Source organism: Quercus robur, chromosome 6 (genome assembly GCF_932294415.1).
Source record: "Quercus robur chromosome 6, dhQueRobu3.1, whole genome shotgun sequence".
Classification (NCBI taxonomy): domain Eukaryota; kingdom Viridiplantae; phylum Streptophyta; class Magnoliopsida; order Fagales; family Fagaceae; genus Quercus; species Quercus robur.
The window spans coordinates 41,643,569-41,715,252 of record NC_065539.1 but is presented as its reverse complement, the minus strand read 5'-3'; the positions used below and the strand labels follow the sequence as shown (position 1 = coordinate 41,715,252).

The window sequence follows — 71,684 nt, the reverse complement described above, 5'->3', positions numbered from 1 at the left end:
TATACATGTCAGACCCATAGTCACTGACCAGAAAATACAACATCGCGTATACACACATTGAGATGAACATACATTTCCTTCAAAGGGACATGTAGGGTGGAATTTCACAGCAGCCTTCTCTTTCTAAGACTACAATAGTCTTGAAAGGTTTACACAGAGAAACCATGGTATTCAAAAGAAAGCAAAATGGACTCATGTGATTTACACATAAAAGAGAGTCACAAACAGGATATGCACATATCAGGCAAGAATATATAAAATCATGGAAATGTGAAGAAAAAGAAAAACAAAAAAAAAACAATTGATGCCCACAAACAGCGATCCTCTGGCCTCCCTTCCCTCAACTAGAACATGAATCATAACCGGATGGAAAACTGCTTCTCTGAAATAATGAATCTAATTGAAGTATTCTGCTTCCCTCAGATATAAAAGCCTCCTTGTTGGAGCTGGAGGCGCCAATCCTATGTCCCTGATGTTTTTGTTATTGGGGTTCACAATCTGAAATTTTACACATTTCATAAAAGGATAAATGAATTGATGAAGTCATAAAGTTGGTGCATGACGCGCATTGGTAAGAAGTATACAGCAATAGATAGATGACTTAAAGAGGATAATACCTTGACAACAATAATGGCTATTACACCACAGACAATAAGTAATAGAAAAAGCATGATGCACTTATCTGTAGCCACCTGAAATAAATAAATTTTGGTTTCTAAAAATATAATTCATATAAGTAGCTTGCAGAAAATAAATGGAAAACGAGCTGCATTTAGATAGGGGAATGAAAAAAGAACTAACCTGCCTACCAATCTCCTTCACAAGCTGGGAGGCCTTCTTAATTGAGAAGTTAATTGTATCCAGCTCATTAACAATACGGCCCATTTGATCAGTCTGAAAAATATCAGATCAGAGTTCAGAAGGCTAAACACATGGGAAGAGAAATAATTGAGATGATTGAATGGTCACACTTACTTGACCCTTTAATTGAACAGCAGTTTCAGTTCCCACTTCAATTGTTTGTTCAACAACCTGAGGTAGCCCAAGAGTTAAGATCGCTAGCAACAGAAATTTGAGCCAAGTCATTTTCAAAAGTTCACCTTTTTAGTGCGTTCAATGGTCTGATCGGTCTCATCCATTGTCTTCATTCCAGCATTGACAAGTTCTTGATTTGACATTGCTACAGGGCAAGACATGTCAAAGTTGTAAAATAGACCTATTGTTTGTGAACCACTAAAGAAAAAAAATCCATATATGCATGCATAAAAATGTGCATATAAATCAAGGGTAATATAATCTTTCAATTGTTTGATTCACATCCATTTTTTAGTCAGATGAAATTAGGGAAGCTTATTACAATCATTTATAAAACATCATTATTGCAATCAAGTCTTATTTAGTGTATGCCACAAAGAAACTCCTGCATTGAAGCCTATCTCACATAAACAAGTAGTAATCTAAAATTCTCAGGAAGAAATCAGGACTTATGAAAGCCAATAAATAATGCAAGAAAGACTTTTATACATGTCATAATGCAAGGAAGACTTGGGAATTGGGCGAAGTACCTTAGTTAAGTTTGCTAGATAACCAAAAGCAGCACTCATGAACACAATATTATACAAGTAAACATTCACTGGGTATTTTTTTTTCCTTGATAATTAAATATAAACATTCACTGGCTAAGGAAATAATTTCCCCTCTTCTTTCAAATTCCACCCAATTTTCAGCTCAGTCCTGCATTGATCTTCAAAAGTTTCTTTTTTTATGAACTTAGGGTCTCCAACCCATTCTAAGACAAGACTAATCCCTTGGGATGCACACAATCACTCATTCTTTGAAAGCCTTCAGTATAATCAAGTGCAGATAGCATCAGTTACTTCGCAATATACTCAGAATTCTTGTCTATGAATGTCAATCTATTTTAAAAACTTAAGGTTGTGTCAGTTATCATTTCATCAATTGAAGCTTAGGTGAAAACTAAGATTGGCATAATTATAGTTGACATGCACACAGTTGATAAACAACAAATACCACATATCATATTGAAGGTATGTCACACGGCACAAAGTAAATGAAGATAAGTCACATATTCATCAACGTAAAATATTGGCAGCTGTTTTGCCCAAGTAATAATATCAAACAAGTGGGAAGTAATCTGCAAATCTAAGGGGAGATAGTTCTCACCTGATGCTACTTGAAAATTGTCATCAGCTGTAGGTTCACTAACTCCTGCTCCCATATCAAAGAGCTCCACTTTCTTATTACCAAGGGTACTCATATACCTGCAGTTCAGCAAAATAGATTATGAAATACATAATCAAAGGCCAACAAAAAAAATCAAACAGATGAAAAGCGAACAGAGCTTTTAAGAGTTTGGCAGACTGAGTTCTATAATCAAGTAATCCGCTACTCCCTTTCTCTCAAATTGTTGGTTATATTTAGAAAAAAAAAAAAATTGATAGGTAATAACAGTTTTATTAATAAGAAGGACATCATGTTCACAATGGTGAACAAAATGTACTTGAAACAATTACAAACAAATCAAAGAGTAGAAAGAACTAACAGATTGTACAAAATCAGAAATAAAAATACATCTGCGTAAAACCCCAAATCCGAGACCACTCAAACAAAGTCCCAACTAATAAAGACTTCAAAAGATCAACATGTCTCTCAATATCTTCAAAATTACGGGTATTTCATTCCCTCCAGATTAACCACCTCAAAAAACCCGGTATCATATACCAAACACTGGAAGAGTGTTTCCCCAACCAATTACTCCATGCAAAAAGAAGAGAAGCAACTGTCTTTGGCATCACCCATTGAATCCCAAACATCAAAAAAACTTTACTCCATAAAGTATGGGCAAACTTACAATGGAAAAAAAGATGATCCACCTTTCCCCCATGACAACGACACAAGCAACACCAACTAACTAGGGGCAAATTCCTCTTAACAAGGCTAATAATGAGAATTCTACCCCAAGCTGCCGTTTTTAAAAAGAAAGACACCAATTTAGGTACCTTTACACACCAAACACTCTTCCAGGAGAAATGAGTAGTAGGAAGGTCTGACATAGAATTATACAAAGAGGATAGGTCAAAAACACCATTCCGAGTTAGTTGCCAGTCAGACTATAACCCCCTCACCCCTTGGCATTTTGGAATGAATATGCTCGAAAAATGTATACACTCTCTCCAACTCCCAGTTTAGAAAATCCAACATTTTAAGGGAACATCATTTAATCTGTTGTCTTTTAGTTAAAAAGGTATAAGTTTCCAAAACTGCCCTCATTAATTTAAACTCTAGAAAAAAAATGGTATTGATTTTTAAAATAAAGGGGTACGATCGGAATTTTATTTATTGACTTTTTAAAGAGGACTACTTTTTGGGACATCCCAAAATGGAATAGAGGATCAACAATTTGGGACAGAGGGAGTTTAATTTTTTGGATTAAGTTACATTAAATTAGCTACCAAATTACAACTGTAAAGCCCACCTGTGCTCATACATTCTTGTTTCAAGTATCATCATTCTAAAACAATAAATTACACCAGACAAAACAGATCCCCAGACATGACCTCTAAAAGGAAAATGAAAAATTCAACTTACGTTTTTCTCAATGCCACATATGAATTCAGCTCTTTGATCTGCAAACAAAAAGTATTGCACATACAGCAGAGTTTCATAAGCACAAACACAGATAGGACCAAAGAAATTAGCAGTATCATGGCAAAGAAATAAGTAACTCATCATTTCATATCATGTATGACGGACCTTACATATAAGATTGTGTCTCTATTATGCATGTGCATATTCATGAGACATTGTGCAAAACATAAAAGGTTCCAAATACTGACCATAGATTGCTTCTCATCATTGAGTTGCTTATTAACCTCAGGAGGATTTCTGCCTTCCTCATCTTTAAGTTCACGATCAAACTCCTTGATTAATCTGAAATGATTTATTAAAAAATAAGTATCCATAATGTATAAATCCTGGACACACTAAGCAGAACTGTCATGCAAAATATTCTTCATTTTATGTTTTGTACTTTTGTTAACATTTTATGGTAAATTGGCAAATAATCCAGAATTAGTTCCTTTCTATGCCCACCCATTGGCAAAACCAAGATGGGAAATCTTCAGCTTCTGAAACCTCCAATGGTACTTGAAACACAAGTTCGACATACAAATGATGTGATGAATGAAGAACCAGTCTACCAGATCAAGATGTTAAGCTGTTTTTTGTTTTCTAGCTAGGCTTAGGGCAGGGCAGGATCACATGATAAAGAAAAAAAGCTATCATGGTATCCAGGTATCAGTAGTCCTTGACAAGCTTCTGATTTTTTTTTTTTTTTAATAACTTTATTTTGACAAACAAACTAGTTTTGAAATGCCAAAGTCAGCTTCTGGGATAGAAATTTAAACTTTAAAGAGCAAAGCTCATTAACATATTGTAATAAAATTGCATTTTATGGGGGATATTTTCCTCTATGTTTACCTTCTCTTTGAACTTTTTGTTGCCAAAAATATATAATTCAATGCTACATATAAAACATTCATAACATCCATTTCCTGAATATATATGATAAGACATGAAAAGAATGACATATGGCATACCTTTTACACTCCCTCATCTTTACTGTAAGTTCCTCCAGTTGTTTACTTTGTCTATTGGAGTCTTTGATCTTATCCAGTCTCTGGAAGCCATTTCTGAATACAAAGAGGTATAGTCACATAATAATAACAGAATTATCCCAGCAAGGTGTCCAGATGGTCACTGAAGAATGAGAAGTATCTATCCTGCCGCCCCCAAACAAAAAGGGGGGGGGGGGGGGGGACTTAGAATTGACAAGACTAGATGGAATTAACATTTATTCTGATGCTACTAATCTTTGAAGAAATTGATAAACAAATGTTAAAATAATAATAAGAACATGGTCTGCAGTATTCATGTAAATTCGGCAATCACCAGCAGGAACAAGGGTATTGAGAGAGTATACAGCACTAACAAGTAATACATAATGGCTGCATCTACAGAGGCAGGGCATAGAATCGATGAACAATTACAGCTCATCATTTTTTAAAAATAAAATTACAATCATCAATTTATTCATTTAAATAAAACCAAATCACTTAGTAAGTGGGAACTAAGAGTAAACCAAAACTCCTAACTCACTTGAATAGAACAGTAGACTAAGAAAGCAGGTTCAAAATGATAAACTTTTATAGAACTATTCAAATCATTTATTTTTGATAAATCGCTCTACAAAAGGAACATCATGGTCAGTTGCTTCCTGGGTGTTTCACATGAAGATAACAAATAACCACTTTCTTCGAGTGGTCATAAAAACAGTTATATACTCTGGAATATCATTGACCTTTAAGAAAATATAGGTCTAACAATTCAAGAAGAATACTTAGTTGAAATGGCACTCATCTAATAATGGAAAAGGTTACAAGATCTTTAAAAAATGAAATAAACATAGTTCACTTTCGCTTGAGATTGTGCTCCCTGATTGGGGCCCTACTAAAACTATAAAACCTTAGCTGTGTCAAACCAAGGAGATAAAAGACAAAGGAAAATAGAGAACAATGGTTTTCAAAGAATTGGATGATGTCTACTACATAAGGTGGGATTGGGATGTTGAACGGAATTGAGAGGTGGAAAGTGCTGCTACTTTAATTGCACCAACTCACACTAAATACCTTCTCAAAAAAAAAAAAAAAAAAAAAAAAAAACTCACACTAAATAAAAATTATTTTACTGCAGATAACCATCTACTTTCAACAAGGATACCAACCTTGTGAATAGGAACTTACTCTAATCCTTTCAACACTTACATGAGTTAATGCACTTCATTATCTGATATACCCAAGGCATATTAACCTTCAATAATGTACCACCATCCTAACAATTCAAAACTTCATCCCCGGAGCTAATATGCTTTCTCACATTTTTGTATGATTATTACTCATCCACTTCAGCCCAAGCACCTTGTAGCTCAGCCGGCACCTCTCGGTGTTTCCAATGGAAACGTTCATGGTTCAAATCCCCACACCCCCAATTATCAAATTATCACAAAAGAAAGTTACTAATCCACTTCAAGCCATCTAACTCTCCCAGAATAACCAACTACAAGTTTCTAAAGAGAAGCCTATGCATTTCTATATTATAGCAGCAGTCAAAATAAAAAAGCTTCAAGCAATGTATCTGCTCTCCTTCTGGAAAGTACCACAATTAGATTCAACAAAACATAGCCCTTTTCAATGACTAATTATCAGAAGCCATCCACAATTACGTTCCATAAAACAAAGTATCACCCTTTTTTTTTTTGATAGGTAACGTAAAATTTTATCATATAAAAGAAAACAGCCAACCCAAGTACATTGGGAATGTAAAATGGGGGCACAAATCAGGAACCAAAATTAAAACGATCAAGTAAAACAGTAAGGGAAGAACAAGAAAGATGAAAATGTACCACAATTAAAATTCATTTGACATTCCAATATGGGTAATATTGGGAGCTAGGAGAGCTCAATATCACTTAGCACTACACTGTAAATTATTCTCACATTGCATTGCTAAAATACAACACTTTTCAGGAAAAAAGAAAAACTACTAGCTAGACCATCTTCAGCACCAAAGGCACAACACAGACGCAGAGTTTTAAGCCACATCAAAAACACTTATTTCTCATAGAGCTAAATGTACTCTTTATTTATCCATACAACTCTGTAAATAGGTTAACAACAATGTCTATCATTCTCCAAGTACATCAAAACCTTAAGTTAATTGTTTAATATACAAAAAGCATATCCCTCTATTTTGAATTCCATACTTTGTATTCGTAGAACAATTCACAAATTCAACTAAAGCATACAAGCCAGATCACAAAGATTCAAACTCATAAAAACCATAGCAATAGCTCTCACATTACAATAAGACAGAGAGAGAGAGAGACAGAGAGAGAGATGGGAACATACGCTAAGGCACGGAAATTATCGCGGATTTCACCGTGGATCTGCTCCAACTGAGGGCTCATCGGCAAGTCGGCCGCCATTGTCGCTGGAGATTAAGCTCTCCAAAAACTTCCGGCAAATCGATCTCACCGCAAAAACCCTAACTCCACCGATTCCAGAACCTTCTAGAACATCAACAACCTATTGATTTGCTTTTCCCATGGATGTTGTTAATGGAGGAAACAAACAAGAAATGATAAAAAACCAAAACCCTAAATCGTTTCAAAAATTTAGGGAAATCGAAATTTGGGGGAAAATGCAAAAGAGAAAATTTTCAGAAGGTGTGGAACGAAGAGAAAGCAGAGAAAGAGAGAGAAAATCGCTGTCTGGTAATGATTTTTATTTTTTTTTGTTTTTTATTTTTTTATTTTAAGCGAGTAAACCATTCGGCTAGTCATTCCAATCATTTTGATTTAAAAAATAAAATTGCATGGGTTAGCACTTAGCTGCGCGACTTGTTTCTAAGTTGAGCCGAGACGGTTAGTTCAAGTAGGTGGGGAAAATATCGTATCGTGATGAGTTGGTTGTCACTTCTCACTCCTCACTAGTCATTTTTGCCTTTTGCCAAATATTGTATCAAGTGCTTATTCATGGGTAATGAGTTAGATGATATTCCTTTTAAATTAGTTTAACCGGACAATTTATTTGTCTAAATATGATTAAATGTTTCTTCTCATATATAAATGTTGTTAAATATGTGTTTTATTTATTACTATTTTAATTTAGACCAAACTTTTTAAGAATCAATGAGAGCTTATGGACTAAGATTTTCCCAACCAAAAAAAAAAACTGCAGTTAGTTGTATTAAGAAAAAGACTAATATTAATTTTTTTTTCTAATAATTCATACGATCATATCATGCAAGTGGTTAGAGTGAGGCTACTTTACTTCTTTTTATTTTTTTATTTTTTTTTTAAATCAGAAAACATTAACTTTATAACTACGAAACGAATATTACATCCAAAATAAGAACTCGCTCAAAAAAGTAACGAGTCTCTTCAATCTAGGATGAGAAATCAACAATGCCAAAAGTATGTTTACCTAATAAGTGAGCTAGTCTATTTTCTGCTTGCCCTACATGAGAAAAATCAACTCTACGAATATCATGTAAAGATAAAAGGATGTCATATATAATTGGGGCCATCGATGTAGGGGAGATGTTTTCTCAACCAAAAATTAGGACACTGTCAACGAATCACCTTCAATGATAAACTCACGGATGCCCAAATCTTTAGCAAAAGAAATACCTTTTTAACCTTAGCTTCAATCTCAAGAGCACCAAAATGAGCACGAACTTTCTAGCTAAGAGCCAGTACAAGCTGTCCCATATCATCTCTAATAAGAACCCCCAAACCTACTTCTTTATAAGTAGCAAAAACAATGTGTCAACATTAACCTTGAATAATGGCAGTGGAGGAGGGATCCAATTTGTTGTAGCTAATGGAGAGGACTGGAATCAAAATTAGAATTAGCAGCCTAGTACTCATCTATATAATTGAAGCACCACTGATCAATAGTAACTGCACTTTTTGTTAGGAAACTAGCTACTTTGATGTATGTACTGGTATTATCATATGAGCATTGTATGTTAGCATTGTTAATTGAGTAGTTGCTATGCTAAGTTGTATTCAGTTAGTTAGTTGAATTATGTTAGTCGATTAGTTAGTTGTATTAGTTGGTTAATTTAGGCGGGAAATGAGACTGAATTGTATAAAAAGAGATTCCACATGTTGAATGAAGTTTATCCAGAGAATTAACCAACTTTATTCTTCCTATTCCTCTCTAAGTCTCTCTTCTATTATTCTTTAAGTCTATCTCTTGCTAAGGAGATGGTTACCCTCGAAGTAACTGACATTTCTCTCCCATATCCATTTTTCTTTCTTCCATTCTAGAATTGCCAAGCTCTTAACACTTTTCTTCCCCCCACCATTTCAGATTTCATTTTTGTTGTTCCATAGAGGCTACTTTACTTTTGAACAATAATTAATAGAAAAATGTCACATTTTATAACAAATTCTAAGTGACAGGTTGTTATGAGTTTTTAATTTGAATCTATCATTGAAATTAATTTTTTTACCCACTAATAATAAAAAGTAACAATCTACCACGTAAAATTTATTATTAAAGTATTGGAAAAATATTATGCTCGTAGCACTTTTCATAATTAATAAATGGATATCCTTTTGTACCCATGGGCATGCATGTGTTTTAATAACTCTTGAAAGTCTTTGTCATCAATTTTCATAATAAATCAAAGGTAAACGATTTTGCCTATAAACATTCACGGATTTTCCCTCTTTTTTTTTTTTTTTTTAAGCTGCAATTTCATTCAACAAAAATGAACAAAGAGACAATCAACCTTACATTCTGCCGAGTCTGGGACTCTTGGAAGTTCGTCTTTATTAAAACATAAAAAAGACACTCTATAATTGGGAGAGAATTTTGAAGCGACATGAGCTACAACGATTGGTAAACTATTTTTGTTGTAATTTTAGAATTGATAGAAAAACTTTAACGTTGGAAAAAGACAATTTTGAAAAAAAAAAAGGATGAGAAATTAAGGAGATGATATCGTGAGATATGATATTGAGGCTTAAGTTAGCCAACGGAAACAAGGAAAACAAAGGAAAAATAGTAATAATAATTTGGAGATGGGCTTCAAATATAAATAGAGGAAGTATTATAGGTGGAATGCGCTGTCTGATTCTGTCTGGGGTGGGGTTGGAGTGGGAGTTGGTGCGCAACTTTTCTTTTATTATTACGACTGTAACTTCAAAACTAACGCGCTCCTTTGCGTCCCTTTCTGTTCTACAAATAGAACAAAATGGCTATTATAACCTCTATAGCCGGATATACCTATGAGAGTTGGTAGAAGCACCAAAAGTTTTATTCAAATCTACACACATTTGTTTATCACGACAAATTGTAAGTGGTAGAGACATGAACTCATTATTTTCATTTTATTACCCATTACTTGTCATGTGAACAAGTTGTAAAAATATTATAGATTTTTTTGTGGTATAATCATTATTATATTATTCGCCTAACTTGATCTCACCACCAAAATAAGGGTAAAAATATATCTATAAAAATTTCAATGTTGTTTGAAATGTTAGCACCTTTGTGCTATTGTTTGTTTGAGTCTTTCCTAGCTTCACGACTAGTGATGCTCTCGACCTGAGCCTTCCTCTACTCTTTTATAGAGTTTTTTTTAGCCTTCCTCATGAGTCTATTGTCAACTTTAATCATGGTTTTATCCATTTTCCGTAGGTCTCGCAATTGCATGGATGTGTTGTGTCTAGGATGTGCATGGGTCAGGTTGGTTGGGTTGGAGGGTTTTTCAACACAATCCAGTCGTTTAAATGTAGAAACCTCATTTTATCGTATTCATTTAACCTTATTGGGGGCAAAACTATCATTTCACAATTCGAGAGTAAAATCATAATTTGATTGTTGGATTTCTAAACTCTTCATATAAAACAAACATAAAAGTCAACGATCAAAACTATTAGAATAAAATTTATGGCCTAATCAATAAGTTTTAAATACTAGTATGCATATGCATGATTAGACTTGACCACATATGATAATCAATTTATAATTATAGTTGGTTATTGAGGGAATTAATTTTAATAATTAAATGTCAAATTTATATGGGATTAAGCTCAAAATAATCATAAGGATGCATTCACTACATAAATTAGGGCGGTAACTTTCTAAGATTATTAGTTTAATTTAAATGATCAATTAACTTCCTTAATTGTTTTTAAAAAAAGTAATTCTCCTTAATTTGGGAAGAATAATTAATTATTCAAAAAACCATCAATCATTTTCGCATTATTCGACTCTAAAATAGCAAATTTTTAGGTCCAAAACTGGATTATAATTCAAAAACTTAACAAAAAAGTTATAACTAATAAAAATTAGTAACAATTTTTAGGTTCACATTGCAGGACAATTTTGGCATGGTAAACGTTTAAATTTGCAATAGGCTATTTTTGTAAAAGTTGTTACTTTTTGAGTTATCTTTCAAATCAAACCTTTTTCAATTCCATTTGATTTTGAGCAAAACGTTATGGACAAAACACTGTCAAGTTTTCAGGCCTAAAAATTTAGCTATGTAATTTGATTTTACTTATTCTTATCCAATTTGTTTGAATAATGTGATTAAATGATTAAATTTATCATATCCTAATATCTTTAACTTTTCAGACAATTAGTAAATTTTACATGATATCAGAGTACGAGGACTTAAGTTTGATCATTGTCTCCTCCATTCTACCTCCCATTTAAAATCCCACATTTTAGGTCTCAGCTATTAAAAATGTAGTTTCAGCCCACACGTGAAGAGGAATGTTAGAAGTATGTTGTTAAATTATTAAATGTAATTTAATAATTTAACCGCATACTAACTTAGCATTCAAATTAAGATCAAGAGTTCATAAACAGGGATTTATCAAATGTAATTTTGTATTTTATAGTGTAATTAGGACCAAAACCATGTAATTCTTATATTGTATCTAGGATCAAAGTTTTGTAAAGTTATTTTCAATCAATACAATGATGTATCTCTTTATATGACTTTCTTATTTTTCATTAATTGAATAGGTAATGGCTCTCAATGTAAAAACCTCGATCTAGGGAGCAAATATAATAAGTTGAGCCATCATTTTGAGAGGTATTACGCATAGTCTCACCCATTTACATGAGTTTGTTCCAATAAAACAAATGGGTTGAGATTGCGGTCTCTCACAATGGCGACTTTATAGGAGATATTGAGGGCTAGACTTCAAATAGACTATGGTGGCCAATCATGTCATCGTATGTTTATTTCATTAATTAACATGTCATTATTATGTATGTTGTTCATTATGCATGATTGAAATATTTATTTTATTTTGTGTGCTGCCTAGAAGGCAAGGTAGTAGCAGTAGACTAGTAGTCATGATCGCAGTTTTCCTATATTTGTGTACCCAGTGACAAATCACCCAACCACCTATTATCACCTTGATACTTCTTGTTGATATGTAATAGACAAACTATATCGTTTGAAACAACGTGACATTCCTACCTTTTACCATTGTATAGAGGCTCATTAGAACTTACCACATCGTCAATCAAATTAATAAAGTGCATAACATGTGCATGGGTTTGGTCATTGTTTGAACCATGATAAGCTCAAGTTCAACACTTGGGTTGGGTCCAACGTAATTTATTATGGATTAGCCCAAGCCTAAAAAGTCTTTGATTGAACTTTTCTAAAGGATGAGTAAAAGCCCAATGCTAGGGCCCATCGTGATTATAAAAGTTGTTGATAAAACAATGTTTGTCTTGAACCAACTCAAACCCACATAATGGCCATTGCTTAAACCAAGTTTGAAGCTTGAATGGGCCCAAGACAAATACATGGGTCAATCATGATTAAAAAGAAATTGTCCATAAGATATTTCATTGCTTTAAAATGGTTTAATTTTTTATTAAATTGGTTTTATTTAGCAAACGTTTACACTTTTTAGACTCTAATTAAGCATGGTGATAAATTTAACGAAAAGAAACAATGATTTGAATGAAATCGACGTATAATATATATATATATATATTTTTCCCTGAACTGAGAAAATATATGCTTTTGTTATAACTTGCAGAAAATTGATTGTGTTTATGAAATCTAACCATTATGGGTTTACTATGTTTTGAACTCTGTCAATGACTCAATAGGGATATACGTTCGCATAGAAATTAGTTTATTATCGAGCTTACCACTGATCTACGTGTGGTTTTGGTTCTAGTTATATACAATGACAATAGCCACAACTTTTTTTTTTTTTTTTTTTTTTTGAGAAGAAAATCACAACTATTTAGTATATGTAATAGTTTACAACGTGTTTCTTGTTTCAAGTTTGTTAGAGATATATTAGCCTAATAGCATAGACTCAAGCTCAATTCTTTTATATGTACAAGCAAGAGACTTGACTTGCACACAGTAAAAGGATTGTGGGCTTTGGCCTGAGCCTATGACTTAACTTTCACATAATAGAAGGATTGAGCTTGGGCCTATGCTATTGGGCTAATATATATCTAACAAAGTCAAATGAATATTTGGTATCATTATGATTTGTTTCAATTGTGTATCATTAATTCAAAATGAACAAAATAAAACAATGTTGTTTAAAGCCTATGAAATTATTGGAGTTTTTGAAAAAAAAATATAAATAACTTTGATTTACTTTGGTTACTTACTAAGTTATCTCTCTATCTCCTAATAAACAATAACATGTTATGCGACTGAGCTACAAAGGCTCCCAACTCCTTTCTCTACTGCAGAATTTCAGATCTTGAGTAATAACAGAAACAAACGAATCCTGTTGGAATAGTGTATGAGAAGATATTATTAAATGTTAAACATCTTGTTTTTACATAATGCTCGGAAGTCTTGAAACATATGAGTTTTATTTTAGTTACAATGGATACTGTTAGAAGATGTCAAATTTTGAAATACATTTTAGAGAATAGTCATTGAGTTATATTATTCATATATGTGGTTCGAAATTTTAAATCCCCCTCCCTCACTACTTACCTATAAAATAAATAATGTGAAATTTAAAAATTATATACTCTCATATTTTATAAATTTGCAAGGACAGTTTAGAATTTACATCTACAAATATCTTGTCAATCATTCTGATGACGTCGTAAATTTGTCACCAATGGGTCACACCGTACTCGCGACTCGAACCGAATCTGCACGACAAGAACAACCGACGGACGTCCTTCAGAGAACACCGGTGTGGTGCCGGCCAAAGGTTCTCCGACGGTCAAGTTAGAATTGTTCTGTTTTACTTAGAGCGTTAGAGAGGGTCAATTAAAGCGTACCTCGATTTCTGTGGGTATTAGACCTTTTATAGTGATAGAGGGTTGACTTTTCCTTTTTGGTTTCCACATCTTTTCAATGTGGGACTCTACTCCCAATTCTTCTAAGCGTGGTGAGCAAGGATTCCCACTTTCGGATCTTAGGGTCTTTCTGGGCTATGGACGTTTCGGATCATAGGCCTTTACTGTGTCAGTCAGTGATGGGCCTTCAAAGCTGGGACCATCTTCACACAGGCCCAAGAGACCCAATCCGTCAGGCCCATTAAGGTAAGCCCATGAGGCCCATTAAGGTAAGCCCATGAGGCCCAATATTTTATCATCTTCAGTTGCCCCCTTCACCCCAATGGTCCGTCGCCTTCTAGGTAAAAGGATCAATGGGGTGACGGTTCTTACGTATGGGTATGACGGTCATTTTATAACGGATTCATGCAAGAAGGATGACGGTTCCAGATGGATAAACCTGTCATAGGAAGATTCACCAAATGGACGGTTATATGACGGGTACAAATCTGGCTGTACGTACTGACAGGTTGTCAGCATTTATTAAGCATGCCACGTGTCACTCTCTGAATGGTCGTTGTATAGGATCGAAGCGTCGCTTCGTCTTCCGTGCACCTCCTATATATATAAGGCGCCTCACTCTTTCATTTTTCACTTTTCACTCAGAAAACATTTGTCAGAGCGAAGCCGTCAACCTTGTCAGAGTAATCCGTCGTGGACGACCATCTGTTGATTATACCAACCGTCACCTATCCTCTGATAAGTTTGGTAAGTGCTTCTAATTTATTATAGTCAAGTTACATTTCCGTCCATGCATTGTTGTTAGGCTTTCCGTACCCGTCAACACATTCAAACCCGTCGGTCTTAGGTTTCATTCTCAATTGTAGGAAATGTCTAGTGCGTCAAGTAACCAGTCGGTGGTTCGTGATGGGACGGAATACGAGGATGTATACCCGTCCGGTCATAAAGACCAAGAGAGCCCCGGCGAAGATAGGAGTCCGTCTGCCTCTTCTTCATCCTCAACAAATGAGGATGTGGAGATAGTCGAAATAGAGGGTTCCGATGACGACGGGGATCAAGCACTGGAGTCCGTTGTAGGCGCTGATGGACTAAGGCAGTTCATCATGTTGCCAGAGTGGACGGTGCATAGGTTCACGTCCGTCATAAGGGAGAAACACTTCAGCACCTTCAGGACCAACTTCCAAATCCCCGACTATGTCTCCATCCGTCTGCCATATGCGTCGGAGAAATGTTACTATGAAGGGGTAGACGGTGTCGGAGTGTACGAGCAGGCGTTAAAGGCTAGACTTCGATTCCCGCTTTCTACCCTTCATAGGGAACTCTTACAGTACCTGGGGTTGTCCGTCACCCAGATATCCCCTAACGCCTGGAGGGTCTTCATAGCCATGGAGATTCTTTACGGTGCAATGTCAAACGGGGAGAGGAAATTGACGGTCCGTGAATTTCTTCACTGTTACCGTCCAGACGAGATTTCTGGATCAAGGGGGATGTATAGTTTTGCTAGTCGGAGCCCCTTGTTGAAGGTGATCTTTGAGACCCCAGACTCAAACAGAGACTGGAAGAGTCGGTACTTCTTCCTGGAGGGTGACAGATGGATGAACCATCCAGGGGAGACGGAGTACATGCCTGTCGACACAACTTGGGCAGTAATAAATCAGACACATATGCATCCGTCTAAATTTTGTACTGCTTTTCATATCCGTCCAGTTATATGTGTATATCTTGATCATCTTTCTCTGCAGGTAGACGGCGCCCACAAGTTAGCCTCGAGGAGTTTAGCTTCCTTGAAAAGGTTTGCAAGAAAACTACGCCGGAGGAAAGGACTTGGGCTAAGTTGGTGAACCCGAGGACAATACATTGGTACTGCGACGGTCCTGAGCCAACCCAAGAAGCAATCAGATACGACGAGCGAGTGCATAGACGTAAGCCCGTCAACTTTACTTTGCCATTTTCCTGGCTTTATTTTCTTTTAATTTCATTCGTCATTACTTGCAGAGATAGATGACGCGAAGAGGAGAGCTTTGATCAAGTCCCAGGCCGTCAAGAAGAGGGAATCCGGCGAGGAGGTACCTAAGGTGTCGGCTTCAGTCCCTAAGAGGAAACTGACAACAAAATCCGACCGTCCATTCAAGCAACCAAAGGTCTCTCTTGAACCTGTGGTTGGCTTAATGGCTGAGGGTAACAAGGCCGTCACCCCAGCGAAGCAGGGGAAGGGTAAGGGATTGATGACGGTCCCCGACGGTAAGCAAGAGAGACCTCCTTCCCTTCTCCGTGATGACTCCAAGTATGCATTGGAGAAGCTGTCGTCCATCATCACGGCAGAAGATTATGAAGACCTGGGAAACCATTCGACGGAGGCCATGGGGGAGACGGGCCTCTTTGCCGTCGCTCAGGTTGGTTATGTCCGTCAAGTAAGTTTTTATTTTTATTTCTTGTTGTTACTTACATTATGTGACGGTCTCTTTTCCATTCGCAGTCTTTAGTCATGATGAAGGGGCTACTGGATCGGTGTCTCAACCGTGAGAGTGCCTTGGACCGGGTGCGCGCGAAAGCGGAGCAGACGGAGGAAGAGCTCGGACAACTCCACAAATGGAGGTCCAAGATGGAGAAGAAGCTGGAGCTTTCTGAGAAAGTGAGGAAGGAGCTGGAGGAGAAGACGGCCACTGCGCTGACGGCCATAGAGAATAAAGAGGCGGAGATCAAACAACTCAAAGAAGAGATCCGTCAGGCGAAAGAGGCAGCCGTCGAGGAGTATCGATGCTCGGAGACCTGTTTGGGCGAGCTGTCGGACTCCTTCCTTCAAGGCTTCGATGACTCTCTCCGTCAAGTCAAGAGGGCTTATCCAGAGCTGGATTTGACGATGGTCAAACTTGAAGACCAAGCCCAGACTTCTGCCCTCCCCGTCGCCTCAGAAAATACGGAGGACCTTTTTGGCGACGGTGCTGCTCAAGGAGACGGAGAGTCCGCCCCGTCGAAGGATGTCCCAGTTACTGAAGAAAAGAAAGATTGATGCCTATGTACTTTATTTTGTGAACAATCCGTCCTTCTTTTTTATTCATTTTTTAAGACAATCCGTCCTTTCTCAATTGTATTAAACATTTGCCTTTGGGGCTTTTGGCTTAAAGTTCACATATGCTTTTTATAATTGTTTGGTACTCTGTTTAAAACTCCGTCTACCTTCTTGAGGGAGTATTTTTATGAGAATATTTGTTAATCTGTGATTATCCGTCCACATTGCAGACTTGTTATCTTGTGTTGATTGAGCGTTTACATCGGTGAGGATTTTCCCTTTCCGTCTGTTTTGAGAGGTTTATTATGCGGACCGTCCACTTTGTGGCGTTGTTCATCACTTTTAAATATATCGCGTATTTAATGGACTTGTAGAAAATTTTAACGTAGCTAGTATCCGTCCACTTTGCGAAGACGTCCATCTATTGTATCCGTCCACCTTGGGACTTTATTTCATGTAGGACAGTCCGTCCATCTCAAGGACGTTATTTCATGTATTTCAACATCTTAGTGATCTGTCCACTTTGTGGACTAATTACATCACCTTAGTGATCCGTCCACTTTGTGGACTAATTACATCACCTTAGTGATCCGTCCACTTTGTGGACCTATGTCTCATCACCTTAGTGATCCGTCCACTTGGTGGACTTATATTTCATCATCTTAGTGATCCGTCCACTTTGTGGACTTACGTTTCATCACCTTAGTGATCCGTCCACTTGGTGGACTTATGTTTCATCACCTTAGTGATCCGTCCACTTTGTGGACTTATGTTTCACCACCTTAGTGATCCGTCCACTTTGTGGACTAATTACATCACCTTAGTGATTCGTCCACTTTGTGGACCTATGTCTCATCACCTTAGTGATCCGTCCACTTGGTGGACTTATATTTCATCACCTTAGTGATCCGTCCACTTTGTGGACTTACGTTTCATCACCTTAGTGATCCGTCCACTTGGTGGACTTATGTTTCATCACCTTAGTGATCCGTCCACTTTGCGGACTTATGTTTCACCACCTTAGTGATCCGTACACTTTGTGGACTTATGTTTCACCACCTTAGTGATCCGTCCACTTTTTGGACTCATGTTTCATCACCTTAGTGATCCGTCCACTTTGTGGACTCATAACTCATCACCTTAGTGATCCGTCCACTTTGTGGACTCATGTTTCATCACCTTAGTGATCCGTCCACTTTTGTGAACTTAGGGTGATCGTCCCTGTAGGACGATCCGTCCATCTTGTGGACTTCATATTGTGTCCGTCCATCTTGTGGACTTATGGTTATCATCCCTGTAGGATGATCCGTCCACCTTGTGGACTTAGTGGGATCGTCCCTGTAGGATAATCCGTCCATCTTGTGGACTTCTATCGTTTCCGTTAACTTTGTGGACAATTGCAATGACATACATTCAAGTAGAAGATCAAAATTGCATCTGATTGTAGAAATGCGTAAAGGAAAAGTGCCTGCCCCCTTGGGCTTAAAAAAGGCACGACAATATTGTAGCAAAAATAGTTAAACAGTGCCAATAAAAGTTAATAATGCCAAAAAGTCTTAAAAGAGAAACTGGTTGTCGTGTCGCTATCACTGGTAGTATTTCCTCAAGTGCTCGGCATTCCACGGATGTGGTAGCTTTTCTCCGTCTATTGTCTCCAGGTGGTATGTCCCTTTCCTTTTCCACGACGTAACTCTGTAGGGTCCTTCCCAGTTGGGGCCGAGTTTTCCCTGTGTAGGGTCTCTAGTTGTACCCATGACCCTCCTGAGTACGAGGTCTCCAACTTGGAAGCTTCTTTGTCGGACCCGGGAGTTGAAATGTCTGGACATGCGATCCTGGTATCTAGCGATCCTCTGTTCTGCTGCCGACCTGACCTCATCTATAAGGTCCAGCTGTAGCCTCATGGATTCGTCATTCCTTCCCTCGTCGTGGTTGTGAACCCTGTAGCTTGTGAGCCCAACTTCCGCTGGGATGACTGCCTCGCTCCCGTAGGTCAGTCGAAACGGTGTCTCTTCTGTCGGAGTCCTCGCCGTTGTCCTATATGCCCACAGTATGCTTGGCAGTTCTTCTGGCCATATGCCCTTTGCCCCCTCGAGCCGAGTTTTGATAATCTTTAGCAGGGATCGGTTTGTGACCTCAACCTGACCGTTAGCCTGAGGATGGGCGGGGGATGAGTAGTGGTTTTTTATTCCTAGCTGTGAGCAGAAATCACGGAAGGGGCCGTTATCGAACTGCCTCCCGTTATCTGAGACAAGGACTCTAGGAATACCAAACCTACATACTATGTTCCGCCAGACAAAACTTCTAATGTTCTTTTCTGTAATGGTGGCCAAGGCTTCCGCTTCTACCCATTTCGTGAAGTAGTCAATGCCCACTACCAAGAACTTTAGCTGCCTTATCGCCGTTGGGAAAGGTCCCATGATGTCCAGTCCCCACTGAGCGAACGGCCATGGAGCCGTTATGGGGGTCAGCTCTTCAGCTGGCTGTCCGATAAAATTGCTGAACCTCTGGCATTTGTCGCATCTTTTAACATAGGACTCAGCATCCTTTTGCATGGTCGGCCAGTAATATCCAGCTCGTAACAGTTTGTGCACCAACGACCGCGATCCAGAATGGTTCCCGCATATTCCTTCGTGTACTTCCCTCATCACGTAGTCTGCCTCTTCAGCCCCGAGACATCTTTGGTAAGGACGGGAGAAACCTCTCTTGTAAAGAATGTCTTTTATCAAGACGAACCTTGCCGCTCGGACTTTTAGCTTTCTCGCTGCCTCCTTCTCTTCAGGCAATATCCCGTCCTTTAAGTATGAAGCTATCGGCGTAGTCCAGTTTCTTTCGGAGCGTATCTCCTGCATGTTGTCGGGGTCTATTAGCGGAAAGATTTGAACAAAGGGAAGTACATTACCCGGTGTTATCATATGTTCTGCTGAAGCGGCTTTGGCTAGCCGATCAGCGAGCTCATTGTCTCCCCTGGGGATCTGGACGAATGTTGCTTTTAGCCCGTCGACTCTCGCCTTTACTTGATCAAGATATCTCTTCAACCTTTCCCCTTTGCATTCATAATCTCCGTTTACTTGATTGGTGACGACTTGAGAGTCGCAATGCACGGCCACACTTTCAGCTCCGGCGGCTTTAGCTAGGTCGAGTCCTGCTGTTACCGCTTCGTATTCTGCTTCATTGTTGGTAATGGGGAAGTCGAGACGGACCATACATTCAATCTTGTCTCCTTCAGGTGACAGCAATACTATGCCGGCTCCTCCAACTCGCTTATTGGATGATCCGTCGGTGTAGATGTTCCACTGGGGGCGTTCTTCTGCCCCCTTGTCCGCGTCATGCGTAAACTCAGCTATGAAGTCGGCTACAGCTTGTCCTTTAATGGCCACACGTGGACGATACTTGATGTCAAACTCACTCAATTCTATTGCCCACAGCGTCAGTCGACCTGCGGCCTCAGGATTACTTAGTGCCCTTCGCAAGGGCTTGTCGGTCACTACGTTCACGGTATGGGCTTGAAAGTAGGGCTTGAGCTTGCGAGCCGCCGTGACCAACGCAAAAGCGAGTTTCTCCATAGGTTGGTATCTTTCCTCGGCACCGCGGAGCGCCCGGCTGGCGTAGTACACAGGCTTCTGTGCCCTGTCCTCCTCTCTGATTAAGGCCGCGCTGACGGCCGCAGTGGAGACAGCCAAATAGAGGAAGAGCTCTTCACCTGGTTGCGAGGGGCTCAGCAGAGGCGGTGAAGATAGATAGGTTTTTAACTCCTCGAAGGCTCGCTGACACTCGTCCGTCCACTCAAATGACTTTTTCAATGTTCGAAAGAAGGGTAAACATTTGTCCGTCGCTCTCGACACGAATCTATTCAATGCCGCTACCTTGCCGTTGAGGCTCTGTACTTCCTTCACGTTTCTCGGGGGGGCCATCTCCATTATGGCTCGGATTTTGTCCGGGTTAGCTTCAATCCCCCTTTGAGATACCATGAACCCTAGGAATTTGCCTGCCGTTACACCGAATGCGCACTTTCCTGGATTGAGTTTCATGTTGTAGGATCGAAGTGTGCCGAATGTTTCCCTGAGATCTTCCAAGTGGTCTTCCTCCTTCCGGCTCTTCACCAGCATGTCGTCCACATAAACTTGGACATTCCTCCCGATTTGCTGTGCGAACATCTTGTTCATTAGTCTCTGGTATGTTGCCCCTGCATTCTTCAGACCGAATGGCATTACTTTGTAACAGAAGAGTCCTTGACTGGTTACAAACGAAGTCTTCTCCTGGTCGTCCTCGTGCATGCGGATCTGGTTATAACCCGAGAAAGCATCCATGAAGCTTAGCAATTGGTGTTGAGCCGTCGAGTCCACTAGGATGTCGACCCTTGGAAGGGGATAGCTATCTTTGGGGCATGCTTTGTTAAGATCGGTGAAGTCTACGCACATCCGCCATTTGCCACTCGTTTTCTTTACCATTACCACATTCGCCAGCCAATCGGGGTAGTAGACTTCCCTGATGAAGCTTGCCTCTTGGAGTTTGCGGACCTCTTCCGCTATTGCTTGGTCTCGTTCCGGGGCGAATACTCTCTTCTTTTGTCGGACGGGTTGAAACGAGGGCAATACATTCAACTTATGTACCATGACCGAGGGATCGATTCCTGGCATATCGTCATGGCTCCAGGCGAACACATCCTTATTGCTTCTCAAGAAAGCTACGAGCTCTTGACGGATTGCGGGTTTGGCAAGCGTTCCGATCCTGGTGGTTCGGTCTGGATTGGAACTGTCGAGAGTTATCTCCTCTAGCTTCTCTGTAGGTTCTGCCGTTGTTCGGCGTTCCTCTATGTTCAAGGCCTGGATCTGGTCTTCCACCTCCATCATAGCTACGTAGCATTCTCGTGCGGCGATTTGACTTCCGCGTAGCTCTCCTACCCCATACTCTGTTGGGAACTTGATCATCAGGTGGTAAGTTGATGTTGCCGCCTTCCACGAGTTGAGCGTGGGTCGCCCAATAATAGCGTTGTAGGCTGACGAGCAATCGACCACCAAGAATGTTACGTCCTTGGTGATTTGTTGTGGGTAATCTCCTACTGTCACCGATAACGTGACTGCGCCCAAAGGGAATATTCTACTCCCTCCGAAACCAACGAGCGGGGCGTTTGTTGGTATCAGCAGCTCCCTATCAATCCTCATTTGTTGAAACGCCGGGTAATATAAGATGTCGGCCGAACTACCGTTGTCGACCAACACTCGGTGGATGTTGTAGTCGCCTGCCCGCAAGGTGACGACGAGGGCATCATCGTGTGGATGGTGTAGGCGCCTTGCATCCTCTTCCGAGAACCCGATAATGGGGCCTTCCCTTCTTGCCATCTTTGGCACTGTACCCGCCAACTGGACATTCTGTACCATCCGAAGATATGTTTTGCGAGCCTTTTTTGATGATCCGGCCGCACCTGTTCCTCCAATTATCATCCTTATGTCCCCCAATGGGGGCCTTGGTCGCTCGTTCTCTCGACGGGGGTGTTGTTCTTGTGGGGGTTGATCCGTTCTCTCCTTACTGACGAACTTCTTCAATTTCCCTTGTCGGATAAGGGTTTCGATTTGTTGCTTCAAATCATAGCAGTCGGCCGTGTCGTGACCATGGTCACGGTGGAAGCGGCAATATTTGTCTCTGGACCTTTTGTTGGGATCACTCTTCAGCTTTCCCGGAAACGTCAGGGATCCTTCGTCCTTAATCTGCATTAGGACTTGGTCTATCGGGGCGGTCAACGGAGTGAAACTTGTGAACCGTCCGCCCATTGGTTTTGGACGTCTCTCCTCCCTTCGATCTCCCATCCGTCCTCTCTTCCGCCCCTGGTCCTGTCGGGGGTCCTCTTGTCTGTCCCTTTTCTTGGGTCTGTCTTCTCGGGCTAACAGTGCGTCTTCAGCGTTCATGTACTTGGTGGCCCTGTAAAGCACCTCCGACATGGTCTTTGGGTCGTTTTTGTATAGGGAGAACAAAAACTTACCCCCCTTGAGCCCGTTCGTGAACGCTGCCACCAATATCTTGTCATCGGCTTCGTCGATCGAGAGCGCTTCTTTATTGAAGCGTGATATGTAGGCCCGTAACGTCTCCTCCTCTCTCTGCTTGATATTCATTAAACAAGCTGTGGACTTCTTATACCGATGTCCACCGATGAAGTGCGTAGTGAACTGAGCGCTCAGCTCCTTGAAGGTGCCGATGGAGTTTGGTGTTAGTCGGCTGAACCAAATCCTTGCCGCGCCCTTCAGGGTTGTAGAGAATGCCCTACACATAATTGCGTCTGCCACTCCCTGAAGGTGCATCAGGGTCTTGAAGGTCTCTAGGTGATCTAGAGGGTCCTTGATTCCGTCATAACTGTCCATACTCGGCATGCGGAACTTACTCGGCAGGGGGAAGGAATTGACGGACGCCGTAAATGGCGAGTCAGTCCGGTTGACAAGGTCGTCAAGATCGCTGGACACTCGCCCCTTGAGAGCGTTCATCAGGACTTCCATCTGTTCCTTCATCGCCTGCATCTCCGCGATGATGGGTTGTGGAGCTGTATCCGTCACTGAAGGAATGCTGGCGTCCCGTCGCACTTGTTTGCTCGGGGCGTTACTCTCCTAAGGTCCGTCATTATTTCTCCTTTCCTCACTGTTCCCTTCTTGATCTTCTCCTTGGCTATTCACCGCCGCACTCTTTTGATTCAGCTGCTCTACCAGGTCGTGGTTTTGTTTGGTTAGGCGCTCCACGGCTGCGGCGAGCGTCTTGACCTGTCTCTCAAGGGCAGTCGTAGGGGCTTCTTCTTGGACGTCATTTGTGGTTGCCATCGAGCGTGTGAGTACCATGTAACTCTTTTGTCTCGGAAACGTCGTTTTTCCCACAGACGGCGCCAACTGATGACGTCGTAAATTTGTCACCAATGGGTCACACCGTACTCGCGACTCGAACCGAACCTGCACGACAAGAACAACCGACGGACGTCCTTCAGAGAACACCGGTGTGGTGCCGGCCAAAGGTTCTCCGACGGTCAAGTTAGAATTGTTCTGTTTTACTTAGAGCGTTAGAGAGGGTCAATTAAAGCGTACCTCGATTTCTGTGGGTATTAGACCTTTTATAGTGATAGAGGGTTGACTTTTCCTTTTTGGTTTCCACATCTTTTCAATGTGGGACTCTACTCCCAATTCTTCTAAGCGTGGTGAGCAAGGATTCCCACTTTCGGATCTTAGGGTCTTTCTGGGCTATGGACGTTTCGGATCATGGGCCTTTACTGTGTCAGTCAGTGATGGGCCTTCAAAGCTGGGACCATCTTCACACAGGCCCAAGAGACCCAATCCGTCAGGCCCATTAAGGTAAGCCCATGAGGCCCAATATTTTATCATCTTCACATTCCATACCATTAATTCACACATTCTCTGTTTGTTTATAATGCACGTTGAATTCTATATTAATTGGACATTGTTTCTATCACAATTACAAAAAATATGCATTTAATGTTTTTTATAACTAAAAGTCTAAAACTATGAAAAAAATGAGAGAGCGAGTCACTTGAGATGGTTTGGTCATATTCAAAGGAACGTGATTATTGCACTAGGGAAAAAAAATGAGTTGATCCAAGTTAAGATAATTTAAAAAGGTAGGGGAAGACTAACATAAGTAAAAGTAATAATAAATAAATAAAAAAAAGACTTCTCAAAAAAAGTAACTGAGATTATGACTTTAGATAAAATATAATGAAGAAAAAGAAATTAAAAATACATGTGACAGAATCCTAACTAATATGTTAATCCATAGTCAACCCCAAAATTTGGGATTAAAACTTGTTATTATTGTTGTTAAACTAATGTTGTGATATAAAAAATGTATTTTTGAATAGGGTATTATCTTTATATTTGATAATATGACAGTAATTAAAAAATTAAAACATATATTTTATAGAAAATTTGACAAGATAAATACAATAGAAAAGGTCAATGACTTGTCTCTTTCATATTCTTAACATGAAAGAAAAGGGCACTATTTAATATGGTATTTTTCACTTTATATTTTCTCAAACAAAAAAAAAAACTTGTATTGGATAGATTAAGAAGGAATGTCCAAGAAAGGCACGGCTAGACAGAGATGAATTCGTTCACCATCTTAGCTACTTTCAATAAAATTGAAGAGGGAAAGGGACAAAATGATCCACTCTGGAATGAGAGTGATTCTTCATTCTTCATAAATTTGGATTTTACCCTTGATATTTTCCCCAATCATATAATAACGGGCACCACTAATTAAATTTATGGAAATCTATCATTCATGTAAAAGAAAGGAATATTATGTGATTGTACTTGGAGAGCATCTTTAATAATTTTTCCTTGAATAATGTAATTTTGATAACCAATGTAAATCAAAACCATTGCCCCAAATGGCTATATCAAAGATTCAAAATGACAAAGAAGGGTGTGCATCTAACTACGTTCGAATCTGATAAACCCTAGTTAAAATTGATTTAATAAATGAGATCTACTATTATATAAGATAGGTAGAGTTGGTTGAAAATTAGCTAATTTTTAGCAAATTCTACTTTGCTCATTTCCATCCAAACTGAACATAAAAAAGAAGTAAACAAAACTCCAAGGCGGCCATGATGATCATCATCACAAATTTGTTCACCTTCTCCCATGGTTACACCTAACATGGTGGGCATTCTTTGTAGTTAAAGACTTATTAGGTGTGGGTGAGTGTCAATCTTGACCTTATTGCTAGTATCAGCCTAGCTATTTATTGAGTTGCGGCTCACTCCAAAGAATTTTAGTCATTTTACCAATCTCATATTTATTTTCTGGCATTTCATTTTAGGGAATGTTTGCAGCATGCTTCGTTTTTCTCAAAAAGAAAAGAAAAAAGATGAGCTTATTTTCCATTTAAAAAAAAATAGTTATTATAATCAATTTTTTATTTCCATAATATGCATTTACTTCCTTTCAGACTTAGATATTGGTGATGCTGATGCAAATGGGTAACTGAGTAATTAGCAAGTATATTAATTGGGGACAGCAACAATAACGTGTTAAAATGTTTTTTTTTTTTTTTATGAGATAAGTAGATAACGTGTACAAATGTAAGGTAAGGTAAAGTAAGGGTCAGTGCTAAATTCCCGCAGGAAGAGCGTAGAATTGAACAAATGATTGGTCAGTAGAGGTTAGAAACTCCCTTGTGTTTTAAACATCTTATACTTCTCGTATTTTAGGGCGCGATTGCCGTCCCTTGTGTTTTAACTCTTGACTCAAGGAGACATCATCCCATGCACACAAGTCATTTGGTTCACACGTTTCACAACCCAAAATATTAACATGGCAGTTTGTTTCATGCTAATTTTTGAACGAGAGTATGTTTGCCACAAACTATTAGCTTTTAATTTTGTTTTAATTTTTTATTATAATTTAAATTTAACAGAACGATTTAAAAATAATAATTTAGTTTTAAATTTTTTGTCACATATTTAAATAAAATCTACAAAAAAATTATATCTTTTGTATTATTATGTGTAAATAAGTTATATATATATAAATATATATATATATTTATATATATATATATATATATATATATATATATATAAACTACAAGATACCTAAACGATACTAAAGGGGCTGTGTTCTTCATTGCTTTTTTATATTTTGATTTTTACTGTTGTTGCTTTTGTTGTAAGTTACAACAAATAAAGTGGGTAATGGGCGGGTTCATAGATATGGATAAAAATTGCCACCCCTAGTTGTAACTTGTAACTTAAGGCACGTTTGGTAGACTGTAATAAACACTGTAATGTAATAAATATTTTTTATGGCATAATTATTCGATTGTTTGGTTATATTTTTATTAAAATGAATAGTTATTCCTAATGAATAGCTATTCTTCAAAATGAGGAATAACTATTCCTTATCAAAAGTACTGAATATCTATTCCTTCACCTTATGTAATAACTTTTTTAAAAAATTTCTTAAAAACCTATTACTTGCCACATCTTCAAAGGGAAAGAAAATAAATTTTCCTTGTTGTTAATTATTAGTTCTATTTTGAATACTCTAAAATAAGTGTATTTTAGGAAATTTGACTTTAAAATGATTTAATTACACATTCTTTTTATACTCAACTAAATTGTGGATGCATATTCAGAATTCTATTCCTAAATAGTTACCAAACTAATGAATAGTAATACTTATTACATTCCAGCTTAATGTATTCCTTGTAATATTTATTCTTATTCCCATATAATAATTATTACAGTGTACCAAACGTGCCCTTAATGTTATGGTCTACTCTCATTTATTAGGGGTGGGGCCAGCTCAAGGCGTTGTGGGACCTAAGGCAATTACTTTAAATATGGTTTATTCTTATATTTTGAATATTAATAAAAGATTTATTTAACTTTTGGTATTTTATTTATTTAAAATCTATTTTTTAGATGCAAAATTACAAATTAAAATGAATTAATCATATTACTCAATGACTATACAACTAAAATAAATACTATCTATTGAGTGAAACAACCAAATACTACAAAATTATAATTGAAAATTTTAATAAAATTATATATTTAATATCTCTAAATAAAATTTGAGAATAAAGTTATTTACTAGTGCGAGAATAATGAGTTCTTTCAGCATTTGTGTGTGGGAAATTAATGAGTTCTACACTTTAAAACTAATAAAAACAAATAATCATTGTCACATCCAACAGAAAGATTTTACTCATTATGGGTTTTCTTTTTCTAGCATTTCTTTGATAAAAAAAAATTACTTTTTAATTATTAGTAAAAATTTAGGGGCCTTATTTTCATTGAGGCCTTAGGCGGTTGTCTAGTTGCCTCATGCCTTGAGCCGGCATTGATTAGGGAAACCAAAATTCAAATCTCCATTTCCATTGTTGTAACTATTGAATTATTATTATTATTTTTAAATGATGTAATATAATTAACCTGTTGTTGGTGAGTGATGGTTACAACTTATAATTATATACACTCAATTGACTTGACATTGGTTTAAGCTTTGACTCATACCTCCTCCTCTCCTTCCCCCTCTCTTGCTATATGTATATTTATAAATAAAGACTCATTATTACCTACTCTAATTTATAAATGAAAGCTCGAATATGTGAAAACACAAGAGCTTGTTTAGACGTCCAAATTAAAATTGCGGCTAGATTACTTTTACTCTAACTTAGACTAAGTGCGGAATAAGAATAAATGAGTGCAAACAACCAATAACACTACCCTAAACCATATTCATCTATTATCAACGATATAAAGTAAAGCTTAAGAATAGGGAAGAGAGATGCAAATACAAGATAACACCGAGACGTGTTATCGAAAAGGAAACCGAAGAACTTGGCGAAAAACCTCTTCGCCGCCCTACAAGCGGTAATCGATCCAGTAGAGAATAAAGTTGGAGTATACAAATATCAAAAGACGCCCTAGTCTACCCAATGTATTTGAACCCTCCAAGCTCCTGCTACCAACTGGCTTCTCAAAACCTTGTCTTCTCTAACTTTTCCGGATCCCGCAATACGCCTAATTGCATCCGCCAATGATTGGCTCCTTTCAATACTTCACAGCAACACTAAAACCTCACTTGACACTCAAATTGGATGTGGTAAGTGTTTGGACTATCAACCTCTCAAGGATTTAGAGATGGAAAGATAGAAGTAGAGGAAAACCACAAGGAAATGTGTAGATAATTGTGGGTATAACAATCTCTAACTCTCAAGTGTGTATTTTAGGGTTTTCTCTCTGAAAATCCTCATTACAATATGTGGGTAATAAGGGTATATATAGTGTGGGTAAAGACTTGGTAAAACAAAATGACAAATTAGCTAAACAGAATGTTTCACAAGTATTTCGTGAAAAGGCCTTACCTGCGAGACACTTGCGAAAACTCTAGGTTGTCATGACTCTTCACATTCCAGTTATGTGCTCCACACATGGCTACTTTGCGGGTTAGCTTTTCGCAAAATTCACTTGTTCTTTGTTTTAAACTTGAGTCTTCACACTCTCATACACTCATCCCTTACAATTAAAATTCACATAAATACAGGGAAAAATGATTGAATAAAATTATAATCAAATTTGGCATGGAATTAAAGCCAACACAAAATAGTTGTAAATCATAACTGTACCCAAAAAAAAAAAAAAAAATCATGTGTTTGATTCCCCCTCTCACTAGTTGTTGTAATTGTCGAATTATTTTTTTCGTTTTAAAAAGAAACGTCATTACACACATTCATCCCATTGATGCTTACACCAAAAGCCAACTTTTGGGCCTAATTAGTAGTGGCAAAGACGATCCTATTAATGGTGTGAATCCTAAATCAGCAAATGATAAAAAAAAAATTCAAGTTTCATTAACCAGTTTGGTTAGATACGAAATAATGGAAGCCAACATTTTAATTATCTAAATAGTTGTACCCCTTGACAACCTTTGTGAGCTTAAAGGGAATTTTTTTTTTTTTTTAATTAAAAAATATCCCTTATTAGGTAAGTTAAACTTGTTTGTTCATTGGGCAGCTTCGATGATAAATTGACACAAATCTTATTGAATTAGGGCCATCAAGACAATCACCAAGTCAATTTTGGAATGTTTGACAAAAAACTTCAAAGAGTGAATGATAAAAGTCAAACTCAATCAAAATCGAGACAGATCCTAACACCTAGATCACCATAAATGAAAGCAAATATGAGAAAAAAAAAATACTACTAAAAAATAAAGTCAAATTTTAGGGGCTAAAAAAAAGAATAGGGAGAAGAACTCAAGCCCCTTCGCTTAATGGAAAGAGCAAATCACTGATCAATACAATGACTTGATGTCAAGATTGTGATAAAATAGTATACTCTTGCAATCGCATTCAGAAATCATCTTGGGTGGTCATGCAGATGCTTTTAAACGTGGTCCATGAATCAAATCCTATCCAAGTCTTCACTTATTTACCCCACTGTTCCACTGAGTCTGCTAATTCATTGTTATGGAAGATATCGATCAAGCTATATTCTGTGTCCATTGTGTCCTGGATAAACCCATCACCATTCATTAATCTTGGTGGGTCATCTTCATTTTTGGTTCTTTAAGTTTTAGATTTATCATTTTGATCAACTGAGTTCGATTTTGTTTTTATAATGATCATTTCGCTCATCTTTGTGACTAATATAGCCGTTAAGTGTCAACAAAATAACGTCATTTTTCATTTTAATGACAAGATTGACCATGCACATGGACAAATGAATCAAATGAAAAATCTTAAAATTAAAGGAACCAAAATAAAAATTACTCCAAAATTTAAAAGATTTACACAAGGTATAATTAGTGCAGACTCTATGTTATAAACAATTGATGCGGTCGTTTAAGGCCCCAAATACGAAAAAAGCTCCCAAACTTTAATCAATAGGATTATTTCTTTCATTGTAATGGTATTAATTAAGTCAAAATATTAGCTAATAAATAAAATAATTTTTTTATATTTTTTTTATCAAATGAAAAACAAATAAGAAAGAGAGAGAAATGCTACTTCCACAATATTTTTTCAACAAATCATAAGTAGGAAGTTGTTACAGGCTATTATTGATGGCAAAAAATAATTTTAGTGGTGGGTTCAAAGAATTAGTAACAAGTTAACACCTACCTTTTATTATGAAAAATATTGTGAATGTAGCATTTCTTAAAAAAAAAAAAAGAGCAATATACAAAAAAATTCACAACATTTTCCACAATAATTGAGCTGGCAAATTTTTATTAACATCGCTCTTTTACTTACTACGATCAATTTGTCACATTAATCGGTGTGAAAAGTTTTGTCAAATTTTTTGTATCTATAGACTTTCTATTAAAAAAAAAAAAATCTACGTGATTTATATTAATTAGTAGTAATTTTGCATTTAAAACAAGATAATCAATTTTCGCTTTAAACCTCAAAATGCACTAAGCCGCCCCCAAATGCACCAAATCGCCCTTGAGTATAATTTAGTTTATTAAGGAAATACATGTTTAGTCAAACTTTTTGTGATATTAATCACTGATACTACGTAGTCATCCATGTCTTTTGGGATAAGATATTAATGCCACACCATACCTAGTAGCTGAGGTGAAAGCTTCTGATTAGGGCTTGCAAATGTTTGATATTCACACATTCTTAGCAGAAAGGGGACCATAGTGGTGGACCCCTAGCCATTAGCCACTACCCTCTAGCATAAAAAAACGACACAGCTTGTGGTTGAAATCACAGAGAGGTACGTGTGCTTTATGTAATGGTGAAATACAAAAAAGTCTTGGCTCTTGTTTTCTACACTAATATCTGATGTCAACTAGGCTTGCGATTGAGACTCGCTTATTTTGCTAAAATTAAATTTCTTTTGTTAAAAGTATTGTAGATAAAGGAAAAAATTATTTGAAATAGTACAATAGGACCCTTGAATAATAGCAAAAATAACCTAAATAGTAAAATAAATTGACAAAAATAATTTTTGCCAAATAGACATTAGTGCTAAACGTAAGAAAAAAGCATAAGACAAAGAAATTTTTAGATTTTGTATTACCGTTACAAAGTTGGAAGAGGGTATGACCCATGGGTAGCAAGATGAGGCATTTTACATGAGATGGTTGATTAGAATGTTTTGAAAATCGTAATTCAACCATGTGGCTCATTAGTGGGTTCCAGTTAACTCAATTAGTAAAGTTTTTGATGGTTGTATAAGAGATCTGAGGTTCAATCCCCGCCTACACCAAAAACTGATTGATGTCTTGGTCTGATAATAAAGAGCTATTATCAAGAGCGCATGCTATAAATTAAAACTCTCTCTCAAAAAAAAAAAAATGTGGCTCACTAAACAATTAAGGGGATGCAAAGGCATTAATTTATACAAATTGAAATGATATTTCTGTCTGTTTACATGTCTCATACACGTCGTGTATACTTACATTCCGTAATTTGAAATAAATATGTTAGTACTATTCAGTCTAGAATTTTATAGGTTATGCCTACGATTTGTGATTTAATGATATTGTCCGACTTAGATTCCAACCTATCATTTTTGTTGTGAGAAAGAAAAAACTTTTATTAATATCTATTTACAAAAGAGGTTTTATTATTTATTTTAAATTATTTTAATAAAAAATTAACCTATGTACTCTTCTTCTCACCTATTGATTTTGAACCAAAATCAATGTGATACGAAAGGGAAAAAAAATTCTAATAGGAGGAGGATTTGTTGAATCTCAAACTCGAATGACACTTGGTTCTTTTGTAAGATCAAGATGAATAATAATAATAATAATTGTAAATTATACATTACTATTTCTCTATATGATACTAAGGGTACGTTTGGTACACTGAATATAGATTACATTAAGAAAAGTAATTTTTATTATTGAGAATAAAAGAAATTGTAATGGAATAACTATTACTATTTATAAGTTTGATTGTTACATAAGGAAATCTTGTAGAAGATGATGTATAAGGAAATTTTATATTTTTGGAAATATATTAATTTTAAAACCTATTATATGCACTAAGAAATAGCTATTACATCCATTTTAAAGAGGAATAGCCATTCTTCAATTTAAAAAATAGTTATTCCAATGTAATAACTAATCCATGTAATAAAGATACAACCAAATGACTGAATTGATATTACACATGAATAACTATTCCATTATAGGAGATATTACAGTGTACCAAACGTATCATAATTTGTAAAAGTAAAAAACAAACTCCTCTAGAGTCCCAAGGGGGAGTCAACCCACGAAACAAATGGTCCTATTAACATTGACCAAATGCAACCACAAAAATTCCACGGTAGGCTTGCGAATCAAAACAAATGGCACATGTCAACGCTCCCTTCGCAGCCACACACATTTTTTATTTATTTATTTATTTTTATATAAGATAAAAATTTAATATAAGTGTATATGTATGTGAAACTCTCACTTAAAAACTTAAATTCTAGTCCTTACTCCCCTCATCCAACACGAATTTTGTACTTATGAAGTGACCATCATGCCAATACCAAGAACGCGGGATGGTCAACCATAGGCAGCTTAATACTAAGATTTTTTTTAATAAAATAATTGATACTAAAATTCATTCAATAATATACAATACATAAAAAAAAAAAAAAAAACTTTGTTATTTTTTTTTTGAGAAATAATTACAACATGCTGCTAACTCCGCAGCTCGAACCCTTTCCCCCCTGGACCCCCAAACATTTTGTACATGGGGAAGTGCCAATTTAGCTACAAGGCCTTTGGCAAAATCTTTGTTATTAGATTCCTCCATTTTATACTCCACTAAGTATGGTATGTTTTTCTTAAAAAAAAAAAAAATGATAGTATGTGATTAATTTCATATGCTACTAATTATAGTATGAAATTTATTTTATACTCCACTAATTATAGTATGTGATTATTCACTTTATACTTAACCAAGGATGTGATAAGATTTGCTCAATTACGCGGTTATAATAAGTCTACTTTACGTGTATTTATTATCTTTATTGCTCTTAGTGTTTCCAATGATCGTGTTCATGGTTTAAATTCTCCCACCTCCAACTATCGATGCAATATATATATATATATATGTATTCATTTTATGCAAAAAAAAAATTCCCTGTTTTATGCTTATGAATTTGTCTTTCTTTTTTTTTTTATTTTTTATTATTATTATAACAAAAATGTATTTGACTTTTATTATTAAAAAAAAAAAAAAAAAAAAAAAAAAAAAAAAAAACACGACAAGATTTCAGCCAGTGAATCCCGAACATTCCAATTAGTTTATGAAAAAAACCACTTTCTTTATTTTACAATAAACCACATTAAAATAAATTTTTTTTTTACACTTAACCCAGATCATGCATGTTTGAGAGTGACAAAAAATGAATAAAAAAAATCATTATTTGTGTTTGAGAGAGAGACTGAGTGAGAGAAAAAGAAAGAAAAAGGGGAAAAAAAAAAGAATGAATAGGTTGTACAGTATTAGTAAGGAATTTGAATCCTAAATATCTCAATTAGAAACATTAAAAAATATTGATTTAGTTACAATGCTTTAGACCTTCTAGATTTTTTTTTTTTTTTTTTTGAAATACTTACATACTACATATAGTTAGAAATTAATTAATATATACACGTTTTCTTACCAACTTTTACCTCTTTAAAAGAGTAATACTAGGAGCACAAATCTAATATACATACTTACATACTACATATAATTAGAAATTCTTAGAAATTAATTAATATATACACGCTTCCTTACCAACTTTTACCTCTCTTTAAAAGAGTAATACTAGGGGCACAAACCTAATATATATACTTACATACTACATATAGTTAGAAATTGTTAGAAATTACATAACATATACACATTTCCTTACCAACTTTTACCACTTTAAAAGAGGAATACTAAAAGCACTATTTTTTTCACAACAAAACTTATGCGGTAAGTTGTTATTGGTTCTCCTTTGAATCAATAGCTGATATCATTTATTTATTTATTTATTTGTCTATCATTAATCACAACTTGAGACTTTTTTTTTTATTATGGCCAAAAAAGAAGGGACGGGATGACCATTGTGACTCACCTCCTGGATGTGACTATAAAAACACCCTACAAGAGAATGTTTTATTTTTTGAGTAACCTACAAAGAGAATGTTGACACTTAAAATTTGCTGTAGAAATATTGCGTGCGACACTTATAATTTGCTGTTTAAATATTGCGTGCGTAGCCTTGTTGCCGTGTAACCCTATCCTAACTTGGCTTCATTGTGAGCCTCCAGAGACGGACCAGACCCACTGGTCTTTTTATATCTTATAATAATTTTCTCCCTTAATTTCTCAGAAAAGTTAATATAAAAGAGGTGGTCTCAGTGTTTCCTAAATTTTTGTGTGTGCCGTCTATTAATGACAGTTTTGCATTGTGGGCTTGAGCTTGGCTTGCATGTGTTGACACTTGTCATTGTTGAAGAAATCTGGTTCTTCCTTGTTGTTGTAGTTATTGTTTGGGGTGTGTACTTTGTGGGTTCCAGAGATGGCGGCTAAGAAAGCGTGTGAGGCATTGACATTCTCAAAGAGCTTGATCGAAGAGGTGCAGAGATGGGGTTGTATGAAGCAGACTGGTGTGAGCTTGAGGTACATGATGGAGTTTGGTTCAGATCCCAGTGACAAAAATTTGCTAATCTCTGCTCAGTTCCTTCACAAGGAGCTCCCCATTCGAATTGCCAGGAGAGCCCTTGAGCTTCAAACCCTCCCTTATGGCTTGTCTCATAAACCTGCTGTTTTGAAGGTAAATACCCTTTTGTTTTGCATGCTTTTGGAAATTGGATTTCTGGGTGTTTTTCCAATTTTGTGTTTGTGATAGTACTTTGTGGCTTTGTGTATATGTGATTGTGGTTTATGGAACAGAGTAAAGTTTGTTACTTTATTTTTGGGGGGTTTATTTTTAGGATTAGGAAAAGTTGGCTGGTATTTCTTTATTGGATACCATTCATTTTTATATTATATATATTTTATTTTAATTACCTTGAATTCTGATTCTGCTTGCTGGGTTCAAGACGTTTTGTTTATTAGTATAATAATAGAAATGGAGATCCCTGTTGTCTGTGTTTTGATTTTTATTAAAAAAAAGAAGAAGGAGCAAATTTTCTGCAGGAGCTCCTCAAATTGTTATATCTGGTGAACATCTTTGAATTGGAAATGTTGAACTCCCTGATTGAACATATTGATCTGTTTTGGTTAGAGTTGAATTATGAATTTTTCTGTCTATTAGTCTATACTAAATTGAAAAGGCATAAGCATTGTTTTGGTTAGCATTATAGAAAGTACCTTTCTTGTACTTATCAAAAAAAAAAAAAAAGTACCTTTCTTGCTGTTAACACAGTTTTTGCTTTCTTAATGGACAAGTATTTTAAAATTGTGTACTTAATGATGTTCATTGTTGTTAAAAGCGCGTTTAGGCATGCTTAAAGCTCAAAGCTCCAAGGTGCAAGCGTTTTGTTTGGCCGAAGCGCCCACTTTTTTGAATGCACAAAGCACATTAATGAAGTGTGTTTGGGCGTGCTTTTACTTTGTTTATTTTTTGTTAAAAAATATATGAATCATTAAAATTAATTGCTTGATCTTGAAGGAAATGACATGGACCATTGATCTATTGTACAAACACTACTTTTAAGGCGGTGTATTACACAAACGATTTTTTGTTTTCGTATCAAAAGACGTAAGACACAAACAAGGATATTACTAAGCTTGTGCCTTTGGTCTATCCTTTTGGATATATTTTAATTGACTGATATACTTTGTTTGATCATAGCTATCACAATTATGTATTTTTATAAAGCACAAGTGAATAAAATGTTTAAACATTCTATAACTAGATTATCATGATATTTTCTATTGATAACTATTTTCAATTACTATAAAAAATTGAAATAACTTTTGTAAAATTTGAACTTGCAAAATTTTGAGCAATTGCACTATCCATTTTAGCCAATAGGCAAAATATATTACTATTTTGAGTTAATTAGATTTTTTGTGTTGTATGTTATGAATCTTTCTATTAGAGTTTATTATATATTACATTTGAAAAATGTATGCTTTACTTCAATTCGGCGTGCACTCTAGGAGGGTTTGCTTAAATGCACTTGACGGGTCTGAGGGTTGTTGCATGTAGGCCAATTGCTTGTCGCTAGGTGGTCCTTTTAAAAAAAAAATAGAAAACATTCTTGTTATAGTGATGCTCCAAACAACCCACCCCCCCCCCCCCCCCCCCCCCTTCTTTCTCCCCTTATGATGTTTTAAATATAGAAAGTGAGAAAATATATGGCTGTGTTTGGAAGGGGAAGTTACTTCAAGTTGATAGTTTATTTGTTGGATGGTAAACTCAGGGTTCAATTCCAGGTTTTGAGTGGTTAGTCACTTTGTGTGATGTTTTGATTCTCAGGTTCGAGATTGGTATTTGGATTCTTTCCGTGACCTTAGATCGTTTCCTGAGATCAAGGATACGAATGATGAGAAGGAATTTACTCAAATGATTAAGGCAATTAAGGTGAGACACAACAATGTGGTCCCCATGATGGCTCTAGGGGTTCAACAATTGAAGAAAGGCATGGAACAAAAAATAGTCTACAAGGATCTTGATGAGATTCATCAGTTTCTAGACCGATTTTACATGTCGAGAATTGGAATTCGCATGCTTATTGGTTAGTTCCAATTTGCTCTTGCCTTGTTATGATACTTGACTACTTTCTTAATTGGTCAATTCTACTAAATCTTCATCCTTTTTTTTTTCACCACCATTAATTGTACTACCATTGGAGTAGGTACTAAATAAGTTCTATATGCTTCAATTTTGGGTAAAACTCAGGGCAACACGTGGAGTTGCACAATCCTAATCCCCCTCCTCATTGTGTGGGTTATATACACACGAAAATGTCTCCACTGGAGGTAGCACGAAATGCCAGTGAGGATGCCCGTGCTATTTGCTTACGCGAGTATGGCAGTGCACCTGATGTTAATATCTATGGGGATCCTCATTTTACATTCCCGTAAGCCATCTGACTTATTTCAATTTGTTCCTTTCAGGTTTTATTTAATCTTTATGTTTCTATGTTTTTCTTCCGTTTTCTCCTCAGTTTTTTATTTATTTTTATTTTTATTTTTAAGTATAAATTTCAGTTCTCCATTCCTTGTGATGAGGATATTCCTCATGAAACTTTGCCTTGATTTGACGTATAATTATCCATTAGTTTTGACCTGAGATTTTTAATTATAGCACTTATTTTCTCTGTTGTATATAATGTTCTGTTTGATTTCATAACAGTTATGTTCCAACACACTTGCATCTTATGGTATTTGAGTTGGTTAAGAACTCATTGCGTGCCGTCCAAGAGCGTTTTGTGGACTCGGACAAAGTTACGTCACCTGTTCGAATAATAGTTGCTGATGGGCTAGAAGATGTTACTATCAAGGTAATAGTTGTTGTACTATACAGATTCAAGAAATATTCAATAAATTGTCTTTGTGAAGAAGCTCTTCATTTCTTTTTTGCCTTTCTTTGTGATAATTTGAGTTGCCACTTTTGATCATTTGTGTTGAACTAGTTTACACTGGTTAACCAGTTTCTCTGACTGACATGATAGGTTTCAGATGAGGGGGGTGGTATACCAAGAAGTGGTCTCCCCAAAATTTTCACATATCTTTATAGCACTGCAAGAAACCCACTGGATGAGGAATGCGATCTTGGTATAGCGAATTCAGTAACAATGGCTGGCTATGGATATGGGCTTCCAATAAGTCGCTTGTATGCTCGGTATTTTGGAGGGGATCTGCAAATTATCTCTATGGAAGGATATGGTGAGTTGAAAGTCCTCCAGATTTGTTGCATTCAAGAATGATTTCATACTCTTAAATGTTTAAGCTTGTTGGATTAGCACCTTGGGCTTGACATTCAAAGTCCCACAACTATATGGTATGGTATGATACGTCCATGATATAGCAGAATTTGAGGTATCAAGCATCTTTCTCTGTTAACTAGCTTCTGGCATTTGAACTGTTAAAGTGTCGGTAGCTAGTTAACAGGGAAAAGTGCTTGATACCTCAAATTAGTTGAACAATATTTTGGGTGCATCTTACTTTGTATCAAGCATTCCATTTCAAATCCAATAAGCTTGGCATACTTCATTATTTCTGTGTATTTGTGTTTCATCTGGGCAGTAATTACATGTCATCATGTTTTAAAGTCCCAATTTCTACACCTCTGATAATGCTCCATTAGTCCATTATTTCAGAGAAGATCGAAGAACAGGTTATAGAAATTTCATTATTTATAATTCATCATAACACTGAATGTTGCCAGAGGATTAGCTATTGCATCTTTGCTGTGCAAAAAACATGTAACCAATTTTTGATATTATAAACCGACTTAGAAAGCCCTTCACCCTTTGTGTAATTGAAAGTATACCTTATAGATTCACTGGAAATAGAAGACCTTGTTGTCTAATGTGGCAAAGGTATCCCTATTTTAGGGTTATTTTACTTGGTCCATCTCTTAAGGATATTATGGTGAACAGAACAATAGGTGCCAGAATAACTCATATGTGGGGAGTAAAATTATAACAGATAAACAATTCAAAGAGGCATTCATGGTATATTTGTGTGTTCTCTCATGGTTTCTTATTTAGAATTCTTTTATAATACACAATACGAGGGTGATATCAGCTTAGACTTAAATAAAATTGAATTCTGTAATATCTTCCTCTTTGTAAGCTGTTGATTCTCATGCATGGGCAGCCGAACTTTGTTAAGCGCTCCATTTTGTGGGCTATATCATGATGATGATATGCCTTTTCACCCTCAACTGTGATATTATTCGTCAATATTATGTGTTTATTTGATTGTAGTTTTTATATGTCTATGGCATTAGTTTATATCTGTATATTTATTCTCTCATATATATTTTTTCTTTTCAATCCAACAAAGAGCTTCTAATACATCTTTATATTTGCAATGTGCTTTTGCAGGGACTGATGCATACCTTCATTTGTCTCGTTTGGGAGATTCGCAAGAACCACTGCCGTGAACGTAGGCTACAGTTCCAAAGTTAACAATACCCTCAAGCTGTCATGATTAATTCATGGAAATATAGGACTGAGGTTGAATGCTTGTATGTTTTACTGTCAAAGAGACAGATTGCCAATTTTTTCATTCTAATAAATTGGCATTTCTCTTGTATATGATTTGTAAGTCCCCCTTACTTTTTCCTTGTATATTCTTCGTGGGTTGCTAGGTACAGACGTACAGTCATGATAATCCATATATTTCTTGGCATTTCATAGGGAGCAGTTTTATCTATAGAAGTTAATTGTGTTTTCTGCATCAATTGAATACATTTAGGCCTTGAGGGATGAAGTTCCTAAAATCTTATCAATTTATTTTAAAACAAGTGAATTGGATTTTGTCACATCATCATTTATTGGTAGGCAACTTTACTTTCCAATTTATTGAAGAGGCTGATTCCTATACTTAAATCCTCAACCTGTTGCTTTTAGTAGAAGGCACTTGCCATCACACCAAATCTCGACCTCTTTTGTCACATAATCAATGATTTAAATACATATCAAAATGATGATAAATTTAAATGGATTCAATGGCCTCCTAAAGCGCCAGCAATTGAGAATGGTCCCTCACTTTCCTGATGATAAGTTTTCTTGGGGTAGGCTCTATGCAAAGAACTTATCACTCTAAATTGGAGACACACACGGATCATTCTATGGTACATACAATGAATCATAGCTACCTTATTTTAGCCATTTATTTATAAATATATATATATTAAATAATACTATATCATATTTTAACGATTAAGATTAGGTAGAGATGCCGCATAAAAAAAAGTGTAAAATGTGTGTATTAGAGAATTTCTCCAAGATTTCTATATATTGGCTTTACTTAATGGATTTTACTAAGGGTATACATTAGTAAACTATTTTAAGAAACTTTATTATAAAAAATTGAAAAAACTATCAAAAAGTTTGACAGCCTTTTCAACTTCTCATAAAACATTTTCTAAATGAATGATTAATGTATGCCCTTACGAGTTACGACTTACATTAATGAGACCCTTGCTCAATAATCACCTGCATTGTCATGGTTAAACCCTGCATCCCCAGTGCCCTGGCATATGAATATAAAGTATAGCTATTGCTTTTATTTATATATTTACTTTAATGGAGTGCCATTACTCATTAAAGGGGGCTTTGGGATGGAGTCCTTAGCATTTCCCCAGTGCCCTGGCATATGAATATAAAGTATAGCTATTGCTTTTATTTATATATTTACTTTAATGGAGTGCCATTACTCATTAAAGGGGGCTTTGGGATGGAGTCCTTAGCATTAGGGGCAGAACCATGAATATTTTGTTTGGGGGGCTAAAACTATCAAATTGAAGAATATTTGATGTTCAAATCAAAATCACATTACCACAATTCCAATCAACAAGTCTTCCAAGGAAATCGAATAAGAGAATCTTTCTTTTGTAATCACAAAGAATTTTACCACATTCATCTATACAAATTCACATTTGTGAAATTATTTTACTTGTTTGATTTATTTCAAACTTGAAATTTAGTCGTCCACAAGGATACTGTAAGAGTTCCAAAAAATGGCAATCTAAACTCAATCCAACCCAAGACTAAAAATGAAATTCCAATCTAGCCGTCTTCCCTGTTAAATTACATTATTAACAAGTTTGGAAAAATTCACATTAAACTAAATTATTTCTTTATGTTCTATATGTATACAAAATAACAAGATCAATTAGATGGTATTCCACAGGAATTGCAAGTTTTAGAATTTATATATGAATAGAAGGGCTTTGCACATTCAGAAACTAGTTAAGTATTCCAAGAACTCTTAAACATGTCTTGAGCCAAAATTCCCATCAATAACTGTTATTTTCTGGAGCATGTGTTTATACATCACAAAAATCATGAACAATTTTATAATGGAAACTATGGGAAAGAGCCAACCTAGAAGAGAAACGGTACATGTGAATATAGCTATGAATTATAAATCAGCTCAGCATACTCTATTTATCATGTCATTTGGTAAAAGTATCACAGTTTATCGGATCTGTCGCTGGGTCTATCTTGACACAATAACTTTCCATGCTCTATAAATGCAGAAATATCTGATAAAAAATGGTGATGATATATCAGTGCCTTCTTTGCTTTGCACGCTTCAGTGACTGCCGACCCTTTATCTTCCATTTCTCATTTCCCCCTGGTTGATTCTTTTCTTCTATCTCTCGAACCTTGCGCTTCCTGAAACAGGTTTCCACATGAAAAGGAAAACAAAGCAAGATACATTACAAACTGAAATTAAACCTTCAATTCATAAAGAGATTCTGGCTATTCCAAAAAATAAGATGTAAATCAAATACAAACATGGATTATCATAAAAATAATTGTGCTCTTCACATAACTGAGGGCAAAGGAACAGCTTCCTCAGAAATAATCAAAATAATTCCAATTTGGTTAAATGTAGCAATGGAAATGTGTAAACTGCACAATAGAAGTCTTGATGGAAGTTCTGCTGGGAATAGTTACTAGAAATACAAAGCATAAATTAAAAGGTCATCTTTCAGCCTTCCTTCTCTCCCCATCTAATACTATATGCTCTCTCTTGTGCTTTTATACTGTGTTACATCATTGCTGTTTTCTTCACAAATTATGCTCGTCTGAAGATGTTTTTGCAAGTCCATTTGAAGATGACAACTGAGATAAGCACGCACTTATAGCATTTTAAATTTAAATTACTCCCTTTGCTGATGAATTTTAATTTTCATCTTAATCAACCATTCTATATAGGCAAAAGAACATAATTTTACGAATAACAATAATGCATTCTTTATACCTTTTAAACTCCCCACATTATGTTGTTATATGGTTTTTCAACCCAAACACAAGATAGAGTTGCATATCTCACCTGTAGTCAGCAAGGGTACGGTCAGATAGCAACTCAGCTGCAATTGTTCCCTTCCTCTCCTTATTTTTTAGTCTACCAGTGAAGAAGTCTGAGGCCGACTCTACCACTGTCCCGATCTAATTGTCAAAAGACAAATGGAATATGAATCAGCCAAGCCTAAACAACAAAATGTATGACGCCCAAAGGAGAATACACATTCCCATTTTCAGCTCCAACATATCACATACTATTAGTCTAGAAGTTACAAACAGACTTGCCTGGAAATACTTGGGCAACGTTTTGGATTTTGAATCACCCTTCTTGTAGTGCCTCTTTGGATCAATGGCACTTCTCAACTGTAATCATATACATGGGTTTGAATTCAGAAATCAAGAGGAAAATTTATTTAAAATAATTTTAGAATATAATAATCTGTAAGTTACAGGATCTAATAACTCCTAGCAAGCAAATGAACCATCAAAGTCAATTAGCAAGTGCCCTATTATCTTGATAAACCCATAAACTACTTGCATGCATATGCAAGCTTCACAATCACTTATCCCAAAAATAATTAAAGAGCAAGCTTCACAATAAGTTCTTATATATGATGATTTAGTTGTAATAATTCAGTACTCCGGAAGTACTGCTTCTTCCTCTCACATAATAATGGGTCCTGCTAATTCAATTCATGGTAGGCCCCATCATTTATGTGAGAGGAGAAAACATTGCTCAAGGAACAATGAAAACTTTTCCATAATTTAGATAGATATAAAAAGACTAAGAATCATGAGTTCCAAAATAATTCAATAGTAAATTGGAGATTGTTTAAATCAAACTTATTCAACTCCAAAGAAATCTCAAGATGAATCAGGCATAGTCTTATATCTAAAACATGTTATGATAAGAGAACACTCACTTGGGTCAAAGTAAGATCAAATCATAATTTAGAAGCACATCTTAAATTACAATGTGTTTGATTCTTGATGTGAATTTCATGTAAACAAACAGAACCATGTGCATTCAGGTCAATATAATGAGAACAATTTTTTGAGTGAAGTTGAGTTGCTGAATCAACTTTCTGAAATTGAAACTTTAAACATCCCTAAAGAGTAACACACCAAAGATTCCAAGATACTACCACCATAATTGCTTCAAGTCCAACCCAAATTTTATACTTGTGTATGTCAATGCCATTTTACAAGAAAGCTAACCAGCTGTATATGACTAAAAGATATCATTTATCTCCCAGGAAAATCATCTTTGTATGGAACAGGGTAAATCCCTCTCACCAAGGTTGTTGCTTACAAGTTAGAGAAAGGCATGAAGAAGATCAGCAAAACTGTCAGAGTCATTGGCAGAGAAACAACTACTAGTGCCATACTGTGGTATACCAATGATCGATTCCAGTTCAACTTGTAGAAAATCAACCAGCTTTCAGTTTCAGTTTGTTATTTGACCCTTCTAGAGTCAAATTTTACACACTTTTTTTTTTTTTTTGATAAGTAAAACCTTTACATTCTATACATAAGAAAGAATTTTGGAATGCTAAACAGGGATCCAGTCAATGGCTAATGCCTAAAAATACATTAGAGAACATATAAAATTAACTTCTACTTCATTTCTATTTTTCCAGTGTGTGAATTATCTAAAGCTGAACAATCTCTTAAGTAGAAGAGTAAGATCTAATATCACATCAAGCTATAACCTCAATTTACAAAGACACAGGCATTTAAATAATTTCCCTAATTCCATTGCTGCATGACCATGACCCAAGTTGCATAATGACACATTCCCTAAAGCACAAAAGGTTGAAACACTAAAGCAAATTCACAACAGTGAAACCCCAAAAATGTTACAGAAACAATAATATAAGCATAATTGTAAAGTAGTGCCGCAGAAACAAGTTACATGGACAAAAAAAGAGTTCACCACACCTTCAGTAATCGCAAATCTTTTTCAATCTCCGGGGTGATGGTTTGTGCAGGCATGTCAAACCTATGTACATGTTACAATAACCAAAAAAATAATCAGAATGTAATAATTGTTTGCAAAAAACAAAACAACACTTCCAAATGAAAAAATCTTGCTAGTCGAGATCCAAAAAAACTAAGTTCTTCCACCCATTTACACCTAACACTATTTGAAGAGAGTTGGTGATTAACTTGGAAACCAAAAGCATCAAAATTTATGAAATTCAAAGCTTTCATCTCTTTCCTTTTCTCAGCAACAAATCAGACAGAAGAAAATATAATGAAAAGCTAAAATGAACTATCATTGAAACACAGACATACCAGCCTTTTCCAGCAGTATCTTTGAGCTGCTTTTTCTTGAATTTGTTTAACTTTCTGGGGTCATTCGGGGGGACAAAAAGCCCATCAACAAGCTCTGAATTGGGTCTCCAAAGTGCACTGGTTTCACCCTGATTCTGAGATTTGCTCTCAGACCCATTATGGGTTCTTGATGACAAATTTGGCAGCTTTGGTTCCCATGAAAGACCAATCACTGGTTTGTTCTCTGGCATTCTATTTCCCAAAAAAAAAAAAAATCAAACTCAAACAGCTCCTTCGTAAAAAATATATCAAACAGTGCACAGAGAATAAAACACAAGCAAAAACCCAATGAGTTATTACTATCAGTTTGGTTTTTAACAAAAACCCAACTTGCATTAGCTAAGATAGTTGTTGTGCTGGGATTAATTAAGCGAAAGTTTGAAACTTGGAGAAGTTTTCTCAGAAACCAAACAGAGAGATAATAAATGTCAAATAATCATTAAAAAAAAAAAAAAAAAACTAAGGACCAAAATTTGATAACAGTATGTACCTCTGATCGACAACTGAGTCTGTAATCGAAGAAGAAAAGGTTTTGGGTGTTCTGAGTTGTGAGATATTAGGGTTTTTCGATTGTTTTCTTTTTGGGCCGTGAAAGAAGAAAAAGGTTTGTTGGGTTTAGGAAAGCGAAGGCCACTGGGCTGCTCAAATTGACATTGATAAGGCCCAGAAGAGTCCAAAGAAATAGACTGACCCAATTGATGAATTCATATCAACCCGGTCCAAGTTGTTTTTGTTTTCGTTTTTCGGTTTTAAGATTTTCTTAAGGATAGATTAAAAGAAAAAAAAAAAAAACCAGTTGCTAAAGGAGTAAAATTTTGAAGTCTTAAATCTCAAGGGATTATAGGGGGTAAAATATTATGAAATCATCTAAAAGTCAAATTTATTTTCTTTATTTTCTTTAGTTAATGTGTGCTTTTAAGTCAATTTGTTAATGAACTAATTTTAAAAAGTTTTGATGTCACTTTTATAAAAAAAATAAAAAAAGCTATGAAAAAAATTTAATTAATTTTTTCCTTTTCCATAAAAAGTTTTTTAAAATATTTTTTAAACCAATACCCTTAGGGCTTTCAACCTTTCTCTTAAAAAAATGTTTAACATTGCTAGGATTACTCTTCTTAAAAAAAAAATGTTTAACATTGCTAGGATAAAGCTACACCAACGTTGATTTTTATTTTTAAAATAAGACAAATTAAATGTCGCATGGAGCTTAGGGACCAAATTCCAACAAACATCTAGTGTTAAATGCTGCATTTTAACTCTAATTATTAGAACATAATTGTGGGTTTCCGATTAATTTAATTAGTAAAATTTCATATTATTGAATAAAAAATCTGTCTATCAAAAAAAAAAAAAAAAAAAAAAATCTAGAGTTCAAATCCCACCTATATAAAAAACTAATTGATTTCTTTGACCTAATGATAAAAAACTAATCTTCATAGAACTGATGCTATAAGTTTAAATTATATTGTATCTTAAAAAAAAATTAAAAGAATTTCATCCCTTTCCATCAAAGAAACTAGACGAGTAGTTGAACTCCTTATTAGAAACAGTAGTTAGCAAAAAAATATGAACGTCTCTCTCCAAACTAGTTTTGAGAAAAACCTTTCAAATTTTCCCATTAAAAAAAAAAGAAGAAACCCTTCAAATTTCGTATACATTTTTTTTTTTTTTTTTGTGTGAATTTTGAAAATCTAACCATTAAATTTCACATTCATTATATTCTTAACATTCATATCAAATTTCGTTTAAATTAAATGTTATTTACTATTCAATTAATAAACTTATTTTTTACACATAATTTTAGATCACAAAAACTTGAAATTTTAACATTTGTTTAATGAAATAGCAAGTAATCTTTGATTGTTCAAAAATATTCACAAGATTGCCACAAATTTATCAAAAAGACGACCACAGGCTTGGAGCGATAACCACCAATTACTACCACAAGAACAATTTTACGCAAGGGAGAAAATTTAGTGTGAAAAGAAAGACACATGCTTCAGGGTATACAGGTATTTTTTCATATTGAATGTCTTTTGGACTACAAAAAGAGAAGCTACAATGCAAAATCTACAGAATGAACTTCTCATCACTTTCAATCTAATTATCGTAAGGTCTGTCACATGTAGATACATTACTTCTTTCCAGGTTAGTTGAATCATATAACTTGACTAATCACTCAAATCATCATCAAAAAAATTTATGTCAGCTTCATCGTCAGTGGCAGCACCAGCATCGGCAGGAATAGCATCCAATGATTCTACATCAGTCAAAGAAACCAGCTCAAGGGATCCCTTCCTAGCCTCTGCAGTTCCATCTTGATAATCAACCAAATCATTATCATATGAATCTTGTTTCATCCCACTGTAAATGATTTCCTACAAAGGGACAATAAAGAGTTCGTCAGTTAAATTTTGCGTTTAGTAATAGCAGAACTGATGCATTGTTCAAAAGAGAGGCATATTTTCTTTGATAAGCATGGAGGTTACAGCTTTAAAATGGGAAAATCAGATTCACATCACACATTGTCTGCAGACTCCAATCAGCCAAGGAATGTTTACCAGAGCCTCATCTGAATCAATGTCATCCTTCAACTTGTAAAGAAAAGATTTTGTGGTTGCACAGAATAGGCTTAGTAACAGTAACTTTTTTATTTTCTACAGCCTACATACTAAACCTAAATATGAGGTTTTTTGCCATAATAAATGAAGTGAAGCACCCCTACAAGTTGGAATGCTATGCAACATAATGCATCTTTTGCATATGACAGCCAACTATAGTTACTAGTTAGCCAGATCAACTAACATGTGTAACCCAATTCACACAGCCCCTTGGCATGTGAAAAATGTGAGCTTGAATACCTCATCATCTTGCAAGGCTTGTTTCTCTGCTTCTACTATCCAGTCACCTAGTAAACGTTCTATGAGAGCACTGTCAAGAGAGATTTCATCCGACTTTTTCCTTAATTGGTGTTCTCTAAGCCGCAAGTTGTAGTGAACATAGATAAGATCATTCAGTCTTTTCTGGGCTAAACGATTGTGCCTTTGGCTGTATATCTGATCAAATATGCTCCAGTTATGCTCACACCCAAAAGATGAGCATGTCTGACTTAATATGCGTACAGCTATTCGTTGCAGCTCAAAGCAACTTATCCCATGTTGTTGCCACCATGCAGCTAGTAGGAGGGAAAAAAAAAGTCAGTTTAAGCCGATGGAATGAAAGTACTCTATCTGCACTCTACATGTGTGCATGCACGGTGCACCTGTAACTAAAATTCTCAAATGAGTAACAAAGCAGTTTAATGCCATCACCTGGATCAAGCTCTGTTCTTGTACTGATTGCCAATTCAGTTCCAAAATCAGCTTTTGCAGTAATATAATCAGAAATCTGTGAAATTGATATGGGAGAGTTTTAGATATATGAAAAAGTTAGGACACAGCAGCAAATGGTTAGCTCAATATCCTTGCCTGCATAGATGCAGAAATCCTTCTCATATTGTCTGATTCCAGCCTAACTATGCATTCGTTAAGTCCACGCACCACCTCTGAATGCTAAATCCATAAAAAACAAAGATTTAATTAGGAAAAAAACCTATACGTATCTGCAATTAATCAAAGGTCATTATTTCTCCTACCGCCATAAAATCAGTACGATATCTGTACGATGGATTTAAGAAGTAAGCAGCCATACACAGAGGGTGGTAGAAAAGTGAACTCCAGTGATGGTCTATTACATTCCAGAATGGTTCATATTTACGTGCATCATCACCGTGGATGGATTTAATTGCAAGCTTTGCTCTGTACATATCATTATATATAGATGGCATTGACAAGCTTTCACCATTGTCAATCTTTTGAAGCACCTGCATTATTGGGTCCACCGATTTCAAAACATACTGCACCTTCTTCCAAAATGCAGGGTTTAAAACAATATTTTCAACATCTTTTCCCAGGCCTGATTTGGACAGCCGAGAGGAAATCCATTTGTTTGATAGAAACATTTTTCTCAGACTAATCTTGTGGTCCCGCAAGCTTTGCAGAGTGGAAAAGCTAGAGGCACACTTAGTAATAGACAGCCTCAGAAGTTCCTGTCCCTCGGTAAATTCATTCTTCATAAGATTTAACAACCAAATTTGGTTGTAAATGAACTTTGTAATTCGTTGTCCCTTCTCCATGCATTCCCCTACACTTCTTATCTTCAAAAAGTCTTCAAGCATCCGATCAAAACAATAGGTGCCACATGGAGTCCAGAATAACTTCCTTCTTTTCTCTTCAAGCATCTTACCAGCAGCTTTATAACTGGGAGTATTCTCTGTGATTACCTACAAGAGGCAGGAGGGAGGAAGCAAATTTAGTGCTAGAAGATTATTGTTTCATCAGGCAAGGAACTACTTGAAAATTGGAATAAAACAAATACCTGAACTACATTGTCCTCACCAGTCTCTTCCACCACTTTGTCCAACAGCTTAAACAAATTAGAAGCATCTTCTATTACATCAGTGGCATCAACTGAAGAAACAAAATAAACGCTTTGGGGGCAAGACACCAAAAAGTTAATTAATGTTCTACCCTGTGTATCTCTCCAAGTGTCTGCCATTATAGAACAACCGGTGATTGTCAAGGACGCCTTACACTCAACTAGGTAGTTTTTAACTGTTGTAATTTCCTCCTGTAGAAACCGGCCAGATATCAGTTGGCTCTGAGGGCATACCAAACCCTGTCCATATCGACCAACCAACTCTAGCATCTTATGGAAGTATATGGAGTCTGCTGCTTGTAAAGGAACTCCTGCATAGTAAAAAAATTTGCAAATTGCAGATATAACTTCATTAGCGGATTTTTTATTGGATGCTGTATTTACTTTTGCTTGTTTGTGAGATTGTTGTTTCTGAGTCTTTGGTTTTTTCAAAAAAAGAGAATCCAATCTTGATCTTTTAAATGATGGTTCAGAACAAGTACTGGGAGACATCCCTTTGACTGCCTTTGTCAGATCTTTTCCCATTCTTTTATCGCCTTCGATCAGACTTTCTTTGCTGAAATGATGCAGAACAGCCTGCTCTTTTTCTTCCTCTTCATTTTCATTGTCTGTCAGCATAAAGAAAGCTGATAATTCACCAGTATCAGGTCGTCTGTGTCTTCTACCAGTACGGTGCCATTTCATATTCTCTTTTATCATGAGATAAACTTCCTCAGGAGCATGTTTACAAGGTGCTACTTCCCCAGGAATTCTAGCTAGATGTTGTTTAAAACGATTAATACCCCCACTAACTATTTTCTCACAATAATTGCATTTTACTTTTTTTTTCCTCTCATCCTGAGCAACACCATGTTCCCACCCAGGGTCAACATACCCCAGTGAACGAAGAGGAGTTGAGTTCACAGGCGAAGTCCGAACAACCATCAACTGCTTTCCTTTGCTTCTATACCCAACATTCACTTCTTCTTCATCATCGTTGGAGTGAAAATTCAAAAAAACCTGTCCCTCATCTTCAGACTGTCTTGCTTTCTTATTGGAACGACATCCTTCCAAGTTTTCTTTCATTCTCAAATATACTTCATCCGGAGCCTTGTCACAATAAGTTACTTCTCCAGAAACTCGAGCTAAATGTTGCTTTAACCTGTATATTCCACCACTAACTATTTTCCCACAGTAATTACATTTAACCTTCTTCTTCTTCTCATCTTGAGCAATGCCATGCTCCCATCCAGGGTCAACAATTCCACAGGAGCGAATTCGGGCCATGAATCAAATTATTCAGGAACTTGTACTGGAGCGCTTTTTAACCCTTATCCGATTATGTTGCTGCAAGAGGCACAAACAAATACGTTAGGAAAAATATACCACAGCTATGATATTTCCATATTGAAAAGTCTTCCATGTTCTAAAGCTCAGGTAATCAACAAAAGCATGAGTCAGGCAGACAGGAACTAATACTAGTGTAACCAAAAAGTGGGAAAAAAAAATTACATGAGAGAAGCATGATTGTTCAAATGAAATTTGTCAAAACAAGGCACTATAAGTAGAGATTCTTGTATAAGAACTACATCCAAGGCTTTTACTTCATTGCCCATGTATCAAAATCAGTCTTGACTGTAATCAATATGGACAGGCATACCCATTCAAAATTCTAAAAATATTGCATAAAATCTAATACCAATTATATCTTTCAACTTAAAAAGAAAATTCTTAAGTCCTCAAATCTAAATTTTGACAGAATTTAATTTGAATGGATTATTAAGAGTTCTTTTTATCTTTTTAATTGGTAGGTGTACAAGTACAAGTATACAAAAATAATTTCATGATGAGTAATTAGGAATGTCAGTTAAACTACATACATTGCGAGTCCAATGAGCCAAAAACTCTCTAGGAGTAGAAAGTGCCAGCCGCATGCCCCTTTGAAAAAACAGATAACCTTGCCTGCCTGGTGTTACTTCCTCGGATATCTCAAATGAGCCCTTCAACCTAAAATGAACTGATTTTAGAGTCAGTAGGGAACTGGGATTAAAGAAAAAATAGATAATTGGAAAACATCACACACACACTACGTTACACAATCTTCAGGTGGAAATCCATGTAAGGCTAATTCGACAAACACACAAATATTTTAAAATTTTGGGATCAACAAAATACAGTTTCACCATTTGTTGTGTAGTAAAGTATGCTTGGGTGCCCTAACAAAATTGCACACAAGTTTCAAATCATAAATTTAATTTCCTAAGCAAGAAGATCACACCTTCAAATTCATCATTACTTGGCTAAAGTAAAAACATTCAGTTATTCAAACATACTATTAAGCATATATCATAGATAGAGGTAGATGAGCCGTTATCATCTTAAGAGCTTTCATATGGATAGAGTCCACAAAATTGAGTAGTAATTGGTTTCATTTCTTGCATTCAAATTTTCAGAGTTATATCGGCCCAAGTCCATTTGTGGGGTTAGGTCCATTGTGCTATTACTTGTTTCCCAAGATTAGCAATACTAGTCCTAGGATTCCGTGTCTGTATATATAGACCTTTCACTTCACAGTTTATTGTGTTTTGGAACCATCTTCTTTAGGGATTTTACATATCCGTTAGAACAACTTGCTGACATATTCACCAAGACTCATCCACCAAATCAATTCCATGATCTTGTATCCAAACTCAAGTTTGGCTTCTCGTAATCCAACTTGAGTTTGAGTGGGGATGTTAAGAGTTATATCAGCCCAAATCCATGTGCAGGCCTAGGCCCATTGTGCTATTACTTGTACTAGTCCCCAGGGTTAGCCATATTAGTCATAGGAGTCCTAACTGAATGAAAATGGGGATTTCTAGTGTGGACTCATCAACCCCACACCACGTGACGATAAGGGTAACACTATGTGTACCATTGGAGCCTTGATGGAGCTATCGTTGTGTGCACAACACATTCGTTGAAGCTTCACTACACCTTGCGGTGGTCAAGGTTTCAGTTCTATATATATATATATATATATATAGACCTCTCACTATACATATTATTGTGCCCAATGCAATACAATACACACATCAATTCCATTTCACACAAATGATAGCTTAAAACAAATTTAAGACATACTCAATAACCAGCTCAAGCATGTCTAACTTAAAACCAAAAAAAAAAAAAACCTCCTTGTTTGTACTGAACAACATTGTACTCAATTGTTTGCTTTTAGATCATCATTCATTAAAACACATTACAAATATTTGTAACTCATATTTCAGTTTCCAAACACAACAAATTAAAAATAAAAAACTCAGAAAGATAATGTAACCTAACAAATTTCCATTAGAACTAAAATTAATATAAAATATATATATAGTTGAATTTTCTGATTGAGCTAAGAAATGAAAGGATCGTACAATATCGCATACCGCAAAGGTGAGTGTATGGAAGGAAGGAGCCGAGTTAGAAAATGGAACGCCGAGTCAGATGGTGCTTTTGCTTTGCTTTGCTTTTGAAGGTCAATAAAAATTTAGAGAACTCGGAAAAAAAAAAAAAAATTTTGTGAGTAAAAGGTAAGAGATTGGTGGAAGAAAATTAGGGTGAAATCGAGAGAGAAGGAGGGTGAGATCAATGGTGCGAGTCGCGACTCACGAGTGGGAATGGGTGAGTGGGTGAGAATGTTTCAACTCGAGTTCGACCCGCCGTGTGTTAGGGTTTTCTTCTATCCAAAGCCAATCTGGCATTTCTTTTTTTAATTTTTTAATAAAATAAATTTTTTATTATTATTATTTTTTTAAATCTCAGAGAGATTTATTTGATACTCCTATATTTTTTTTTTAAATTAGGAGCGGTCAAGACTCAAAGAGTGAAGACAAAGACAATACAGCAGAATCGAGAAGCTTTGCTGGGTTGGCTCAGTGAGTCACGACCCGGTGCGGTGAGTCTCATTATTTATGGTGGGATTTGTATATTAAACGGTCCGCTCCATCCATCGTTTTTTGTATGTCAGTATGTGTTTATTTCTTTTATTTTGGGTGCAAACCGTATTCGAAATTACATTGATTGATTATAACACAAAAAGTTACCAATTGTCTTTAGAAGAACATTTTCCATTTTTTTAAAATAATGGATGACATTTCTATTCCTAGACCTTTGAGATGAGCTTAGTTGCAAGGTGACAATTCAATCTTTTATCACATACAAAATTCTTTGAGACAAGTGAAAATTAAGGATTGAAAACAGGTGCAATTTAAGGGTTGAAATTGTGAGTTGAAAAAGATAACTTTACTATCTCAGCCATTTAATAAAAATAGTATAAAAATTAAAAATGGTAAAAATGTTTGTGTACGGGAAGGGGTGAGTTGCACCGGGTGCAATACTTTTGTGTCTTTGACATTGCTGAGCATTCATTCATTCTGATGCAAAACTTGCTTTTTCCCTTCTATCATTGATTGAAAATTCATACAAAAATGTTTTGTTTGTGTCCATCAAAATTATGTCGAAATTCATCTCCCTCCTAAATTAAAAATAGGGGTGTGCATGGGTCGGGTTGAGTCGGGTTAAGGGGATTTTTTGACCCAACCCACCATGGTGGGTTAAAAAAATTCAACTCAACTCAACCCAACCCATCACATAAGTCTAACCCAACCCACATGGGTCAGGTTGAACCCATGGGTTTGACAATTTTTTTATTACTTTTATTATTAAATTGAGTAGAAAAAAAAAATATATATATCACACTTGCCACTAAGTTGATAAACAAAATATATATTAATATATGAATTAATATTCCAACTCAGTTATACATTAATATATGAACTAATATAGATTAATATTGGCTTTTATATAAGATAAGAGGTAGAGCTAGTTATTTTAAAAAAAAATTATTAATTATATAATATATATTATAAATATATGGGCGGCGGGTCGGGTCGGGTTTGGCGGGTTTGAAATTTTATGACCTGAACCCAACCTGACCTACTATAAAAAAAAAAAATTGTAACCCAACCCAACCCACCAAGCCCAAAAAATCGACCTAACCTGGCGGGTTGGGTTGGGTCCGATCAGTTTTAATGGGTCGACGGATTGGCTGCACACCTCTAATTAAAAGTTCCACAAAATGGATTCATTAACATTTCAATATGATTATGTGAAAATGGATTTCGTGCCTTGCTTGCATGCTTCTAACTTCTAAGGTCTGCCATTTACTCCACAACACTTTTGTAACTTTTATGTTAAAGTTTTTAATCACTTACATCCAGTTGCAACAGGAAGATTGCATGGAATGGCACCTAAAAAGTGACCATTTCACGGATTCATGAAAAGTGTGCACATAAACCTCCTAAGAGACATCCAAATTTCAAACAATGGATAAAATTACAATGTGCATTGTGCATGGATGTAAGCCAAATCTTTTGATAATTTAACAATGTTACATACACAAAAAATTTTACATTTTTTAAAACTATTTGTTAAGATAATAGATTGTTATTAGTGCAATATCATTTTCGCTTGGATCAACACTAATATCACTTTTATTATATACTAATCATATCAACCACTTCAACAATTACAAACAAATATGGTAGAATTAGTTGTTATTTGACTTATTGTACGGCGGATCAGCTTGTTCTATCAATTGGTCTGAGACAAATCATATATGAGGCACTGAAAGTTACTACAAGCAATCCAGGGTCTACCTTCTTCTTCTTTTTCTTTTTCTTTTTTTTTTTCTTTTTTTTTTAACAAATTGCTACTAATATGATTTGAACCCAGATACACGTGCTGCTTTATAAAATTATGTATTTTCTATACGATGCAAGGGCCAATTTAGCTTTTAGAGTTGGTTATGAAAAAGTCCATATTAGCATCAATTTATCATAAGTTCACAACCCAAATCGTGGTTTTACCTTTTCAAATCATCACCTATTCAACAACTACCTAATCACGCAAAGACAATGTCCATTGAATCACACAAAGCTACCCTCCTAATATTTCTCTTGTATCAACAAGAAGTTATTCTAGGACCACAACTTTTACCATACCATTTTTCATAACTATCATATGTGGTAGACTGTAGCTAATTATCTGTTACTTTCACATAGATGCATCACTTTTTCTCTACCCCTCAGTCAACCACGTAAGAGAATTGTAATAAAATACGTAGAACAAGCAAAACAAGTTGTGGTTCTAGAATTATTGTTATTCTAAGACATATGTATCAGCAGATTGTATATAAATATAAACAGTAGCATCGATCTGACATACCTACCACAAGCTAGCTAGCAAAAATAGCCAACAAAAAGAACTATGACACTAACTATTACTTGCACAGCCACCATCACCACTTTTCTAATCTCTCTCATTTTCCTTCCCAAATTTTATTCTTCTGAAGACAGCATAGACAATGACTATTCATCAATCCCAAAATCAGACGTGGATCTTTTGGAATTTCCTCTAAATTTAGAGTTCCTAGAAGCTGAATTCTTTTTGCACAGCTCTTTGGGTTATGGCTTAGATGAATTTGCTCCAAATCTGACCAAGGGAGGTCCATCACCTATAGGTGCTAAAAGGGCAAATCTGGATCCTTTTACTCAGGATATTATCAAGCAATTTGCTTTCCAAGAAGTTGGACACTTGAGGTTTCTCTTTTGAAATCATTATTTAATTTCTTTCTCTCTTTTTGTGTGTGTTTAATGGCTAATGGGCTCTAGTCAGTTTAATTCATGATAAAGCTTTTTGCCCTTGAACAAAGGACTTGAATTTGAATCTAACATTAATGTCTTGAAATGATGATAAAAAACAATTATCATAATGTAGATACTATAGATTTTAAATCCTATTGTAGATATAACTTAATATATATATATATATATATATGTACTAAATACTAAGTTCTTGATGCAGGGCCATTCAAAAAACAGTTAAAGGATTTCCACGACCATTATTGGATTTAAGTGTAGCATCATTTGCAAAAGTGGTTGATCGTGCATTTGGGCGACCATTGGCTCCACCTTTTGATCCTTATGCTAGTGGACTTAACTTACTCCTTGCATCTTATCTTATTCCTTATGTTGGACTCACAGGCTATGTTGGAGCAAATCCAAAACTCCGAGCCCCTGCTTCCAAAAGGGTAACCAAGATTTAAACTTATTATCAATTCCTAGTAATGTTCTATGAAACATACAGTTATATATATATACACACACATACATACATACACTATCATTTGTTTTTATAGAATAAACTATCATTTTTCTGTTAAGAAATGATAAAGCTTAACAAGTGGAATTCGTAATTTTTTAAAGGTCTAAAATCAAGTTACACTTGGTATAATTCACCTAATAGTTTTTTATTGAATTAATATTTTGAGAATCCTACCATTGGATTCTATGTTCTCTATATTTTTAACATGCACGCCAAATTTAGTACCAATCAATGTAATTTACTTTTTAATCCACAAGCTTCTTTTTTCTACCTAATTGTATAGTAAAAAATTGAATTCTAGTAAAACCCAACCCTTTTTTAAGACGAGAGGTAGACTAATAAAGTAAAGACAGGAGTGAGGTCACAACATTTACTATGGTATCCTAATATATTACTATTTGTCCCAAAATCATTAAAGGGAAAAATGCCAAGACACCCATGAACTTTGAGATAATGATCAAGACACCCTTGAACTTTTATTTTAGCCAATTCACTTCTTAAACTTCACGCATGTGCCAAATTGTGACTTTTGTTAGTCATCCATTCAGCCGTTTAAACTTACTAATGTCACTCAAGTGACAATTCTCTGGTTGCAACTTGCAACAGAGAGAGAGTTCAGATAGAGGGAGAAAATCTGCTGTTTGGACTTTGGAGTCACCGTTCGTGGTCCAGCTGTTTGTTAGCCACCAGTGGTTGAACACGCACGGTCATTTTTTTTTCTTGGCAAACAAACATGCTTTTGTTCTAGGCAAACAATCAATATTCTTTGTTTTTGATTTACACCCGAAGTTTTTAGTGCATCATTTGACACACGTAGTGTTGTAAAAAATTAAGCTTAAAAAAATTAATGACTCCAAGAAGTGCGAAAGCCACAAACGAGTTTCAAATTGATAAAACAATCAAATTTTCAACGAGAAAGCACAAAAACATTTCTTTATATCACAATTGGCAAGTTTTTGGAGAAACCCATTCATGAAATTGAACCCATTAAAAGAAACTAACATCAAGTAGTACAAATGCCCCAGAACTCCAAAACGTTCTCTTTTCCTTCAGGTTTTTCTTGGCAACCAAACACAAAGAAAGAGATAGAGAGGGAGCAGAATGTATGGAATCGAAACCATGATCGGCGAGATCTACGGTGGGTTCCAAAGTCTTGATTGGCTGCGGCAGATCTCACTCTAGTCTAGTGATGCTGTAGTTCGATCTCCTATGGGTTTCTCTCTCTATCTGAACTCTTGTTTCACATTTTCTCTCTCCTCTCTTTGCAAATTTTAATTTTCATGGTAGGGACGTTAGTAAGTTTAACGGCTAATTAATAGTGTAAAGTTCGAGGAGTAAACTGGCTAAAATAAAAGTTCAACTGGTGTCGTGGCCATAACTTCAAAGTTCATGGGGTGTCTTGACATTTTTCCTATCGTTAGACTATTATTCTAACAAATACGTGGATGTGGATATGTTCAGCTTGTTGCAGGCCTTTTAGCTGTGGAATCAGGCCAAGATGCAATCATTCGAGCCTTATTATATGAGCGAGTAATGATGAAAGTGCCACCATATGGAATAACAGTGGCAGAGTTTACTGATCGCTTTTCAAAACTAAGGAATAATCTTGGACATGCAGGCTTCAAAGATGAAGGCCTTGTGGTTCCCCTTGTTGAAGGCGCTGAAGGAAAGATCACAGGGAACTTGCTTGTTGGAGATAATGACTCCATTGCATTTGAAAGGACCCCAGAAGAGGTATTGAGGATTGTGTATGGTGGAGGAAATGAGCATAAACCTGGTGGGTTCTATCCAAAAGGAGCTAATGGTCGCATTGCCAAATCTCATTTACATTCTATGCCTACAGCTTGATTACAAGAAAACTAGTTTTGATGTTTTTTGTTTTAGTGTTTAAATTATGTGCACTTTGCATTGATAACAAATAAATCTATTATGAGTTTTTATGATTATGTGCCAAAATTATTGTTTTAAGCTTTATTGAGTTTGTTCAAAAACTTAGACTTTGTGTAGGTTCCAACTAGCTCATTAGTAATCATCATGGAATGAACATCATAATTTCAAATCATATCCTATCTTAATAAAGAAAGGGGGGAAAAAAAAACCTTTAATGTTGTGGACCCATTTTTCTGTTTGTTGTTTTGAGAGAACCAAAATCTCCAAATTGATAAATAGACTATTTTGAAGGAATCCAAAACTCTGAAGTGAAAAAACATGTGAATACCTTTTCATGTCGTACCAAAATAAAAAACAATACAATCTTTCTCAAGAATTCTAATTGTTGGTTAGGGAAAATATTCATTTCTTAATAACATTTATAATATTTTGTACATCATTTAAAAATATGTTAGAAATTGGAAACTATTCTTTTAGTTTTAAACAAACTTTCTCAAACTCAATTTTTTTCTCCCTACAATCCAAAACACCAAAAACATATCTAAAAAATTAATAAAACTCAACACTACGATTCAAAACCAAAGTGCAAAAAAGATTACTTCAACTCCTTTTATCTGACATTAAACTGAAGTTACAAACAAAAATATGTAATAGAAAAAACGATAGTTAGAATAATAGATGTGAAGAAAGAATTCGGAAAAAAAAAATTAGTATATTCTTTTTTCATTGAGAATATATCCTTTATAAACAATAGATAAATCAACATTAGGAAATAAAATCTAAGTTTTACTCAAAAAAATTGCAAAAATGATAAATTAAATTCAAAATTTTTAATAAGGCTTTTAAGCCACACAATAGAAATAGGTGGCTAATCCCAAGAAAAAGTATTGGTTGTAGCTTTATATATGATAATTGTAACTATTTTTGCCACCAAAAAAAAAAAAAAAAAAAAAACAAACAAAGAAACCAATAGTATAATTCAAAAGTGGCAAAAAAGGTAGAGGAATTAAAAAAAAAAAAAGTGTAAATACTTTCATAATCAGATCCAATATATGAATAATAAATAGTGTAGGGACTTGGGCCTAAGTGGCTAAGATTGGCCCAGGTAAACAAGGCCCAAGGCTGGCTTGGGTAACCAAGGCTGTCCTAGGTAACTAAAATTGGCTCAACACTATAGGGATAGGCCCAGCCCAATGAGAAAAGTACAAGGGTGTAAGGTCGGCACTAGGGGGGAAACTTGCCAGCGGAAGCCCACCATTATCTCGTTACCTACAGGTTTGGGAATAGCATTATGCAGAAGAAACAACCCCAGGCAAGGATTAGATGGCATCCTCCTCCACTTGGCAGGTATAAGACAAATTTTGATGGAGCAGTGTTCGAAGAAATAGGGGAAGCAAGTGTTAGGATTAGTGCCCTTAAATCCTATTGTATGATGCTATGTATGATATTATGTGTGACATTATGTATGACATGATGTATGACTTAATATTGTAATTAATAAATTTGTTTTATTATTATCTGAAATAATGGTAACATGAATATTTGGACATTATCATATAGTCCATGAGATGCATAGTATGTGATTTATGTGAAAAGTCACAGAAGATATAAATTACAAGTTCTTTGTAAACTCAGAATTTAGTTCGTAGTCGGTGATGAAATTGGGTGTTTCATCTGCGAAGACTATAACGTATCAACTAAAATGATTTGTCTTGATCATGGAAGTGGTGACTTCTAGTTGATATGTTGATATGTTTTAAGAGTTAAAATATATTGAACTGGACCGCTGTGAGATTTATTATTCTTGTAAAGACTGTCAATTGAATAATAAATCTCACGACTTATATTTGCATGAACTCTTAATCCTGAGAGAATAATGGACTTGATCATGAAGTGTAGGTTGCTTTGATATATCAGGAGTGAGATCTAAAGTAACGGTCAAAACCTCATTATATTGGGCAGCCACATTTAGTGTTGATGGAACATATATTCTCAAGATGGAATTCATAGTCTCTTAACGGAGATATAAAATATTTCCTTGAAATAAGTTTAATGGGTTTAGTTATTTAGAGAGTTAGGCCTAACCACTTTAATAAGAAATTACTAAAGTATATATTTATGAAATTAGATTTCATAAATATATGGTGAATAACTTAAAAGGATTAAACCGGATACTCAAGGATTAAGATGTAGTAATTTACAAAGTGACAGTCTACATTAATGACTTTGTATTACTACGAATATTTTATGAAGGGGTTGCATGTACAATAAAGTTTTGGGATATAATTTATAGATAAGGCCTAGAGTGCAACTGTATTTATATAGTGGTATTAAATATAGTTAATGGTAACTTTGGACTTGTCAAGAGTTGACAGAAAAGCCCAAGGCCCATTGGAGCTAGTGTCTTATTGGTCCCCTTTGGTCCCACTCCAAGCCACACATTTAAGCCAAATTGGGAAGGCCCCAAAGGGAAAAACGTACAGAATTTTGTGAGAGTAAAAAAACACATCATTGTAAAATGGTGTAGGTGAGTGTATGTCACTCTCAAATTCATCCTTTGTAACCAATTGAGAGTCCACACTTCTTGGGCGTTCGTGGAATTGGAGTGAAGATTAAAAGTATTCCCAAGTGCTTTGATCTTAGTTTTTGAAATTCACCGCTTCAAGGTATGCTCTCTTATACTTGAATTCTTAAATTTACATAGTGCATGTTATAGATTGTGAATGAAGTAGATCCGTTTAACTTTCCGCTGTGTATATGCATATTTCCAACAATTGGTATTAGAGCGGTCTTCAATTTCCAATCTGTTTAACATGTTTTGTGAATTTTAGAATTAGAGATAATAGTTTCATATTGTTAGAAGATTATGCTTTTTAATTTTCTGCATGTTGTTGAAACTATGATTTGATGAAAACTGAAATTGATGTTATGATGTTGTTTAAATTTAAATTTAAGTATGTTAAATTGAATCTTAAGTCTATAGCATCAATAGAATTTAGTTTTGACATCAATCTCTGTTTGTAATGTTCATATGTTGAATGTTTGTTCATGAAAAATGAAGAAAACTGCCTTAGAAAAATTCTGGAAATTCGAGTTTCACGATTTTCAATCGATCGAAAATCACTTTCGATCGATCGAACAAGTCAGAAGGTTGAGTTTGAATTTTTTAATTTTTTCGATCGATCGAGGGGCACATTGGATCGATCGAAAGAAAGAAAATCAGAATTTCTTCTAAGTGTTTTCACATGTAAAAAGAATAAGACTATGTGTAATTAGATTATGCATGTTTTAAATTTAAAAACCTTTATTTTAAAACATCTAGTGGGAGAGAGATACAAAGGTTGAATCTCACGACCTCAATTGTTGGTTCATAGTAGTGTGAAATATATACTTTGTCTTAGCCTCGAGCTTTGCTTTCCATGCGGAGGGTGTTTTGTATCATGGTACTACAAAATAAACTTGTTAAGGGGATGAAATGTGGCTACACATGATTCTAGACAATGATATACACTAGACTAAATATTATAGTATCCTCTATCGAGTTCTTACTATTATCATTTAGAGACCAAATATAAAACAGCATATTATTAGTGTTTGATAAGAGTTATCATGATAGCACTAATAATGAGAAGAGTTCTCATTCAATCATAGTATTTAATGTTCACTCTATGCTGAGGGATATTGAATATGGGATTGGGTTGTCGTTGCATATATTATATTATGGTTTTGTTAAGGTTCCATACTATATGTTTATATGCTAAAATGATAATGTTTGGTTTACTTATTATATTCATGTTTATTATTTTCAGATTTGAACATGGCATCATTTAGCCCACTTGTAACTATTCTTAATCAAAACAAACTGACTGGATCCAACTATGTTGACTAGAAAAGAAATTTGGACATAATTCTCACAGCTGAAGAGCACAAATATATGCTTACTAAACCATGTCCCAGCTTTCCTTCATTAGATGCTCCTCTTGAGGAAAAACAACGATATGATCGTTGGCAGAAATCTAATGAGATGGCCAAGTGCTACATCCTAGCATCTATCTCAAATGTTCTACAGCATCAAATGCAGGATGTAGAACTAGCTTCATATATCATGCTAAGTCTGAAGGAGATGTTTGGTGAGCAAGGCCGTTCTGTAAGGCAAGAGACCATGAGGCAAATTTATAATACCAAAATGGCTGAAGGAAGTTCAGTAAGGGAGCATTGTCTTACAATGATATCTAATCTGAATACATTGGAAGTTTTAGGTGCCGATATTGATGGAGAATCCCAAGTGGATATGATACTCTAGTCACTACCGGAATCATTCAAGGAATTCAGACTTAATTACAATATGAACAAAAAGATTTACTCATTGTCTGAATTAATGAATGAGTTGGTAGCGGCGGAAGGCATCCTTGGTACTTCTAATGTTGAAGCCAATGTGGGTGAAGCTTCTACTTCTCAACCTAAGTCGAAAGGCAAGGGTAAGAAGAAGAAGAAGAAGGGCTTCACCAAGCAAGAGGGTAAACAAATTGCCTTAGGGGTTGCTGATAAAGGAAAGAAGATCAAAGGAAAATGTTTCCATTGTGGTGAGAAAGGACATTGGAAGAGGAATTGTCCAATATTCAAGGCTGCCAAGAATAAGGGTATGAATAATACATTCCTTTTAGAAATATGTTTGGTACAAAATCCAACAGATTCCTGGTGTGTGGATTCAGGTTGTACTAATCATATCTGCAATTCCTTGCAGGGGTTCTAGGAGACTAGAAAGCTTAAAGAAGGGGAATTGTTTCTTACTTTGGCTGATGGGAGCAGGATTCCGGTTGTAGCTGTTGGTGTTTATAATTTATGTTTTGAGTCTAGAGTTTTAATATTGGAAGACTGTTTCTATGTACCTAATGTTCGTAGGAATTTAATTTCTGCTACTTACTTAGGTAAACATGGATATTGTGTTATCCTTAAAGACAATGTTGTAATAAAGAAGGGTAAAATGTTTATCTGTTCTGGCAATATTGTGGATGGTCTTTATATTTTAACTCCTGATAAGCATGAATTATATAATTCTGAATCAGATAATGATTCTCATGTAAAATCATTAAAGAGAAAGTTTCCTTCAACTAATGATGCATATCTTTGGCACTTGCGTTTAGGTCATATTAACTCAAATAGGATTCAAAGACTGATCAAAGATGGTCTCTTAGAGCCCATGGACTTTGATGAATTTCCAGTTTGTGAATCTTGTTTGGAAGGTAAAATGACCAAACGACCTTTTAATGCAAAAGGTAGAAGAGCCCAAGATTTGTTAGAACTGATACATTCAGATGTATGTGGTCCTATGTCAATCCAAGCAAGAGGTGGTTATAAGTACTTCATCACTTTTACAGATGATTACTCTAGATATGGTTATGTGTACCTAATGAAACGGAAGTCCGAAGCCTTTGAAAAGTTCAAAGAGTTTAGGGCTGAAGTTGAGAATCAATTAGGTAAACGCATAAAGGCCATTCGATCTGATCGTGGTGGCGAATACCTTCTTTGGGGATTTTAAGGATTACTTAACTAAGAATAGGATTGTATCCCAATTGACTGCACCTGGAACTCCACAACAAAATGGTGTAGCGGAAGGAAGGAATAGGACTCTTTTAGATATGGTTAGGTCCATGATGAGTTATTCAACTTTACCAATTTCTTTTTGGGGATATGCCTTAAATACTGCAATGTATCTTCTGAATTTAGTACTTTCGAAGTCTGTTCCTAAAACACCTATAGAGTTGTGGAATAGGCGTAAGCCTAGTATGAGACATCTCCATATTTGGGGTTGTCCAGCACATGTGTTGAAAGGAAAGTCTGACAAGTTACAGTCTAAAACAGAAGTGGTTTTCTTTGTAGGGTATCCAAAAGGAACTATTGGAGGTTTATTCTATAGTCATAAAGATAATAAAGTGTTTGTTAGCACAAATGCCAAATTCTTGAAAAATGACTATATGAATGATTATACTCCTAGAAGTAGAGTTGTGTTGGTTGAAATGAATGAACCTGTAAATGTACAACCAATAGATGAAACTAGGGATGATGTGAATGCATTAGATACATCACAAGATACTACTCAAGAGATGTCTAGTACACAGGTGCCTCGTCGTAGTGGGAGAATTGTTCGACCTTCTATAAGATTCATAGGGTTAGGAGAAACTTATGAAGCTATCTCAGAAGAGGCTGAATCGGATCCCTACACTTATGAAGAGGCTATTAATGATATAGATGCACATCATTGGGTTCAAGCTATGAAATCTGAATTAGATTCCATGTATTCCAATCAAGTTTGGAATCTTGTAAAGACGCCTAAGGGCATTAAACCTGTTGGTTGCAAATGGGTTTACAAGAGAAAGAGAGGGATAGATGGAAAGGTTGAAACCTTTAAAGCAAGGCTAGTGGCGAAAGGGTATACATAAAAAGAAGGCATTGATTATGAAGAAACCTTTTCACCAGTAGCAATGCTTAAATCTATCAGAATTCTCTTGTCCATTGCTGCTCATTATGATTATGAGATTTGGCAAATGGATGTCAAGACTGCTTTTCTTAATGAAAATCTTGATGAGGAAATCTATATGTTGCAACCGGAAGGTTTCATAGCAAAGAACCAAGAGCATATGGTATGCAAATTGAAAAGGTCCATTTATGGACTTAAGCAAGTATCTAGGTCATGGAACATCAGATTTGATCAAGCAATCAAATCATTTGGTTTTGAACAAAATCTTGATGAACCATGTGTGTACAAAAGACATCAAGATAAAATAGTAATCTTCCTAGTGCTTTATGTTGATGATATTCTACTCATTGGAAATGATGTAGGGGTAATGTCATCAGTAAAGGTTTGGTTGTCAAGCCAATTTGATATGAAGGACTTGGGTGAGGCTAATTTTATTCTAGGGATCAAGCTTTGTCGAGATCGCAAGAATAAGATGTTAGGCTTATCACAAGCTGGATATATAGATAAGGTTCTAGAACGGTTTAGCATGCAAAACTCCAAGAAAGGTTTACTTCCTTTCAGACATGGAGTTCCTCTGTCTAATGACCAAAGACCTAAGACTCAAGAGGATGTGGATATGATGAGACAAGTTCCTTATGCTTCTGCAGTGGGAAGTCTCATGTATGCCATGCTTTGGACTAGACCAGATATTTGTTATTCAGTAGGCATGGTCAGCCGATATCAATCAAATCCAGGACCAAAACATTGGCAAGCTGTAAAGCACATTCTCAAGTATCTTCGGAGAACGAGAGATTATATGCTTGTTTATCGTTGTGAGGATTTGATTCCCATTGGCTATATAGATTCAGATTTTCAATCGGATCTAGATTTCAGAAAGTCCACATCAGGATGTGTTTTCACCTTGGGAGGTGGAGCCATAACATGGAGGAGTGTCAAGCAATCTTGCATTGCGGACTCCACCATGGAAGCAGAATATGTTGCTGCTTGTGAAGTAGCAAAAGAAGCTGTATGGCTCAAGAAATTCTTTTCTGACCTTGGTGTAGTAAGAATTAAGCAAGTTTCCATTACTTTGTTTTGCGACAATAATGGAGCAGTTGCACAATCTAAAGATCCAAGGAATCACAAAAAAGGAAAGCACATTGAAAGAAAGTACCACATCATTAGAGATATTATTGCTCGTGGAGATGTGGTGGTAGCAAAGATTGAAAGTGCAAATAATCTAACAGATCCCTTTACCAAAGCATTGCCTCAAAAGACCTTCGAGTCGCATTTGGAGGGAATGAGAGTTAGATTAGTGCACAATAGTCTTTAGGACAAGTGGGAGATTGTTAGGATTAGTGCCCTTAAATCCTATTGTATGATGCTATGTATGATATTATGTGGGACATTATGTATGACATGATGTATGACTTAATATTGTAATTAATAAATTTGTTTTATTATTATCTGAAATAATGGTAACATGAATATTTGGACATTATCATATAGTCCATGAGATGCATAGTATGCGATTTATGTGAAAAGTCACAGAAGATATAAATTACAAGTTCTTTGTAAACTCAGAATTTAGTTCGTAGTCGGTGATGAAATTTGGCGTTTCATCTGCGAAGACTATAACGTATCAACTAAGATGATTTGTCTTGATCATGGAAGTGGTGATTTCTAGTTGATATGTTGATATGTTTTAAGAGTTAAAACATATTGAACTGGACCGCTGTGAGATTTATTATTCTTGTAAAGACTGTCAATTGAATAATAAATCTCACGACTTATATTTGCATGAACTCTTAATCCTGAGAGAATAATGGACTTGATCATGAAGTGTAGGTTGTTTTGATATATCAGGAGTGAGATCTAAAGTAACGGTCAAAACCTCATTATATTGGGCAGCCACATTTAGTGTTGATGGAACATATATTCTCAAGATGGAATTCATAGTCTCTTAACGGAGATATAAAATATTCACTTGAGATAAGTTTAATGGGTTTAGTTATTCAGAGAGTTAGGCCTAACCACTTTAATAAGAAATTACTAAAGTATATATTTATGAAATTGGATTTCATAAATATATGGTGAATAACTTAAAATGATTAAACTGGGTACTCAAGGATTAAAATGTAGTAATTTACAAAGTGGCAGTCTACATTAATGACTTTGTATTACTACGAATATTTTATGAAGGGGTTGCATGTACAATAAAGTCTTGGGATATAATTTATAGATAAGGCCTAGAGTGCAACTGTATTTATATAGTGGCATTAAATATAGTTAATGGTAACTTTGGACTTGTCAAGAGTTGACAGAAAAGCCCAAGGCCCATTGGAACTAGTGTCTTATTGGTCCCTTTTGGTCTCACTCCAAGCCACACACTTAAGCCCAATTGGAAAGGCCCAAAAGGTCAGCCCAATTAGATAATTGGTTAGATACAAAGGGAAAAATGTATAGAATTTTGTGAGAGTAAAAAAAAACATCATTGTAAAATGGTGTAGGTGAGTGTATGTCACTCTCAAATTCATCCTTTGTAACCAATTGAGAGTCCACACTTCTTGGGCGTTAGTGGAATTGGAGTGAAGATTAAAAGTATTCCCAAGTGCTTCGATCTTAGTTTTTGAAATTCACCGCTTTAAGGTATGCTCTCTTATACTTGAATTCTTAAATTTACATAGTGCATGTTATAGATTGTGAATGAAGTAGATCCGTTTAACTTTCCGCTGCGTATATGCATATTTCCAACAGCAAGAATAGGGGTGGTGATCAGAAACTTAGTCGAAGAAGTAATGGCATCATTATCTGAAAAAATTCCCCTCCCATCGTTGGTTGAAGCTGTGGAAGCTCTTGCAGCCCGTCGTGTAGCCAGATTTGTGCAGGAAGTTGGCATTATAGAGTCAATTTTGGAGGGAGATTCCCTTTCCATTATCTCGGCTCTAAAAAATGGGGATAGGATGAATTTTGCAATAGGACATTTAATCAAAGACACATTGTCTTTTGTAATCTTTAATAGGAGCTCGTCTTTCTCTCATGTTCGTAGGCAAGGCAATGTAGTAGCACATGCCTTATCTAAGAGAGCTAGATTTTGTAGTCAATATGAAGTTTGGATGGAGTTTGTTCCTCCAAACATTTCCAACTTGTTATTAGTTGATTTACCAGCCAGTTGAATAAAAAGCAAGCATTTGATTCTAAAAATAAAAAAGGTCAGGTTAGGTCCAATACTGACTAATTGCATAGGGAGGTCGATAAGAAGACGATCAAATTCAGGTCAATTCCCCGAGCATAGTAAATGCCTTTGGGAAGTTCGCTGTCGAACGTTAATTGGTGTTAGGAACAAGTTTTAAGAGAATTCTCAGAAGGAATCATTTTTCCTTAGGATTCTAGGCAGAAGTGGAATTGCATGGGAATTGATGCAAAAGTAATAATTTGAAATCCCCACTAAGGGGAGACTATAAAAGAGAAGAGGAGACAAATGGAAGGAGGGTTGGCAAACACACAAGAGGGAGAAGAAGGAGAAAGTGAAGGAGTGAAGAAAGGAGAGTGAGAGGGGAAATTAGTGGGGATTAGGGTGGGGCTTGTGACAATGACGGAGAGGAGTTTGGGCTGTCAAGGCAGCGTTTGAGGCAACATTTAGTAGAAATGTAAGGATACCTACCAACAAATAAATTGCGAGCCCAAATTCATCATCCTTAAGGGAAGTAGCAAGGGGATTGGGCACCACAAATAGATAAATAAATACTAATTTTTTTACACAAAATTGAATTTATTTTCTTAAGAATCTCAATGAAAACACTAATGAGACGAGGAAGATGAAGACTAAAATAAAATATCCGTAAACATTTAAAACAATCACTCGGATATCTAAAAACATTATATGACAAAAACATATAAATTTGTTGCTAATTTTTCAAACATAATATTTACAAATAGTGAAAGGAAACTACACAAAATTAATTTGGGCAGAGTTTGTAAACCATTTTCTTTAACTGCACAAATTGTTACTCATCATAGTGTCTAATTATTCATTAAGAGCATTCAACATTATAAATAAAATGACAAAACAAAAACTTGCATCAAGGAAAATATATTAATTAATTATGAATAGGACAATAAGGGTAAAAACGTCTAGTAGATCTATAACATGCTTGATTAGGGCTCCTCCTACGGGGGGCAATTGTTAGGTTGTATCATTTCATCATAAAAATTTTAGCTAAACATGTGAATACCTTTTCAAAGACAATATTTTCATTGATTTCATTGTTCAATTGGAAAATTCTAAATTAAAGTAAATAAATATGTAAAGTTAAAATCGCCCAAGATAAATATATATAAACAATATTTTTTGTTTTTGATTCTTCATTGATTTCATTGTTTAGTTATAAACATCTAAATTATAGTAGATAAATATTTAAAGGCAAAATTATATATAAAATTAAAATCATACAAGATGAATGTGTATGTTATATATAATGTTGTCCAAAAAAATAGGAGTAAAAAATAAATAAGAAAGAAAATGATGATGTGGATGATGGTGTAGTGGATGAGGTGGCGGCGGTGCACTAGGAATATAGCAAAATTAAATGTTAAGATTCCATTTTTACATAGTATACAGATGTTGAAGTGTTTCTCTCGCTTTCTTTTTTAGTTTTACCCCCAAAAAAAATAAAAAATAAAAAGGTCTTTCTTTTATGGCCCATTTGGATTGAGCGGGGAAGGTGGGGGACTGAAGGAGATTAGAGTACAGTTGGCTAAAAATAAGCTAATTTCGAACTTCTACTTTACTCTACTCTCCCTCGTTCCACCTCAATCCAAACAAACCATTAGTTTAGCCTTCAACAAAGCCAAATGATCCAATTGCTAGTGTCTCACTGCGGTTATAACAAAGGTTTTCCTTTTCTTGCTCATAAAGTTCATGCAATCATGATCCATCAGCGTCAGGCACATAGCAAACACAATTTCTTGAGCATCTCATCAGCTTTGGTGTAAATTTCTTGAGCTTGAGAGTGTCTCTTTCCCCGTGCAATAAATTCATTGATCACTCCCTCCAATTCAATCATGGAAAAATCATCAACCTTTTTCACTTCTCTATCATTCATCCGTTTTCTCACACTAGCAACATGCCAACATCTTCCCATCTACCAGCATTGGCATATGAATTAGCTAACACATAGCGCCTGTTAATATTAGGCTCTAGTTCAATTACCCTCTTTCCTATTTGCTTTCCCAACTCAATATTCTTGTAGATTTTGCAAGCTCCAAGTAGAGCTCCTAATACACCAACATCAGGGTTCATGGGCATCTTGTTAGTGAGCTCTCTTGCTTGTTGCTTCCTTTTCACCTCTTCCAAGCAGATCAAACATTCATAAAAATTGTTCTGTTGTGGTCTCAATACCATAACCTTAATCATATGGTAATAACTAAAGTAATACCTACCCCCCGCAACTAACCCTGAATGAGCACATGCATTGAGGTCATTCATAAAAATGATGTTATCAGGATCTCCTTAAACAGCTAAGCTGAATAGCAACCTCTACTTTACCATGCATTGCTAAGTGCTAACCCCCGAATCTAACAATTTCACAACGAAATCCCTTTATGTGGCAACCCATTGAAAACTTCAAAAGCCTTGTCTGGACAACAACATTTGCAGTACATGTCAATAATAGTTGTTGCAAGCTTTTAGTCCAATTCAATTCCACTCTTCGCTATATATCCATGTAGAGCCCATAATCCTGTAAAAGTCAATAGCACACTTGCTGCCCCGCCATGGACTTATCCAAAACTACCTTTTGTTTGCTCTGCATCTTGTCAAATAAAGCAAACGCCTTAGGAATCTGATTGCTCTGGACATAAGTAGCAATCATGGCATTGAATTAAGAAAGGGAATTTTCCTCATAGGCATCACCTCTACAACTTTAAAAGCATCATCTACAAATCCCCATCGGTAATGCCCTATAATCAAACTAGTCTAAGACATAACATCCCACATGTGCATCTTATCAAAGACCCTTCTTGCTTTCTCCAAAGACTGAAAATCCACACACTATGAATCAAATTTGTTAACGTGTATTATGTTATGGGCTTTAGGCCCATATAGTTTGCTTGTATAGCACACTTGTACTTGTACCACACACATATGCCTCGTATATAAAGACACTCATGTATATTCTTTGATAATAAAATACAATACAATCATTTAGTATTTCTAACATGGTATCAGAGCCATTACTCTAACTTTCTTGTGTCTTGTAGTCCTGTCTTTGTTGGTATTTTCCGCTGCCTCGACTTCTTCGATCAGTTAACCTTTTCTGTGCCCTCAGAGGTGCCAATGTTGAATCTTCACTGCCAGAAGCTTGATCACCACCACCAAGATCATTGCCTCCGTCAAGTCTTCCACATCAGACCTCTGATTAAGAAATAAGAAATATCAACGTGTAGATTTTCAACCGATCTACACAAAGTCGCTGGAATCATTATCATCTAACATTCCATGCGCCGCCACGCGTCAGTCAAAGATTCGGCCGCTTTTCCACGCGCCATCAGTATTACTCCGATCATCTCACTACTGCCGTCATCGGAATTGTCTTGCTCCGATCTACATTACCAGCAAAGAATCGGCTTCATCAGACGCTCCACGCGCCGACAAAAGTTTCGGCGAAGATTGAACCACGCGCCGCTGGGTCACCTGCTGACGTCATCACTACCACGTCAGCATCTACGTTAGCCCTAGCTGACGTCATCAGATTACGTCATCTTGCTGATGTCATCACTGGGAGTTGACCTTTGACCGTTGATCGTTGACTTTTTTGCAGTCCAGGTGCTCCTTACCCAGTTTTTCACGTAGATTTCATTTTTGCAGTCCATTTTTGCATATTTTGCTTCGAAATGAAGAATAAGGACAAGTCTTCTTCATTTTGCAACAATCGTCGCCGACAATCCAACAAACGTTTTTGCAATTTTTGCAAACGTTTTGG

At 35.7% G+C, this 71,684-nt stretch overlaps 5 protein-coding genes and 1 pseudogene across 8 annotated transcripts in view; 2 read left to right on the top strand and 4 right to left on the bottom strand.

The window, feature by feature from the left end:
- LOC126688806 (novel plant SNARE 13) overlaps positions 1–7,380 on the bottom strand; it is a 7,408-nt gene extending 28 nt beyond the window's left edge. The window contains exons 1-10 of the mRNA XM_050383650.1: positions 6,987–7,380; positions 4,620–4,712; positions 3,858–3,951; positions 3,610–3,647; positions 2,185–2,282; positions 1,101–1,180; positions 976–1,032; positions 802–894; positions 618–692; positions 1–498 (exon numbers count right to left, since the gene is read on the bottom strand). The exon at positions 1–498 is cut by the window's left edge and continues 28 nt beyond it. Coding sequence (XP_050239607.1) covers positions 397–498; positions 618–692; positions 802–894; positions 976–1,032; positions 1,101–1,180; positions 2,185–2,282; positions 3,610–3,647; positions 3,858–3,951; positions 4,620–4,712; positions 6,987–7,063 — 807 coding nt within the window. The 5' untranslated portion in view covers positions 7,064–7,380 and the 3' untranslated portion in view covers positions 1–396. The remainder of the gene's footprint in view (positions 499–617; positions 693–801; positions 895–975; positions 1,033–1,100; positions 1,181–2,184; positions 2,283–3,609; positions 3,648–3,857; positions 3,952–4,619; positions 4,713–6,986) is intronic.
- A 27,273-nt stretch (positions 7,381–34,653) lies between these two features.
- Positions 34,654–39,740, top strand: LOC126688804 (pyruvate dehydrogenase (acetyl-transferring) kinase, mitochondrial). Its single transcript, XM_050383648.1, has 6 exons — positions 34,654–35,197; positions 36,851–37,109; positions 37,274–37,454; positions 37,730–37,877; positions 38,049–38,262; positions 39,429–39,740. Exons 1-6 carry the CDS (start codon positions 34,943–34,945, stop codon positions 39,485–39,487), a joined length of 1,116 nt encoding a protein of 371 aa, XP_050239605.1. The 5' UTR covers positions 34,654–34,942; the 3' UTR covers positions 39,488–39,740.
- Positions 39,741–41,330: 1,590 nt separating this feature from the next.
- Positions 41,331–45,353, bottom strand: LOC126688803 (rRNA-processing protein fcf2). Its single transcript, XM_050383647.1, has 6 exons — positions 45,193–45,353; positions 44,664–44,894; positions 44,307–44,367; positions 42,651–42,728; positions 42,394–42,509; positions 41,331–41,729 (listed from the first exon to the last, which is right to left on the bottom strand). Exons 2-6 carry the CDS (start codon positions 44,891–44,893, stop codon positions 41,621–41,623), a joined length of 594 nt encoding a protein of 197 aa, XP_050239604.1. The 5' UTR covers position 44,894; positions 45,193–45,353; the 3' UTR covers positions 41,331–41,620.
- A 1,347-nt stretch (positions 45,354–46,700) lies between these two features.
- On the bottom strand, positions 46,701–52,885 carry LOC126688802 (uncharacterized). Of its 4 annotated transcripts, none has more exons than XM_050383644.1 (8): positions 52,565–52,885; positions 51,038–51,174; positions 49,119–50,504; positions 48,337–49,023; positions 48,170–48,253; positions 48,014–48,089; positions 47,564–47,877; positions 46,701–47,080 (listed from the first exon to the last, which is right to left on the bottom strand). In XM_050383644.1, the coding sequence occupies exons 3-8, from the start codon at positions 50,442–50,444 to the stop codon at positions 46,874–46,876; spliced, it is 2,694 nt and encodes an 897-aa protein (XP_050239601.1). In that variant the 5' UTR covers positions 50,445–50,504; positions 51,038–51,174; positions 52,565–52,885; the 3' UTR covers positions 46,701–46,873. The 4 variants fall into 4 exon arrangements, with proteins under 4 accessions (XP_050239601.1, XP_050239602.1, XP_050239600.1 ...); XM_050383645.1 differs by having other exon boundaries at positions 51,038–51,164; XM_050383643.1 differs by having other exon boundaries at positions 52,577–52,885.
- A 2,546-nt stretch (positions 52,886–55,431) lies between these two features.
- LOC126690208 (desiccation-related protein PCC13-62-like) lies at positions 55,432–58,202 on the top strand. The gene is made up of 3 exons (XM_050385331.1): positions 55,432–55,789; positions 56,055–56,280; positions 57,816–58,202. The coding sequence occupies exons 1-3, from the start codon at positions 55,458–55,460 to the stop codon at positions 58,200–58,202; spliced, it is 945 nt and encodes a 314-aa protein (XP_050241288.1). The 5' UTR covers positions 55,432–55,457.
- Positions 58,203–69,628: 11,426 nt separating this feature from the next.
- LOC126690207 (pentatricopeptide repeat-containing protein At2g22410, mitochondrial-like) lies at positions 69,629–71,450 on the bottom strand (annotated as a pseudogene).
- Positions 71,451–71,684: the final 234 nt, after the last annotated feature.

Bases quoted from the DNA above. Each gene is read 5' to 3' on its own strand.
- LOC126688804 (XM_050383648.1), top strand. From the start codon at position 34,943: ATGGCGGCTAAGAAAGCGTGTGAGGCATTGACATTCTCAAAGAGCTTG. The intron at 37,455-37,729 runs GTAAGCCATCTG...ATTTCATAACAG, and splicing joins GATCCTCATTTTACATTCCC to TTATGTTCCAACACACTTGC. The intron at 37,878-38,048 runs GTAATAGTTGTT...CTGACATGATAG, and splicing joins TAGAAGATGTTACTATCAAG to GTTTCAGATGAGGGGGGTGG.
- LOC126688803 (XM_050383647.1), bottom strand. From the start codon at position 44,893: ATGCCAGAGAACAAACCAGTGATTGGTCTTTCATGGGAACCAAAGCTG. The intron at 44,368-44,663 runs GTATGTCTGTGT...ACATGTACATAG, and splicing joins GATACTGCTGGAAAAGGCTG to GTTTGACATGCCTGCACAAA. The intron at 42,510-42,650 runs GCAAGTCTGTTT...TTTGACAATTAG, and splicing joins CGTTGCCCAAGTATTTCCAG to ATCGGGACAGTGGTAGAGTC.
- LOC126688802 (XM_050383644.1), bottom strand. From the start codon at position 50,444: ATGGCCCGAATTCGCTCCTGTGGAATTGTTGACCCTGGATGGGAGCAT. The intron at 49,024-49,118 runs GTATTTGTTTTA...TGCCTCTTGTAG, and splicing joins GTGAGGACAATGTAGTTCAG to GTAATCACAGAGAATACTCC. The intron at 47,878-48,013 runs GTGATGGCATTA...CCCTCCTACTAG, and splicing joins AAGAACAGAGCTTGATCCAG to CTGCATGGTGGCAACAACAT.
- LOC126690208 (XM_050385331.1), top strand. From the start codon at position 55,458: ATGACACTAACTATTACTTGCACAGCCACCATCACCACTTTTCTAATC. The intron at 55,790-56,054 runs GTTTCTCTTTTG...TTCTTGATGCAG, and splicing joins CAAGAAGTTGGACACTTGAG to GGCCATTCAAAAAACAGTTA. The intron at 56,281-57,815 runs GTAACCAAGATT...GGATATGTTCAG, and splicing joins GAGCCCCTGCTTCCAAAAGG to CTTGTTGCAGGCCTTTTAGC.